This window comes from Notamacropus eugenii, chromosome 6, assembly GCF_028372415.1.
Source record: "Notamacropus eugenii isolate mMacEug1 chromosome 6, mMacEug1.pri_v2, whole genome shotgun sequence".
In the NCBI taxonomy this organism is placed as follows: domain Eukaryota; kingdom Metazoa; phylum Chordata; class Mammalia; order Diprotodontia; family Macropodidae; genus Notamacropus; species Notamacropus eugenii.
In genome coordinates this window covers 429709-501797 of record NC_092877.1, presented here as the reverse complement: position 1 = coordinate 501797, position 72089 = coordinate 429709, and the positions used below count along the sequence as shown (strand labels likewise).

The 72089-nt window shown below is 35.6% G+C and overlaps 2 protein-coding genes and 3 pseudogenes across 2 annotated transcripts; 4 read left to right on the top strand and 1 right to left on the bottom strand.

Moving 5' to 3' along the window:
* Positions 1-2328: 2328 nt before the first annotated feature.
* On the top strand, positions 2329-3267 carry LOC140511479 (olfactory receptor 5D13-like; annotated as a pseudogene).
* A 16445-nt stretch (positions 3268-19712) lies between these two features.
* On the top strand, positions 19713-20657 carry LOC140511478 (olfactory receptor 1165-like). Its single transcript, XM_072620611.1, has one exon. It carries the CDS (start codon positions 19713-19715, stop codon positions 20655-20657), a length of 945 nt encoding a protein of 314 aa, XP_072476712.1.
* A 14845-nt stretch (positions 20658-35502) lies between these two features.
* Positions 35503-47927, bottom strand: LOC140510963 (uncharacterized; annotated as a pseudogene).
* Positions 47928-48192: 265 nt separating this feature from the next.
* LOC140510956 (olfactory receptor 1165-like) lies at positions 48193-53269 on the top strand (annotated as a pseudogene).
* A 15094-nt stretch (positions 53270-68363) lies between these two features.
* Positions 68364-69308, top strand: LOC140511477 (olfactory receptor 5D13-like). Its single transcript, XM_072620610.1, has one exon. It carries the CDS (start codon positions 68364-68366, stop codon positions 69306-69308), a length of 945 nt encoding a protein of 314 aa, XP_072476711.1.
* Positions 69309-72089: the final 2781 nt, after the last annotated feature.

The following is a 72089-nucleotide window of genomic DNA, read 5'->3' as shown; positions in this document are numbered from 1 at the left end:
TAGATAGATAGATAGATAGATAGATAGATAGACAGATAGATAGATAGATAAGTGACATTGGCATGAGCCATGCATCTGCATTTACTAGGCTGGAATTTTGAATTTGCTGGCAAGTCATTCCCTCACAGTGTCTCTCATAATGGCCACTTTCATGAATATTTACAGAATTGGAGAATATTCTTCTGTTAGACTTTTATAAAAAAAAAAAAAAACAATTCCATCACCTTTGACTTTGCTCTCTGTTTATGTCTCTCTCCCCTGTCTCAGTCCTTCTCTGCCCCTTTGTTTATTCATTTCTTCCCTTACATTTTTCCGTTTGGCATTTTTCAGTTTGGTATTTTTCAGTTGCTGTTTTCTAGTTGGAAACTAATCACTACTTTGTGGTATTCTTCAAATGGATAGACCTATTTGCTCCATGGAAGGAAAGATCGCTATCACACTTTCAGATTCCTAACACACCTAATTTCAGACTCTTTCTACTTCCCAGTAGTCTCATGATGGCTTTCTTTCCATTACAGTCACAAGTTACAAAGGAACAATTTCACAGAATCAGATCCCATATTCAACTAGTATGGGGCTTGGCTGTTTATCTGAGTATTCTTTTCAGAGTACTGATAAAGAGAGGAAAAGAATATAAGATTTTGGTGCATAGATTTGGAAATTATTTTAAAAGATTGAATACATAATGTAAGGCCTGGATAAAGGAATTTAAATATTTTTTAATCTAATCTCATACTTTACAGTACAGTGGATAGAAATCTGGGCCTGGACTAAGCAATATCTGAGTTCAAATGTGACCTCAAGATACATGCTTTTGTTTACCTCTGGGTAAATTATTTAACCTTTGTTGTCATCAGTTTCTCATTCTGTAAAGATGATATAATAATAACATCTACATATTTAGGCTATTTTGAGGATAATTTCCATAAAAACTCTAAAGGAATTAGCATAATACCTGGCATACAGAAAGTGTTCTATAAATGTTGGTTATTATTGTTATTTTTGTTAAAAATATCAAGAAAAACAGGTGAAGTAATTGAAGATTGCACAGTGATTAAGGCACACAATTGAGATTGGAGCCATTTATACAAATAATAACTAACATTAATATAGCACTAAATGCCAGATATTATGTTAAGCACTTTAAAAAATATCATCCCATTTGGTCTTCCCAATAATCATAGGAGATAGATGACACTATTTTCACCATTAAAAATGAGGAAACTGAGGCAAACAAAGGTTAAATAATTTCTTCAAGGTCACTTAGCTAGTAAGTGTCTGAGGTTTAACTTGAACTCAGGTTTTCCTGACTCCACAATTAGTACTCTTCCATCTACCTGCCTCTATCGCATACTAACGCTAAATGTGAATGTATATGTTAATGGACATATTACTTCAATTGCATTGCTATAACAAGAAAACTACTGAAACATCTTCCTTATAAAAAACCCTTTATTAAATTCTTGCTACTGAAATTCTACAAAAGACTTATGTCCAACTTTTCCTATTGGAGAAAGATACATCTTTCACAGCTACCTTGTCTTGTGAAGACTATCTGTACAAGTGAAGAGAAGAAAATAGTTTAAGGGTCAATATATATATACACATACATATATATGTATGTATATGTACATATGCATGTATATGTGTATATGTGTGTATAATATATAGATATATATATACATATATACTCATGCATATATATACACATACATACAAATATATGTACACACACATATATATGCATATACACACATATATGTGTGTGTATATTTATACATAATTTAAAATTTTAAAAACTTATTATGCAAAAGAGAGCCGAGGTTTCTTTTTCTGGGTTCCAAGGAAATGAACTAGATTGAATGGATAGAAATAACATACTGAAGATGACACAATGAATATCAAAAGTGCAGGGGAGATGAACCATCTTTGAATTTGTATTTTCCTGTGTAAAGAAGTGAAATAGACCGCCATAGGAGTAATTGAGTTCTCCTTCATTCAGGGGTCCTGGATAAGCTCTATTTTCCAATACGGACATTTGTTGAAATACAGATTATACTAGATTCTGCTACTTTATAGCCATCCACACACAGACGCTTTCCTACTTCACTCTCATTTTGGCTTCTTTCATTCTCCATGATTTTCTCTCAACCCAAATATATGTGACTTGAGAGTAAGTGGTAACTTTGAAATTAATACTTTTATTATCTTCACAATAGTCATAACAATAATAATTTTCTAATTTATACTCCACCTTTGTCCTTTTTTAAAAATTTCACTTATTTTTGACTTCTCATGGTCCATCTATAATTCTCTCCAACAGGAATGATGGTGACCCCTTATAAGAATCAGAGTACCACAGTCGTGTTCATCTTCTTAAGTTTCTCTGATTATCCAGAATTCCAGGTGCCCCTCTTTCTACTGTTCCTGACTGTCTTTACAATCACTGTGGTGGGGAACGTGGGCATGATTGTGATCATCAGGATTAATCCCAAACTCCACACCCAAATGCACTTATTCTTCAAGCACCTGTCCTTTGTGGATTTCTATTACTCTACTATAATTACACTGAAATTACTCGAAAACTTAGTTATAGAAGACAAAACTATCTCCATCAAGGGCTGCAGTACATAGGTTTCCTTTGGTGTCACCTGTGTCATGACAGAGACAATCATGTTGGCAGTGATTACCTGTGACTGCTTTGTCACTCTATGCTGTCCTTTGTTGTATACAGTTTCCATGTCCCCAAAACTCTTTGCCTTGCTAGTGAGTGTGGCATATTCTTGGGATATTATTTCTTCTATTACATTCACTTACTCACTTCTTGTATTGTCATTGTGTGACACTAAAATCATTAATAATTTTGCATGTGAATATTGTGTCATCCTTTTTGCTCCTTGCTCTGATAAATATTTCCGGGAGTTAATACAGTCTATCTTTGCAAACCTCAATGTATTTTGCACCCTCATCATTATCCTTACATCCTATGTTTTCATTTTTGTCACAATTCTCAAAATGCATTCAGCCAGTGGGAGATATGAAGCTTTCTACACTTCTGCCTCCTATTTGTCAGCTGTCGCCATCTTCTATGGGACCATCCTCTTTCTCTATTGTATCCTCAATTCCCAACAATCATGGCTCTTAGTCAAAGTAGGATCTGATTTTTATACTGTCGTGATTCCTATGGTAAACCCCTTCATATACAGGAAAAATGATGTGAAGGAAACTTTCAGTAAATTAATAGATCTCAAAATCATTTCTCAATAAAATAATTTCTACGGATTCTCTGACTACTGGATAAACTGTTCTGATTTATGGTCATTTTAAATTAATTCTCTGATTCCTATTCAGTTATTCCCTTCTCTGGAAGTCTCACTTTCACTTTCTCCTACCATCTGAGGAATAGTCATGAACATTTTTAGGTCAATGAAGAAAGGATATTTTAAATGAGATAATTCATTTCCAAAAAATCATTAACATATACTCTATGACATAGCATCAACTTAAGAACCTTTCGTTAAAGCTCTTTGACAACTTATTGTAAAAATAAATCTATTGATTCTGCATGATTGAATGTCAGTTTCTTCATATTTCTACTATTTCGTAGAAAAGAAACGAACAAAAAAAGAAAAGAAAAGAAAAGAAAAGAAACGAACAAAAACTTCACTCATGAGCTATTGTAGGAAGTAGGTATTTTCTTTTTGTTCTTCTTAGATTCAAGCGCCAGAACACAAATACAGAATAGAGAAAAGAAACAAAAATATGTCATAAACCTAAACACTGGAACTTAAATACAAAAGTAGAAAGAAAAAAGTGCGTGCATTGAGGAACAAAAGAGAGGATTCAAAATACGTAGCAATAAATTTTTCTTTCAAGAAAGCCTGTATGATATCCCTTCTCCACCTCCCAGAAGGCTGCAATAAAGTGTAGATGTTTCTCTATAGCCATAGATACATACAGAAACATAGATATATGTTTATGTCTATATATATATATATATGTCTATATAGAGACATATACTTTCACAAGCATATTTTATTCCTCATCTTTGTTGTTATGTTTTTGCATATCACTTCTTTCCTATCCCTTCTACCTCCTCTACTTTTCCCCTCTCCATTCACTACTTTGTACACCTATTACTTACCAACCTCCGTTCAAGGATCCCTCCCCTAATCCTCTCATTCTCATAAATCTAAATACCATTCTATATCCCTTTTTTACCCATTCCCTTTAAAGATCCCTCCCTTGTCCTCTCTACCCTCCGTATGCCCCTACCATTTGCTTCTTCTGAATTTAGAAATTATATGCATATATATACGTTTAGATATATATATATATATATATATATATATATATATATATATATATATATATATATATATATATATATATATATATATATACATATATATGTACGCATGTGTGTATGTATATATGTATGCATGCATGCATTTTTTCCTCTTATACCCATTATCGATGAAGTTAGGTTACCTGAACTACCAGCCCTCCTCTCCTATCTAATTTTTCTATATTTATTCTTCCTTTTACATTTCATTTGTATAAAACAATTATTATCTTTAGCTGTTCCTAAATAGTTTCAATTTTTAAATTTTTATCATACTAAGGTTTACCCCAATCTTTCTTATGAACTACCCAATTATTAATAAGAATTTTAGACACTTTTTACTACATATACTTACATATACATACACACAATTACAGTAAATAGTTTGTCCTTATGTATCCCTTATAATCAGTCTTCGTTAAGTACCTTATATTTCTTATGATTCTTCTATGTTAAAACTTCTATTAATGTAAGTATGTTTTTAAACAAAATCTTGAAATCGGAGAGTTTATCAAATGCCTTTTTTTTCATTCAGGATAGTAACTTCACATGGTATGATATTGTTGGCTGCAGCCCAGTTCTTTTGCTTTTCAATATAACGTATTCTAAGATCTGAGGTTCTTTAAGGTCTCTGCTGCTAGGTCTTGTGTGAATCTAATTGTGGCACCATCATATTTAAATTATTTTAACCTCAATGCTTTTAATATTTTATCCTCGAGCTCCAGGTTTCAGAATGAGACTATGTCGTTCCAGTGAGTTTTCCTCAGAGTATCTCATACTAATTATCAATGGATTTTTTTCTATATCTACTTTCTTCCTTTGTTCTAATGATTCAAGACAATTTTTTAAAATTGTTTCTTATATTACTGTATCAGGATTCTTTTTTTTATTATAAATTTCAGCTAGCCCGTTTTTAAAATATTTTCTCTTGATCTACTCCCCAAATCTATTGTTTTTACCAGATATTTCACTTTCTTTTGTTTTTTCCATTATTCATATTTTTAAAAATTATTTCTTGATATCTTACAATTTTGCTGGCTTCATTTTGCCCAATTCTAAATTTCAAGATGTCATTTTCTTCCTTACGATTTTGGGTCTCTTTTTATAATTGGTTGACTTTCCTTTCATTATCTTCTTGGTTTTCTTGGTTTATTCTTATTTTTTTTGTTTTATTCTCCACCTTCCATCATTTGATTTTTAAAGTGTTTTTTTAAAGATCTTCTATGATTCCACTTTGGGTGGGTGACCGTTTGGTGTTACTTTTTAGGGGTTTCTTTACTTCAGCATCCTCCTCTGAAGATCAGTCCAGGCAACCTCTATTCCCCTAACAACTTTCTATGGTTGGATTCCTTCTGCTTCACCTGTGCATTTGTTTTTTGTAGTCATCACTTAATTTGTGTAATCAGCTCTAGACCTAGATTTTGGGAAATGGTATTTCTTGCCCTCTACCTCCATTTCTCCCCTCCAATTCATACCCAAACCTCCAACTTGCTGTAAGTGCTCACACCCAGAAACTTTCTGCCCCACCCCTTCTGCATTCACTGGGCATGTGCTGGTTTCTTCTCACCCCCTCAGCTCTTCTCAGCGCAACTGAGTCTGGCATTCCTGATCAGCAGAGGTTCTCTCAGTCTTCCCTGGCTCCCCTCATTAGGCTTGCTGCTTGAGTGTTAAAAGAGAATGTAGCTGGAAGTTATTTACTCTTCACAAGGACCAAACCTTGTCCTGGGATTTTTCTTCTGATCTTCTCAAATTGTCCCAGGAAGACCCTGGTTGTGCCTCAATTTTTATGTATCTCTACCCACACTTTGTTTACGTTAAGGTGCTATTTAATTTTTTGAGGGGGAAAATCTTGAGAGCCTGGAATTTTCTGAACTACTCCACCATCTTCCAAGAATCCTCTGGAGTAGGTGGGTTTTTAAAGATGTACCAGAAACAAACACCTTGATGAATAACCATATTCAGTATTGGAAGAGATTAATGGTCACCCCTCCTGAGGCAACTCAGTGAGCTGATCGAATTCTTATAGAGCCAAATTTAGTCCTATAAAGTAACTAGCACAGTTCTTCTAGCATAATAAAGTCTTACTAAGTGTTGACTTAGTGATTCATTTGTAGTGTGGGAACAAAGATTCCTGACTCTCCTTTCTTTCAACAAGAGTAACTGTCACAGGAATTGGCTTCCAATTTATTTTTTTAAAATTTATTTCATATTTGATTAATAGAACAAAACAAGCATTTCCATAACAGAATAATAAAATAAAAGTTATTGCAAATGGAATTTCAAATCAATTCTTTACATCTTCTTCTTTCTTTCAAATATGCAACAAAATTATCAAGTAAATGTCTTTTTTTTATCAACCCCCACCAGACCTAGAGATTGCCACCATTAGACACAAATCTGTGTGTATACACACACACACACACACACACACACACAAATAAAATCATATTATACATGCTTGCTTTTATCAGTTCTATTTCTGGATGCAAGTGTTTTCTCTGTGTTTTCTTTGTAGTTAAATTGAGTATTTATAATGGACAAAATAAGTTACCTCTTCAAAGTCGTACTTAAAACCGTACTGTTGTTACTGTAAACAATATTATCCTGATTCTGCGAATTTTGTTCTTCATTATTTTGTGCAACTCTTTCCATGTTTTCTTTTCTAAAATCACTTGGCTCATCACTTCTTATAGCATAGTAGCCTTCCATTGCAATCATGTACCACAACTTGTTCAGTCATTACTCTTAAACACATAATAATTTAAAATAGGTGCTATTCCTTTTAAATACATAAAGTAATGAAATAACTTTATTTCTTCTTTTCCCCCACTGCCCCCTACAGTACAGATGTCTACCATTACATGTACCCACATACAAACACAAACATGCATATATTTAAGAAAAACTCATTCTTTAAATACTTCTTTTCATTGGTTCTTTCTCTGGAAGTAGATTGTGTTTATATGTCCTTTGTAATCAGTTTGGGTATTTTTAAAAGTTAAAACAATTTAGTCGCTGAAAGTCATTCTTAAAACAATATTACCATTGCTATGTTCAATACTGTTTTTCTTCTGATCCTTTTAATTTTCATGGTTTTGCACAATCGATCCATGTCACAACAGCAAATTCATCAATTTTAATCTCTCCTGCAGAGTCAGTGAAGTCCATTGGTAAGACAAAAATGAAGATTTGCAACGGTCTGGGATGCACTGAGTGATCTAGGCTCAATGACAAGAATAAATTTAAAGCAATCAACAACTTTTCACTACCACCTAATATCAACTTTCATGATAGAAAAAACAACAAATTTAGAAAGTATTCAAACATGAAGCCATGTAATGCAACAAATGGTTTCTGGATTTAAAGGCAAGGGAAAAGAATTGAGAATATTTAATTGCAAGTTCTTTTAGATATCATTTCACAGAGTCCTTATTTTGCTATATATTAAATAATTTAAAGAGCCAGAACATTCCTCTATTTGAATGGGGGAAGTCTTGTATGACAGAGCACAATCTTCAGATCTGAGGGCCTCATTTTGAGAAAGGCAAAAATAAGTAGGAGAGATAAATTTTCTCCCCATCTCTCCCCTCTCCATACCCCAAGATGTCATCCAATTTGATATAGGCTGTACATATACAGTCATATTAAACATTTTCACATTCGTCATGATGCAAAGAAAAGTTAGAACCAATGAAAGAAGGAGAGAGAGAGAGAGAGAGAGAGAGAGAGAGAGAGAGAGAGAGAGAGAGAGAGAGAGAGAAGAAAGAGAGAAAGAAAGAGAGAGAGAGAGCTAATAGTATCCTTCATTTTACCTTTAGACTTCAAAACTCTGTGGATGTGGACAGCCTTTTAAATTATGAGCCACTTAGACTTGTCTTAGGTCCTTGCATTGCTAAGGAGGGATAAGTCTATCAAAGTTAGTCATCACATAATGTTGCTTTTACTGTGTAAAATCTTCTTCTGATTCTGCTCACTTAACGGAGCATTAGTTCATGTAAATATTTCCAGGTTTTTCTGAAGTCTGCCTGCTCATCATTTTTATGGTACAATATTATTCCATTATAATAATATACCAGAACTGCTTGAGCCATTTTCCAATTGATGAGCATCCCCTCTTCTAAGGTAGTTTGACATTTGATCTGTCACTTGGAGTACTATTGAGTTTCTTAGGACACCAAGCGGTTAAGTGGTTAATTCAGGTTCACAAGTTTATACGTGTAAGAAATAAGAATCTAGGACTTTTTGACTTCAAGGTTGACCCTTTGTCCACGATGAAAAATTGCATTTCATCAAGTAAATGTTTAATTCCTTTAAACATCATTTAATTATTATCATTTATTTAGTTGAACCTTCTTCATTGCATTACTTGTGTCCTTACCATTGTACTATTCTGTTTTTCAGGATTTATTTTCAAATTCTTTTCAACTTTAGCCATGATGATCTCCAACAGAAATCCAAGTGCTGTGGTTATATTCATTCTCTTGAATTTCAGATAATTTTTTTTCTGCTTTTCTTGACCATCTACATGATCACTGTGATGAGGGATCTTGGAACGATTGCAATCATTATTATGAGCCCCAAATTACAAAACCTGATGCAGTTTCCCCCTTAAACACTTGCCCTTTGTATATTACTTTTACTCCCAGGCTGTTACTCCAAATCTGTTGAAAAACTTAGTTTAGAAGATAGGACAATGTCTATCCCTACTTGAACCACACAGTTCTTTATCATTGAATGTGCTTTGACTAGCACATTCATGGTGATAAGTGGTGGCATATGGTCACTTTGGGGCCATCTGTAATCCCCATTTTGCATATGGTTATCATGTGCAGAAATGCTGTGCCCTGGCTTCAGGGTACTCCTAGGGCATGCTCTTTTCTCTGCTCTTCACATACTCTCTCCTTTTACTGTATTTTTGTGGGACTATTATCATTAAAAATTTTATCTGTGAATTTTCTGACATACTCTCCTACTTTGATAGGCACTTTAGTGAGATGATAGCTTTTATAATTGCAAATTTTAATACATTGAGTACATATGTGCTCACATTTACCTCTTATATTTTTATTTTTATAAATGCTATGAAGATGCATCCTACTAGGGTAAGGCATAAGACCTTTTTCCATTTGTGTCTCTCACCTGACAGTTTTTGGCTTCTTCTATGGAATAGTATATTTCCTTTATTGTATACTCAAGAGTAAAAGCTCCTAGTTCACCGATAAAGTGGGCTCTGTTTTCCATACAATGGTCATCCTCAAAATGAACCCACTAACATATACTCTGATATGAAGGAAAGACTCACGAAGTTAATGGAAAAAATAATTTTTCAATAAGTTATATCACAATTATCATCATTGTCTCCACCCATATCAACAACAGCTACTACAATAGCAACAGCTAAATAACAACAATAGCAATGTATTTTTGATGAAATATTCTGCTAGAACTGATGGCTCCAATCCCTTAAATTGACAATGTACACATTCAGTAGATATACTACCATAATACTCATCTGGTGTTTAGACTATTGGCTGCATCAAATCTGCCACACTCTTGTGAATCCATGTCTAATTCAAACAAGAATACAAAAACTGAGAAAAAAAGGCATCTGCCAAAATTCCCTTACTTTTTACTATGTAAGACATATAGACCTCCATTCCATAACCATAAAGCTCATATCCTTAAAATAACAGACAAAATGCAATAATGTTTTAAATTCACTCTTCTTGACTATTAAGTTTCCCCAATATACTATCTTCAGATCCTCCTAACCCATGTCTACTACATGGAAAAGTAATCTGAGTAATGTGATTGAGAGACTTAGAGAGATAAAGGTTACGATTGAAAATGGGTCAGTTTCAGATGGTTTTAGTAAGTAGTGAGGGTGTGAAGAAGTATTTAAGAAGACAGAAAAATCATGTAACTTGATTTGATAATGAAGAGCTCAATTAAATTTGAGATGACTCTATGTGATCAAGGTGACAGAGTTCACCCACGTGGTGGTAAGAAGATGAATTACTGTGCAAGGTGATGTGGAAATGCATCCAGCTGAATGGATTAATAGCTTATTTTACGTGTTAAGTAAACTTAAATAGTTTATATTAGAAATTGTATTGTTAAATTAATGGTGAATTGGTTATTGAGAAAGTGAGAATCCTTGGAAAAATACATGTATATTTTTATATATGTTCTGTCTACGGATGTATTAAGTATGTTCAAAGTTTGTTTTTGCTGTTTAGAAGGAAGTTTTAACTAAAATTGCTTTTTCTATAAATCAAGCATTTGCAAAAGTATGTTTGTAAAAGGAAGCTTGTGGGCAAATAGGCAAAGACCTTGGTTTTAGTTCTTGCAATTTTTGCAAATTAAGTTCATGAGGGTTTTGTGATAAATTATAAATTTTTCTTAAAAGAGGAAGATGTTTATTGTATGAAGACAGTTTGGAAAAAAGAATTTCAGTCTAAGTTTCTTAGAGGCAGGTGACCTCTGGTAATATTTTGCATTGATGGAAAAGGTAAATGTTTCTCTTCTGATATAAATTCATTTCAAGAACATAAGTTGAAGTTAGTGTTTGAACTTATTATGTGTAGCTCATTCTTTTAGATTGAGCAGGGCTAAAAAGGTATGGAGAAACTTGGGAAATAGATTTAAATCTATTAGAGCAACAAAATTATAGTCATATCTGAAACTGATTATTGGAGCTTGCTATTTTAAGATTTTATGGGACTATTAATTGACTGTCTACCTCCAGGTATGGACAGCAAGAAAGACAGTCTGAGCCATTGATCCACAATACTAGCGAGCTTGTGAGGTGCTGATATGAACTGCAAAAAGGTGATCTCAGGCTGAGGTAGGATTCTCCTGACTCAATTTTCCCACTGACACCTGGAAGACATTAAGCTTGGCTGAATGCCACTTGACAATCTACTCCTACCTGGAACTGACATGAAGTTAGGGAGATGTTGCTTCCCTGAAATGTCCCTAATCTTAGTGGCGATTTCCTATAATCAAAAGTTTTGTAAGCTTAATACCAGATCTACTAAACAATATATTGTTGGTGGGGAAACATCTGAATTCAAGTCTTAAAAATTAAGCTATTAGGTTTAGGACTTTAGACCAACAACAATGAGTAAGAGTCCCTTAATTCTTAGTAATAGCATGAAGACAAATCAGGTGAAGGACTTGTGAGATTAGCACACATAGTTATTATTATTTTTGTCTCAGTTGGTAAGTGTTAAAAGAAAAATGATTTGTATATTTTTTAAAAAACGGTTTGTATATATAAAATATTGTAAATGCTTTAAAAGAAGCATTGCATGACCAGGACTTGGAATAGTTTTTTGAGGTGATATATACTGTATTAAAAATAATTATTCATTGTGCTTATGGAAGTAGTAGAGCCTGGTATTGACTCTTTAGTGAAATCTCATCTTCCTGATGGGAAAAATGAAGAGTAAATTAATGTAAAATATAAAAACTGTGTTCTAATGTGAATTTCGTAAACATAACAATTAGTCAAAGTTCCAATTTTGATTTTGTAAGTGATAAGTGCAAAAAACTTAGGAATAGTCATCTAAAATAGTATTAAGTTTAGTTTTATAGGAGAGTGGACACCTGGATTTCTACAGAAGATAAAGGGAAGAAGATACTGAGATGCTCTGCTGAAGGCGGCTTGAACGAGTATCCAGACCATAAAACCTCATCAGATGATGTTCCTTCCAAGACTGCTGTATGAGATGGAACCTCTGAATGGATAATTCATTGATATACCTTTGTATTTTGAATCTCTGTACTTAATGAAAGTGGACTTCCCCCTTGTGATTTGTCAACACGTCGATCGACTTTGTTCTCTTCCCATCTTCATATAAAGGGGAGATATATGAAGGAAAGAATTTGTAATGGAAATAATGTGAGGAGGCATTTATTGGATTAAGGTGTGGAAACAAGAATTTTAGTAAAACAAAGGGAGTTTGTGAGAAGCTAAATCTCTCCACTTGCTGTATAAAAATAGGTGACTATCAAAAGGCAGTAAAATAAATCAGTAGGAATATTAGAAAATGGCTCAAATTCAGACTCGGATATCACCATTTAACACTTCTTGTGGTCCTGGTTCAAAGATAACAGATAGAAACAACTATTATGGTTTAGGCTCATCGCCATCAGTGAAGGTATACTCCTTCCAATTTGTCTCCCTTGCATGATGCAACTAATGACCAAACTAGTACAAGATTCCCTTTCAAAGATAATTAGGCCAGAAAGTAAAGATGAATTTTAATTAGATCCATGGCCCTAAAGAGTCAAGGCTGGAAACCAATCGAAGATAGTGGAGGAGAAGATAGGGAGGATGATTTAGCAGAGGCAGCCTTCCAAGAGGGATGTGAGGGGTCTTCAGAGTAACAAAAATAAGAGCAGCGATTGAGTGAAATCAGGTTAAGTGAAGACCCCTCAGGCATGAATTTCCCCAAACCCCTACCCTTCCTGCCCAAGCTAAAGTAAATAACTATCCCCCTTAGGCAAATAAAATGCTCCAGGAAGTAGGAGAACCACCAAAGTTCCAGTCACATGACCTGGTGTACCCTTCCCCTTCACCACTCCCTTAATGCCACTTCAGCATTCTTCCCTTAAGTTCCACATTTGGTAACAAAAAACCCTCACTAGTGAGCAATGATCTTTTCTGTGTTCTTTGTCTAGTGGATTCCAGCTCTTAGACTGTATGCCTGGATTCCCAGGCAATTGGAAGAGAGGCTACTGTTCCTTTACATGAGGGATTATATAATGTTGTACTCCATTCTGCTCAGGCCCACTCCTTTGCTGACACCAGCCATGGTCTCACAGAAAGTACCCCTTCTCATGAGACTGTAATAAATTCCTTTTTGTCTTCTACTTTGAGAAGTCTCTGAGTTTAATTTGAATAAGGTTCACTGACTCCCACACAATCACCAAGTACAATCACACTCTGTATAGATTTCCTACGCCAGGAAGTAGAGGGGGGAACGAATTCTGTATTCTGAAGCCCACTTTTTATGTCTTTACTGTTCTGGGCAAGGTGAAATTCAGAAGTATTTCTTAAATTCTCTCAATAGGCATTTATCAAGGTGATTCTGGTCAAGCCTTATCCCAATTCCTTTGAAGGTCAACCATTGAATTGTGTGATAATATGCATTCAATTTTATATTATGTAATCTTAGGGAACGTGAACCTTAACATTTGTGAAAGTGGAAAAAAAAAATCTAACCACAAGACTAATTTCATTTTTAGAAAATTTCCTTTACTGAAAGTGACATAGATATTTTTCTTGAATTATTTCTTTTGAGGCCACAAATATTGCATCAATAGAGTCTCTAGGGCCTGGACCCCAAAGGTATTATAGGCAAATGTAAGATTTTTCACATAAATGCCATACTCAGTTTTCAAATAAAGTAGAGGGACGTCTCTCTTACTCTGAGCTTTGTTGTAAAATGGAAATAATCCCATTCTCCTCATACAGTCAGTGACTGAGACCGATTTTCTGTCAGTAATGTTTGGCCGTGGATTAATTTTTAGTGTGGTAATTAGGAAGGGATTGGTAAAGTATTTAATCATGGATTTGATGCATCACAAGATGCACCATCTGTACGTGTTATGGATCTAGGAAATGAAACTTGCAGGACACTCTTTGTTCTGGTGAGTAGCTTTGTCTGGTAATTTCCTCCTACATGCTATTTCTTTATTGGTCTATTGACTAGAAAGTAGAATATTCCTTTCTCAGCTCCCTGAAAGATAAATCAGAAAGGTACTACTAGAGAGGGGGGAGTGGGAGAGGTTATCTGAGATAATTTTCTTCCTCCTCCTCCTCCTCCTCACTCATTTTCTGCTCAACATTTTTGCTCAGGGAACCTAATATCCACGAAAATTAGAAGGCATCACATAATGTCCCTTCCCTGAAAAAGTTTTCGATACACGTGGGAAGATATACATACAAAGAACAATGTTATTCCCATGTAATTCATGTTAACAGTCCACTGGCAATTAAAATCAAAGCTACAAGATTTGAGGGGAATGAAGAATACCTATGAGTGAGGAGAGTAGGATTGTTAGCAACTTGAGAAAGCTCTATATGAAAGGTTAGACTAAACTTAGTAGGGATCAAAAGAGAAGGCATCATGTTTTGGGGGAAATGATGTAAACAGAGGCATGAAGGCAGCAATGCATGTTTTATCTTTGGAGAAAAATGACCGGAGTAATTTGACAGCAGCTGTGGCTTTACTTAGGAATTGTTGGGGTGTAATGTTAGAAAGGAATCAAAGTATTTAACAGATAAAAATAAAATGAAAAATACATGCATACTGTAATTACCAAAGAGTTGTAGAGAGGAAGTATGGTAGGATGTATGGTATTAGGAATAAGGACAACCTTGGTTCACGTTATGCCTTAGAAACATCCCCAGTGAAGTGAGAAAAAGGGCAGGGAGGGGAGTGAGTTAAGCCTTATTCCTAAGACAGTATCTGAAGTTTTAATTGTAAAATGACCCTGAAAGTGTATTAATGGAGGTGGTTTGCATGTCAAAAGGTCCTTATATCTCTGGAATCAAAGATCCAGACCAACCACAAAAATGCATCACTTAAAACAACACAATAAACATATTATTTTGCCCTAAATTACCCTTGAGGGGATTTTACTTTGAAAATAATAATTTTAGAGCTCTCTTCTCAAAGATTAACTGAGTAATATAGAACTATAATAACTAAAGAAACATACACTTGCAATTGACTTAAATCTTTGACAATAAGGCAATAGTTTCATGGACATACATTAATATATTGAAAGATTATAATGCCATCAGAATGGACAAGTACGAGGGAAACAATAAATCTTGAAATGAGACACGGATGGGAAGGAAAATATCATTACTGTCTTCAATAGAGTTGTATAGAATCAAGATCAGTGGGGTGGAAATCACAAAAAAGGAAATTTAGGCTTGATGTCAGGCAGATTTTCTGAACAATTAAAGCTTATTAGAAGTGAAATCAACTGACTTATTGGGATGGTTGCCTCCAGGTTGCACGGATATTTCTCTTTTTCCACCTTTTAATTGTTTTTCCCCCCATCAATTGTGTGTATCTTGTTTCAACGTGTGAAAAGACTAAAGTTTTGTTTTTTTTTAAAATGCATTCCATTACACCAAGGGAATCATAATCTACGTAAAAATGGGGAATATGTCCTTATAAAGTTTGTACTAATACTTGAAACAAAAATGAGAGACTAATGGATGTTACAGAAATTGTCTGACATCTTTAAGAGAGAGCTGGACAGAGATGATCAGCGGACAAAGAATGGTCAAGCATTGATTTGAAAATTAGGAGTTTTCTTCAGTGCTTAAGGAAATTTTTGTATTTCTACAATTAAAAAAGAAGGAACAGTTCACTGAGGCAAGATGCATGATGAGAGCAAAGGTATGGAGCCAAGAATATTCGTTATGTTTATGGTAGAAAGATTATGCACTTGGGTTGAAATGATTCTAGCTGTATCCCACTGGGGTGGAAAATCAGAGCTCTTGAAAGCAAGTTTATGGAAGAATCTGAATGACAATCTATAGACTCTAACCGGGTATTCAGGAGTGATCATAATTTCAAACAGAATTTGTATTGATTGGCAATTGAGAAGTTTTGAAGAGAGGTAGCGAAGTGGAAAGAGGGTCAGATGTGGACACAGAAATACCCCGTCAGAATAATGACTTTGCTATTTAATACCTACGTGATTTTGGGAAATCATTTTACATATTGATACCTCAATCTCCTATAAAATGAGAGTCTGGCCTAGATGACTGATAACTCTTCAAGCCCTAAATCTGTGTTAATAAATCATAAAACCATAGCCATAAGAGCACTGAGCCAACAAATTCATAGGAGATAACAGAAATGCAGACGAAATGGGTGAGTTTGAAAAAGTAGATAAAATGCAGAAAAATAAATGGATAAATATGAAGAAAGCTTTTTTAAAGGGTCTAATATTGGGCTACCCACCATTTTAATTTTGATAGGTTATTTCTTAACTGGACTGCTTGTGTGTGTATACACACACTTATACATATTTACTGTGTGTATACATATATCGACACATATATACATGTATATGCATATGTACATACATATATACCTATATATACATACATATGTGTGTGTGTATATATGTATATATATATATATATATATGTCTATGCATACAAATATAATAAATGCAGTAAGAACAATGTGGCATAAGGAAGAGACTGAATCAAGGAGATCCTTTTTCTCTCTCTAACTCTAAAGATGTTATTAGGGAGTATTTGAATTAAATGACCTCGGACAAATGATTTAGCCACTTTGTGTCTCAGGCAATAAGACTGAAAAAAAAAAGAGAAACAAGGGGCAGCTAAGTGGTGCAGTGGATAGAACACTGGCTTAGAATTGGGAAGGTGTGAGTGAAAATTCAGCCTTAGACACTTACTGAGTTTGTGAACCCTGTCAAGTCACTCATCCCAATTTGCTTTATAGTTCCATATTTTTAAAATTAACTGGAGAAGGAAATTTTAAACTACTCTAATATCTTTGTCAGCATTCTGGGACATTCCCAGTTGTCCTGATCTATAATCTGGCCATTGAACGCAGATTGCTCCAAAGGAGAAAGCAAGGCTGGTGATTTTGCCCAATCTTCCTTCATATAAGCCCAATACGCTTTCATGTAATGCCATCACCTCCCTATTGTGATGGTCTCCTTTGGGAACACAAAACAAACAACAACAACATCATAGCCTAGAAAGTTTCAAATAAAATCAGAAATAATTGGACAGACTGAAAATCTCAGGTAATTCTCTAATTTTATGTCATGAACACCTCTTACAGTTCAATGTGCAATTTTTCTTCCCACATCAATGGGAATGATCGATATTGGCTGATCATTCATGTGAGATTTTGGTGAAGCCACTTAAAAGGGCCCATGAAAAAATAGGTTGAGAGAGTTAGAAGAGACATTTGTTATCCTATATAGAAGATCAGAAGATCATGCATATTTATAAAAAATAAGAAAATGGCAGTTCATTAGAATTTTGAAATGTTAACTCTTGGACACAGCTTTGTAGCAGAAAAATCATAATTAATGAACAATGTCCTCAGAGCATAAAGTTGGTAGGTTTTAGAAAAGAATGCTTAAGTGGAACAAGCTGCAATTTGTACATTTAAAGAAGGAAGGGGTGACAGAAATAGAAGGGATGGAAACTACTTGTGGAAATACTCTGAAGTAGCAGAGATTGGAATGGAAATTTGAACACTGCTATTCCTGAATGAAAAGTGACATTGGAATAAACCATATATCTGTATTTGCCACTTTGAGTATTTTTAATTTTCAGGCAGCATATTGTCTTACATTCATTGTTCTTGGACACCCATCGAAGTAGGTAATATTCTACTATCGCACTTCTATAAAAATAAAAATACAAATTGAAATGCTCACTCCCATTGCTTCTTCCTTGAGCCATTTTCTAACTCACCACCCCCAGTCCTGACCACCTTAATTTTTAGGAAACTAGACCTCAACCACCTTTCATTTCTCTCTCTCTCTCTCTCTCTCTCTCTCTCTCTCTCTCTCTCTCTCTCTCTCTCTCTCTCTCTCTCTTTCTCTGTCTCTTATTCTGTGTGTGTGTGTATTCCGCTGTTTATTCATTTGTTTGTTTATTTTTTTTCTTTTTCAATTCTTGTTTATTACTTGGACGATAATTACTACATTGTGGTGTTTTCTAAAGGGATATGTATAAATATTCCCTGGCAGGACAGATAATGTATCAGGTCCGTAAAGCACCCCACTTTAGGCTTCCTCTACTTCTTCTGGACAGTTTCATGATAGTTTTCTTTCAGTAAAGTCACAGGCTATGAAGAAACAACTTCAGGAGGTCCTATTTAGGAATCAACTAATAGGTGTCATCTCTATTTGTGTGGGTATTCTTTCCATCCTACTTACAAAGAGTGGAAAGGACCATAAGATTTTAGTGTGTAGATTTGCAAATGATTTTAAGACATTGAACATGGAAAAGAAATGTACATATTTTGTAGTCCCAACTCATATTTTAGAGTACAATGGATAGAAATCTGGACCTATAGTGAAATGTGACCTCAGATATTTATATCTCTGTTTGCATCAGTTCCCCAAATGGTAAAATTGAGATAATAATAGCACCTATCTCTCCAGATTATTTCAGTATCATTTGAAGAATAATTGTAAATCCCTTAGCATGAGGAGTGGCATAGAGAAAATTCCATATAAATTGTAGTATATATTATTGTTTTTCTTATAAACAGTCAACTCAGGTGAACAAATTAATCAATGATTACACAGACATTAAGACTCACAATTAGGATCAAAGCCATTTAAACAAGTAATAGCTAATATTAATACAGAACTGACTATGTGCCTGGGATTTTCTTAAGCATTTTAGAAATATCGCATTTGTTCTTCAAAACAACTCTACAAAGTAGGCATTATTATATTCCTCACCTTAAAAATAAGGAAACAGAGACAAAAAGATGTTAACTAATTCTCTCAGGGTCAGAAAGCAAGTAAGTGTCTAAAGCTAGAACTGAAATCAGGTTTTCCAGAGTCCATACATAGCACTCTGTCACTTAGCTGCCTCTATAGCATCCGAATTCTAAATGCGAATTTTTATGTGAATTGGCACATTACCTAAAATTTGTTTTATAGATATGCATAGATGATGGATATATTCATATATATATATATATATATATATATATATATAGATAGATAGATAGATAGATAGATAGATAGATAGATACATACATACATACATACATACATACATACATACGTACATACATACATACACACATACATATTCCTATTTGAAAGATAGCTGAAACTTACTCTTCAGGGTTCCAGGGAAGTGGATGTACCACATCAAAAGGGTAACAAGGACATAATCGATTCAAAAATTACAGGAGAGATGAATGACTTTTGTCTCTATATTTCGATGTTTGAATAAGTGAAATAGACTGCCTTAGGTTCTCCTTCATTTAAGGGTTCTGAATGAACAATATTTTCTAGAATGAACATTTGTTGAAGTATAGATTGAGATTGTGTGATTCTAAAACCACTCATATTTACTGACCATTTCTTATCTCACTCTTTCTTTGGCTTCTTTCATATTCCATGATATTTTTCTTAATCCATGTGTTTAGAACTTGGCAGAAAATCCTAACTTTGGAACTAAACCTATTATTATATCCATAAAACCTGTAACCACAATAACATCTAATTCATACTCTGCCCTTACCCTCTGTTCCTCAATTTAATTTATGTTTCACTTCTCATGATTCATCTCTAATTCACTCCAATAGGAATAATGGTGAGCCTTGACAAGAATCAAAGTGCCACAGTCATGTTCATCTTGCTAGGATTCTCTGAGCACCCAGAGCTCCAGATGCCCCTCTTTTTACTATTCCTCATCATTTACGCAGTCACTGTGGTGGGGAATGTGGGCATGATTGTGGTCATCAAGATCAATCCCAAACTCCACACCCCCATGTACTTTTTCCTCAAGCACTTGTCCTTTTTGGATTTCTGTTACTCTACCATAATTATACCAAAACTGCTAGAAAACTTAATTGTACAAGACAGAAGCATCTCCATCAAAAGTTGCATCTCACAGTTTTCTATTGGAGTCATCTGTGTGATAACAGAGATGCTCATGTTGGCAGTAATGGCCTATGATCACTTTGTTTCTATACGCTATCCTTTACAGTATACAGTTTTCATGTCAAAAAAACTCTGTGCCCTGTTCGTGACTGTGGTATATTCATGGGGCATAATTTCTTCTATTGTACTCACCTACTCAATTCTTGTATTGTCATTTTGTGAGACCCCAATCATTAATAACTTTGCATGTGAATATTCTGTCTTCCTTTCTGCTTCCTGCTCTGCTAAACATTTTAGTGAGAAAATGCTTTTTATCTTTGCAAATCTCAGTGCATTTTGCACCCTTGTCATTATCCTTATATCCTATCTTTTCATATTTGTTACCATCCTCAAAATGCATTCAGTCAGTGGGAAATATAAAGCTTTCTCCACTTGTGTTTCCCATTTGACAGCTGTTACCATCTTCTATGGGACCATCATCTTCCTCTATTGTATTCCCAATTCCAAAAATTCATGGCTTGTAGTCAAAGTGGGATCTGTTTTTTATCTTGTAGTGATTCCTATGTTAAACCCCTTCATATATAGTCTAAGGAACAATGATGTGAAGGAAACCTTCAGAAAAATAATGGATCTCAAAATCGTTTCTTATTAAGATCTTTTTTTTTAAGTTCTATGACTGTTGTTGGAGCTATTCTGATGGAATTTATGGTGATTTTTAATTAATTCTCTCAGTCCTTTTCAGGTACTCCCCTGTCTGGTGTTCATACCTTCATTCATTCCTTCTTCAATAATCTGAAAGGAAATGGGAAAACCAGTAGGCAAATGAAACAGTGATGTTTGAAATGAGATAAAGTACTGGCAGAAAATCATTATAACATACCTCGTGAGTAGCATCAACCTCAGAACCATTCGTTAAAGCTCCTTGACAATTTATTTTAAAAATAAATCTAATTCTATGAGACTTAAAATCCATTTTTTTCAACATTCATTTTTCCACTACTTCACATTTAAGAACGGAAGAGTAATCTTTAATGTTTACTAATGGGGTAAGAAGACGGCTTTTGGAGAACTACCAGACAGAAATACCTCTATGAGTAGCCATATACAGTTTTGGCATATAGCCACACATGGAGTACATCTATTAATAGAATTCTTATAAACCCTCATTTAGCCCTACAAAGAGCTTTGTGTAGTTCTTTTAACCCAGTGAAGGCTTAATAAATGTTGGTTTATTCATTCATTCTTATTGTGCAGAAAAGATTCCTGGCTCTCAGTTGTTTCAACATGAGCAACTCTATCATAAAAGTTGTTTTCCAATGCATTTCTGTTTTGATTTATTGCAATTAAACAAGCTTTTCCATAACATAACATAATAAAAAGACGATTACACATGAAACTGGAAATCTATTAAGTACAATTTCTTATTCCTTTTAGACATATATTTAATTACCATGTATTTTTGTTCCATTTTTCCCTCGGCATCCCTGCCCTAGACATGGCTGTCATTACACATACATACGTACCCACCCACACACGCACACACACATGTATATGTGTGTGTGTGCGTGTGCATTTGTGTATTTATTTACACACATATGCATATGTACACTTATCTTCGTAGGAACTGTGTATTTCTATATATGTAAAATCATTCTTTAGGTAACTCAATTTATCATTTCTTCTTCTCGATGTAGATAGTGTCTTATTTCATAGGTTCTTTGCAGTTAATTTCATTATTTACAAAAAGTCAAATGATTTAGTGTGTTAATGTTCTCATTAAAATGATATTGCTGTTACTGAACACATTTTCTTGGTTCAGCTCACTACACTTTTGATCATTTTACTCAAGTCTATGCATGGTAAAACTGCAATTTCATCAACCTCAGTTTCTTCTCCAGAGTTAAAAAAGTTCGCTGGCAAGATAAGTGTAAAGAAAACTGGTGATGGTCTGGAATCTAATGGATAACCTTGTCTCAATGATGGAAAAAAAAATTAATGCAGCTGATATAAGTTCAATGCCAGTAAACGTTAATGTTGAAAACAGTAAAAAGAATAAATATGGAATGGATGCATGCAAAAACCCATTTTATGAAACTGAAGTTTCCTTGTTTTGAGGGCTGCTGTAGAAAGGATATAAAAGAATGAGATTTGAGAACACCTGATTTCAACTTCTGTTAGACATCACTTCACTAGTTTACAATACATAAGACAATTTAAAAGAGGAACAAAGTCCCTCTACTTGAATGGGTGAATCCTGTACTCTTCCTGCTAGCACTACATAAAGACTACAATCTTTATATCTCCGTGTCTCAGCACGGAAAAAAAAACAAAAACAAAAAACAAAACCATAGATAAGTAGGAGAGATCTAAACAAATTCTGGAGCTGTACAAACCACATATGACAGAACAAAGCAAATCTCAATTCCAAGACAGGCTGGAAGGTTGCTGGGAAGTGTTCATTATACCAAGCTGGGAGCAGAGCAGAGTCCAGTGTTGGCCACGCTGGCACAGACAAGACCTGAAAAATCCTTGGTGCTACTGAATCTTGGGCACCTGTGGTGGTTTCGAGACTTCACGACCCCAAAATGCTAAGTACAAATTGAAATTTCAGTGAAAAAAAAATGGGGGGGCGGAGCTAAGATGGTGGAGTACAAAGATACACATACACTAGCTCTGAACCCACAGCCCATAGAATATCCTTAAAAAAGAACTCCCGGCGAATTCTGGAGCAGCAGAGGCCACAAAATGGTGGAGCAGAGGAGATTTCTGTTCCACAGAGCCCTGCAAACCTCTTGCAAAAGGTCCATCATGCTGTGGACGTGGAGGCAAGCCCAGCCCTGCCAAGGCCACGCGGCACCAAGAGGAGCAGATCCGAGCAGGCTTCAGGGACAGAATCTCAAGTGGCCACGCAGGTCCCTCCACCCACGGGTGATGGGGGTCGGTGGGAGGGTCTCTTTGGTGGGTTGAGAGGGGAGTGGGGTGCCCCCATAACTCAGGCCCCCTTGGGAGGCAACAGTGGAGGTGGGAGCAGACCAGGCCTCTCCAAGCAGGCAGGAGCTCAGATCCATTGCTGAAGGTCTCTGCATAAACCCCCTGAGGGAACTGAGCCCGTGAGGCGGCCCTGCCCTGAGCACCTGAAATTGATCTCACACTGAATAGCAGCCCTGCCCCCACGGAAGCCCTGAGGCTGGGAAGCAGCATTTGAATCTCAGACCCCAAGTGATGGCTGGGAGGATCAGGAGGTGAGGTGGGTGTGAGGAGAATATTCAGAGGTCAAGTCACTGGCTGGGAAAATGCCCAGAAAAGGAAAAAAAAATAAGACTATAGAAGGTTACTTTCTTGGTGAACAGGCATTTCCTCCCTTCCTTTCTGATGAGGAAGAACAATGCTTGCCATCATGGAAAGACACAGAAGTCAAGGACTCTGTATCCCAGCCTACTCAATGGGCTCAGACCATGGAAGAGCTCAAAAAGGATTTTGAAAATCAAGTTAAAGAGGTGAAGGAAAAACTTGGAAGAGAAATGAGTGACATGCAAGCAAAGCATGAAAAACAAGTAAACACCCTGCTAAAGGAGAACTAAAAAACGCTGAAGAAAATAACACCTTAAAAAACGCCTAACTCAATTGGCAAAAGAGGTTCAAAAAGCTAATGAGGAGAAGAATGCTTTCAAAAGCAGAATTAGCCAAATGGAAAAGGAGGTTCAAAAGCTCACTGAAGAAAATAGTTCTTTCAAAATTAGAATGGAACAGATGGAGGCTAATGACTTTATGAGAAAGCAACAAATCACAAAACAAAACCAAAAGAATGAAAAAATGAAAAATAATGTGAAATATCTCATTGGAAAAACAAGTGACCTGGAAAATACATCCAGGAGAGACAATTTAAAAAATTATGGGCCTACCTGAAAGCCATGATCAAAAAAAGAGCCTAGACATCATCTTTTATGAAATTATGAAGGAAAACCGCCCTGAGATTCTAGAACCAGAGGGCAAAATAAGTATTCAAGGAATCCACAGATCACCGCCTGAAAAAGATCCAAAAAGAGAAACTCCTAGGAACATTGTGGCCAAATTCCAGAGTTCCCAGGTCAAGGAGAAAATATTGCAAGCAGCTAGAAAGAAACAATTCAAGTATTGTGGAAAGACAATCAGGAAAACACAAGATCTAGCAGCTTTTACAGTAAGGGATCGAAGGGCATGGAATATGATATTCCAGAAGTCAAAGGAACTAGGACTAAAAGCAAGAATCACCTACCCAGCTAAACTGAGTATAATACTTCAGGGGAAAAATTGGTCTTTCAATGAAACAGAGGACTTTCAAGCATTCTTAATGAAAAGATCAGAACTGAAAAGAAAATTTGACTTTCAAACACAAGAATGAAGAGAAGCATGAAAAAGTAAATAGCAAAGAGAAGGCATAAGGGACTTCACTAAAGTTGAACTGTTTACATTCCGACATGGAAAGACAATATTTGTAACTCTTGAAACTATTCAGTATCTGGGTACTGGGTGGGATTACACACACACACACACACACACACACACACACACACACATGCACACAGACACGCACACACACATAGAGACAGAGTGCACAGAGTGAATTGAAGAGGATGGGATCATATCTTAAAAAATGAAATCAAGCAGTGAGAGAGAAACGTATTGGGAGGAGAAAGGGAGAAATGGAATGGAGCAAATTATCTCTCATAAAAGAGGCAAGCAAAGATTTATTAGTGGAGGGATAAAAAGGGGAGGTGAGAGAAAAACATGAAGTTTACTGTCATCACATTCCACTAAAGGAAGGAATAAAATGCACACTCATTTTGGTATGAAAACCTATCTTACAATACAGGAAAGTGGGAGATAAGGGGATAAGCAGGGTGGGAGGGATGATGGAAGGGAGGGCATGGGGAGGAGGGAGCAATTTGAGGTCGACACTCATGGGGAGGGACAGGATCAAAAGAGAGAACAGAAGTAATGGGGGCAGGATAGGATGGAGGGAAATATAGTTAGTCTTATACAACACGACTATTATGGAAGTCATTTGCAAAACTACACAGATATGGTCTATATTGAATTGCTTGCCTTCCAAAGGGAAGGGGTGGGGAGGGAGGGAGGAAGAGAAGTTGGAACTCAAAGTTTTAGGAACAACTGTCTAGTACTGTTCTTGCCACTAGGAAATAAGAAATACAGGTAAAGGTGTATAGGATGGAGACAAGGGCAGAGAGGGATGATAGCAGAGAGGGTAGATTGGCAGACAGGGGCAATTAGAATGCTCAGTGTTTTGGGGTGGGAGGAGGGGACAAAAGGGGAGAAAATGTGGAACTCAAAATTTTGTTAAAATGAATGTTAAAAGTTAAATAAATAAAGTAAGAAAGAAAAAAAAATCTCAATTGATTCATTCATTTGTAGTGTGGACACGAAGATTCTTTCCTCTCCTTACTTTCAAAACTACTAACTCTGTAGCAGAAATTGGCTTCCACTTTAATATTTTAGCATATTTTTCATTAATAGAATAAAACAAGCATTTCCATAACATAGCGTAATGAAACAAAAAGTAATTGAACCTGAAACCGCATATCTATTGTGTACAATTTGCTCTTCCTTTTTAAAAGACGTATACACACACACACACACACACACATATATATATACACACACATACACCTACATAAATATATATATATATGTGCCTATGTATATCTATTTATCTATATATCTATATATCCCTTTTTGTGTCTTATCGTAGCCATCTCTAGGTGTGGTGAGACTGGAAAAAAAAAGTTATCTCTTTGATAATTTTTTTATGTATTTGAAAGGAATAATAAGTTTTGCACAGAGGGTGTGTGGTTTTATATATACTCATCTTCTAATTTTACTATGTTGTGGAAATGCTTTAAACTTAAACATAATGCTTTGAGCTCAACATTTTTTAGCAATTATTATAGTCATCCATCACAATCAGTTACCACAGCCTGTTCAGTCATTGCTCTTAAATATACACCAAATTAAGCATATACTTTGAAATATGTTATTCCTTTCAAATAAGTGTTAAAATAACAAAGTAAATTTATTTCCCCTTTTTTCTCCCTCTTCAACACTTTAGAGATGTGGATCATTAGACACACAGAGATACACACATATATTTATGTAAAATTATGCTTTACATACTACTCTTCATCAGTTCTTTCTTTCATAGTATTTAACATATTCCTTCATATGTCCTTTGTATTTTGTTTGGGTATTAATATGAAGTAAAATTTCTTAGTTCCTCAAAGCTGTTCTTAACACAGTATTGTTGTTATTGTATACAATATTATCTTGCCTCTGATAATTTTTATATTTATTATTTTATGCGAATCAATTCATAATCACACATTCATCAACCTCAATCTATCCTCCAGAGTCAATGATGTTGAGGGGCAAGATGAAAGTTAAGAAGACAGGCAAAGGCTTGAGATGTAGTGGGTGACACTGGGTTTACAAAACTCCAACTAAAAATTCGAATATTCCTTTACTTCACAAATTTTGCCTCCTCTCTTGGAAACAACATAGGAGATATCTTGGAGATAAAATATAAGAATATGTACAACACAAATTTTAGATTTTTGAAGATGATTTTATGGAGGCAAAGTGATATTTGAACTGAATTTTTAAAGAAACTAGAACTCTTAAAATGTGAACACAGAGGAGCCAAGGTGGTGGTGTAAAGATTGATAGCATAAAGAAATTAGTGGATTAAGGAATAGTCTGTCAGATTTATGGAGAATGGAGAAATTTTTCACAAACAAGAAATTGTAAATATTATGAAGAGCAACATAGATAAGTTTGATTACATTAAATTGAAAAGTTTTTGCTGAACCAAACCCAATGCAATCAAGATTAGTAGGGAAGCAGAAAAGTGAGAAAAATATTTTGGAACTAGCATCTGTAATAAAGACGCCGTTTTTAAAATATATAGGGAATTGATTCAAATGTGCAAGAATACACACCATTCCCCAGTTGATAAATGATCAAATGATATGAAGAGGTAGTTTTGGGGGGAAGGAATTAAAGCTATCTATTGTTATATGAAAAAAATGCTCTCAATCACTATTGATAAGAGAGAGGCAAATGATAACAATTCTGAGTTACCACATCACACGTATCAGATTGGTTAACATGACAAAACGGGAAGATGATAAATGTTGGAGATTATGTTGGAGAGTTGGAACACTAATTCGTTTTTGATGTAGATGCGAGCTGATCCAACCTATCTGAAGAGGAATTTGTAACTATGATCAAAGGGCTACAAAAATGTACATACTCTTTGACTCAGCAATATGGCCTCTAGGACTGTATCCCAGAGAGATCATAAAAATGGGAAAGGGTCTCACATGTGCAGAAATATTTATAGCAGCTCTATTTGCGGTGGGCAAAATCTGAAAATCAAGGGGATACCCATCAATTAGGGAATGACTGAACATGTTGTGGTATATGAATATAATGGAATGCTATTTTGGTATAAGTGATGAACAGGTAGACTTCTTAGAGGCCTCGAAAGACTCATATGAACTGATACTGAGTGAAGAGGGCAGAACCAGAAAAACGTTGTACACATTAAGAAGCACAGTGTATGAGGGATTTTTTTTCTGGTAGACTTAGTACTTATTACAATACAAGGACTTAAAAATTTTCGATGGTCTCTTAAGGCAAAATGCCTTCCACATCCAGAGAAAAAACTATCAAATTCGATCACCGAATGAAACAGATCGTTTTCTTTTCTATTATGTTTTGGTTTGTTTTATGATTTCTCCCATTCATTTTAATTCTTCTATGCAACATAACTTTAAAAATCTATTTAATAGGAATACATGTATAGAACCTATGTAAAATTGTAGGCTGTCTCACGGAGGGAGTGGGGAAATAGGGGGGTAGGAGGCGAAGGGAGCGAAAAAACATGTAAGATATATGGAAGTGATTATGGAATACTGGAAACAAAAAAATTTTAAAAATGCGAGCACAGAAAGACAGTACATTATGACATGGCAGGACTTCTACAAAAGCTCTGAGATGAACAATGAAGTGACAAATGTGAGAAATAGCAATAAGGTCAGTCTGTATGTGTCATAGAGTTCATGAAGGGGGATAATTTATAGTAAATCTAAAATATACGTTTGAGTTGTCATGCAAAAGTTCTTAAATTTCAAATGAAGCTGCTCATTTTTATCTTGAATATCTTTTATCTTTTCCAAGCTATTGACTCTTTCTTACAAACCATTCATTCATTTTCCCAATTTTTCTTTGACCTTTTTTATTTGACATTTAAAATTCTTTTCGAGCTCTTGCAAGGAGGCTTTGTAGCTTGAGACTAGTTCATATTCCTCTTTGAAGTTTGGGATGAGGATAATGCTATCTTCTTCTAAAGTAGTAACTTGATGTTCCCTGTCTCCATAATAATAATCTAGAGTCTTTGTCCATTTCTGCTTTTTGCACATGATGTTTGCCTTTTTCATGACTTTTCAAAGTTGAGGCCTCCTACTGGAGACCAGGAGGCACTGTGGCAAGCTTCTTGTGCTGGAAGCCCGAGGTCTGGTCACTGACTTTTTGGGCTGGGGCTTCTGGTGCTGGCAGCTGAAGGCTGTAGGGATCTTGTAGCTTCCCTAGTGCTGAATTGGGGTCAGCAACAGTGAAGCTCTTGAGTGGAAGTGGGGAGTCTGGTTCTCAGAGACTGCCTGCTACTAGTGCTTCTTCAAAGCACTGGAAGGTTTAACTGCTGGAATAGGCCTGCCTGTGCCTCCTGGAGTTGTGCTGAAGTGCCAGGATATTTGACTGTGGGAGTATGCCTCTCCATCCCTGCAAGTGGTGGTTTTCTGAACTAGTGTCTACTGGATTCCCTGCCTTGCTGAGGCATTTAGGGGTGTGGTTTCTGGTGCTTGCCTGCTCTACTACTCTGGGGCTCAGAATCTTCCCACTGGTTAGCTGACATTGCTGTTGTCTTGCTAGGATGCCACCCATCCTGTACTGCTCTCCTCCAACAATATTAGAGGGAACTTTCACATTAATTACCCAAGTTTTACTACAAGGCTACTGCATCTCATCTTTCTGCTGGCTCAGCTGTTCCAGGATTTTTTTCTTGAGGCAATATTTTCTGTTCTTTCAGAGATCAATAAGAGAGAGCGAGAGTAACTTACTTCTTATGTTGCCCCCTGAGTTCCTTGAATTCATTCTCAGAAACTCAAATTCTTGAAAAATGAGGATTAATGAAATATTTTCAGTTTGAGCATGCTAGAGAAAAAGCTTAAGGTCCTTGATTACTGCCTTTATATATCTGAAAAGATAACAACTCAATCAATCCAGCAATCAAGAAGTAATTATTATTTATCTACCAAGCAGTAGGTTCTTGGATTGGTATGGGTTTTACTAAAACTCACCAAAAAACCACACATTTCATGTCTTCAGATGCTACCTTCTTTCTTCAAAATGATATTGCAGATGATTTAGAGATAAAATATAAATATATAACATAAATACTATATTTGTGAGCTGCAATTTGAGGGAGAGAAGGTGCATGTGAGTTGACTTCTAAAGGAAACTATAGCTCTTAAAATGTGAACTTGAAAACAGAGTGCATTGCAGACAATGTATACAAAGGATCTGAGAAAAGCAATAAAGTGATATACGTGAGGAATAAGGCCAATTTTTGTAGGTCATAGAGTTCATGAAGAGGAATAATGTACTATAGTTCTAGAAAGGAGACTTGAGTCGCAAAGCAAAGGAGTTTAAATTTCACATAAAACTGTTTCTATTTTATTCTGAAGATAATGAAGAATCATTAGAATTATAGAGTAAGATATTACACGATTGGATTGTACTTAAAGAAAACACTACTGCAATTACAGAAAAGTGATTGGCCTCAGAAAGGAAGATAAATGGCAATGGGTAGAAAATACAAGTAGGAAAATTTAGAATTAATGTATATTTAAGCATCATCTTAATTAGTGCTATCCCTATCAAATAGGTTTTCATGAAATCGTATCAGGTCACCTTCTTTGAAGGTCTTCAGCAGAAAGCCTAGGTGACCAATGGTGTAGCTATTCTATATATGTATTTATGTAAGTATATATGTATGTATATATATACATAAATATGCACACACATATATGTATATATGTTTGTATGTAGATATATAGCTATATATGTGCGTATGTGTGTATATATGGTTATGTATTGTTTTATATATTGTTATATATTGTTATTCTCTTTGTCCTTTGTTTTCAAAAAGGATCATGACATCATGATGATGACATGACTTACAGTAGACTTTGATTTGAATGAGAGAGGGTTGTGCAAGGTCAACAGACTCACTTTCTCTTTTAGAGCTATCTGCGTCCAGGGTGTAATGTGAGATCCTTTCCACTTTAGGCTAATGTTTTATCACATTTTATCACATTTTCACTTTGAGTGAGATACACACACATATACACATACACATACACACATTTATGTATATACATACATATACATGTGCATATATATATATATATATGTATATATATATATATATATATATAGAGAGAGAGAGAGAGAGAGAGAGAGAGAGATTTATATGTATACATAGAAATAGATATAGGTAGATATAGACACACAATACACATATATGTGTGTGCATGTGTGTGATCTATTTGGGATACACACACAGACACACACACATATACACACACACATAGTGTTAATTAATTCATTTTTAGTTTTCAACTTTCATTCTATAAGTTTTAAATTTTTCTCAACCTCCCTCCCCTTCGTCCTTTCAAAGACAGTGTGCAATCTGATATAAGCTCTATATATGTATTCCTATCAAATTTTTTTCACATTACTCATGTTGTATAGAAGATTTAGAAAGAATGGGAGGAAACATGACAAAACAAAACAAACAAGAAAAGAAAATAATCTGCTTCTCTTTGCATTCAGATTCCATAGTTATTTCTCTACATGTGGATGGCATTTTCCATCATGAGTCCTTCGGCATTGTTTTAGGCCCTTGCATCACTGAGAATGGCTATGTCTATCAAAGTCAGTCATCACACACTCTTGCTGTTACTGTGTACAATCTACTACTGGCTCTGCTCACTTCAAGCAATATTATTCCATATTAGTCTTTCCAGGTTTTTCTGAAGTGCATGTATTCATCATTTCTTATAGCAAAATAGTATTCTGTTATATTTATACAACACAACTTCTTCAGCTATTCCCTTAATGATGGGTATCCCCTCAGTTTCTAGTTCTTGGCCACCACAAAAAGAACTGTTGTAAATATTTTCATACATGTTAGACCTTTTTCCCCTTGTATTATCTACTTGGGATACAGAACTAGAAGAGATATTGTTGGGTCAAAGGGTAAACACATTTTTATAACCCTTTGGGTATAACTCCAAATTGTTTTCCAGAAGTATTTCCAGAAGTTTTCCACAACTGTACCAACAACAAATTAGTATTTTCCAATTTTCCCATATCTACTTCACTTATCATTTTCCTTTTTTAGCATGTTAACCAATCTCATAGGTATGATGTGTTGCCTCAGAGTTGTTTTGATTTGCATTTTTCTAATCAGTAGTGATATAGGCCATTTTTTCATATGAGTATAAATAGCTTTAATTTCTTCCACTGAAAAATGCCTGTTCATATTATTTGACTATTTATCAGTTGGGAAATGACTTGTATTCCTATAAATTTGAATTAGTTTTTATAAAATTTAGGAATGAGACCTTTATCAGAGATATTGTTTGGGAAAATTCTTTCCCAGTTTTCTGTTTCCCTACAAATCTTGGTTGCATTGAATTTATGCAAAAACTTTTCAATTTAATGTATTTATAATTTGTATAATAATATGTGTTATATATATATGATATAATATATAGCTACATATGATCTACTACTTTGATTTCACTCACACCTCATGCCAGTATCCATTAAGAGTTAATCAATATGGCTTGTGGTTAAATCACTGGGCCTAAATTAAGGAAGATCTGAGTTCAAAAGTGGCTTTGTGTATGTACTAGCTATGCGACCATGAGTAAGTCACTTAACCATTGTTTGCCTCAGTTCTCCCATTTTTAAAATGAGGATAAGAAAAGTACCTATTTCTCTAGATTGTTATCAGAATCAAATGAGATAATATGTAAAAAATGCTTAGCCAAGTTCATGGAAATTAGCAAATGTTATATAAAGATAAGCTACTATTAAGTGTCAATAGCTGTACTACGCACTAGAAATACTAAGAGAGATTTTTAAAAAGTCCTTTATTTAACGAAGATGGTATAATGTAATGAGAAATCATAAAATCAATTAGGATTTATATGTGTATAAATTAAGTATACACATACATGTATTATATACACACATGTATATTTTATATATGATTAATTTGAGGTAATTAAATGGGGAAAAGGATTAACACTAAGGAGGAGTAAAGAAACATTTATATGGAAAATAAGATTTTAAGTGGGAGTTGATGTAAAGCAGTGAAATAATGGGGAAAAACAAGCTAGGAACTAATTCTACATCTAACACTGAGCCTGTTACACTGTTTTGGGATTCCTCTGCACAGTGTTGTTTTCTGGACAGTTACCATCCAGCCCCACTGTGGGTCAATTATTCAGATAAATGATTATTTAAAATATTTTAAGTAAGAATGACCTCCTTTTTCTTGATCTTGGGAGACTTCTTCATTAATGCTAGTAGAAGATATTTTAGCCTATAACAAATAATATGAATGGAAAATTAACTAACAGTAACTATTCCAAATGATTTCAAGGAAATACTATTTCCTAAAGGTAGAATTTCTGCTGATTACTTATTTAGGTCGTAGATAAGCAAGGTTTTTAATCTCTGCCATCTCTTTAACAATGTTTTTTGAGCTAGAAGTAAAACTGAGAGCATCTATCTCAGACTCAGGTTGGTGATACAACATGAATATATTTGTCTCAGTCAGAATTTTGCTGGGGAGACACTGTCTTGCTGAAGTCAGTTAAAAATGATTTATGTCTCCATTTTTGTAGACACACATGCCCATTTTTATAATGATCTTTGCACATTTAGTGGATAGTTATTATTTGGAGAGCTCTGTACTAAGTGACAAACATGCTAGGACGTATCAGCCTCTGAGATTAAGAACTCACGGTCCATGTGTGAATAGCAGACAGATACTGTCAAAAAACAAATGTAGGTGTCAAAGACCAAATGGTAAATGTCCATGAATTCTTACAAATAATCTGTGCGATTGGTTTTAATAGAAAGTGCAGACATTAAGGCTAGCTATGCAGAGAATACTTTGGAAAAAAGAAAACTAGAACAAATCCTGAAGGAAACAGGGCATGAAGAGTGAGGGTATTTCAGGCAGCAGCATTTGTGTGAGCTAAAGCAGGAAGGAATTAATTCATGTTGAATTTCAGGGATTTATAATTAATATACTTTGGCTGAAAGAACAACTTCATTTAGGAAAACATTATGGAGATAAGGTTGTGAAAATCATTATTCTTTAGATTAAAGACACTCTTCTTTTTTTGAAAATGATGCATCCTTTTAATTACATAGCTTTAAAAGTAAAAGTAAGCAATGGGAATGGAAATTCATGGCTTTATTTTGAATCCTTTTAATGCTGTGTTGTGTACATGGGAATATTCTTGCTTTTTTGTCTTTTTAAGTTCAAAATGAGTAAAAACTAAAAAAGAAAAGAAGACTCGGAGGGCACATGGTAGTACCTTCAAGAATCTGAGAGCCTAATGTGTGGAGAAAGGACTAAATTTCTTCCACTTTACCTCAGAAAGCAAAACCAAGAGCAAGAATTGGGAAATGCAAAGAGGCAAACTTAATTTCAACGTCATGGAAAAAAGCTTCCTAACAATTAGAGCTGTCCAAAAGTAGAATGGGATCTAGAGGGGTGGAGGGAGGGCTCTCCATCTATGGAAGTCTTCAAGCAGGAATTGGATAATGACTGTAATTATATTACAGTAGAGATTTGTTTTCTGTGTGAGTTGTACTGGATGGCTGCTAACGTCCTTCCAACTTTCAAAATCTGTGATTCTGTGACCTGAAAAACATATTTCATTTTTGGATAGCTATAACTGTTAAGGAATTCTTCCTTAATATTGAGCTAACATTTCACTCTAATATCTCTATGTTTTTATCAGAGCTAACATCTCTGTAGGTATTTACTGCTGGTCCTAGCTATGTTCTCTGGGGCTGAGAAAAATAAATGTAATTTTCCATGCTTAATTCTCCAGGATAGTCCTTTAATACTTATTTGAAAACAACCCTCTCTTTCTTCTTTACACTTTAAACATTCTTATTGCTTTTAAATGATCCTGTCATGGCCTCTTCTACTTTTACATCCCCTATAGTAACTAGTACAATGGCACTCAATTAAAAAGTGTTTTTTGATTAACTGAACATTTTGATGAATTAGGATTGAATTAGTAATCAGAAGGTCTGAGTAATGTAAGTTTCTATCACTGAAAACCTCTCCTACGTGTACATTTCCTAACAGCTTTCCCCTATGGGAAAGCAATTGTACAATGGTTGTCATTTACATAATCAGATGAAGCAATTTCATTTCTTTTATTTATTAAAGGTTTGTTGACATTTCAAAAATATCTATTAGAAGATTTAACCACTTAATACTGCATGCTTTCAAAGTTATATATTTAATTTCTCATCAGAGATCAATATTTATTGATTTTAATATTTCTTTTCCACATGCACAAGTAGAAAATTGATCCTTGTCTTCCGTTTTGTGTTTTTATATTAGGAAAACTGCTGGAGTGAGTTGATGTTACTAATATTATACAAGTGTACTCTTTATCAATAAATATTATTAATGTTCTGTGAGAGCATTATCAAATAGTTAGGTTGAAAAAATCAGCCAATATGAGCTTTTTGGGAGTAATATAATGCATAGAATACTTTGTATTTCATTATCACTTAGTTTGTGTTTTACTTTCCTTGCTTTGTTGAGCTATGAAGGTAGAATTTCTTTGGAGTCAGACAGAAATGGAATTAGGTCTCCCACTCGTGGTTTCAGTTAGGTTCAGTTAAAAATAGCTTCTAATAAAAGAGGTTTCATTTCCAATGTTTCAAGACTTTGTTACTTTTAACCCAAACAGAAGAACTACCTTTGAAAAATCACTTAATATATTCATTAAACAGACACCCAAAACAAAATACGTCACATAACTATCCAGTGCTGACTCCATAAGTAAACATTTTTTGGCTTGGTGCAAAGAGATCTCACCTTCCAATTTTATGTACACACAAATTCAGTTTTCCTTTTCAAAGCAAATGGCATCCTGTGATAGCATGCCAAAGAGAAGCTTATTTAAGAGAGCAAAAGGAAAAGATAAAAACTTTAAAAAAATATGAATCCAGAAAGAAATATATATAGCACACGATCATTGCCACTCCTTAAGTCAGGTAAATTTAGTCTTCTCTTCATATCCTCATCTTGAATGACAATGAAAATCTCAGCCAGAACACTCATTTGTCAGTATGACATCTTTAGACACTCTTTTGGAAAGGTGACATGACATCTTCATAGATGTGATTCTTGGTGATGCTTTAACAGCGTAGCATATTTCAGATGCAATACATGAAACTTCGTCTCTCCATTGGTTGCTTGTGCCTTCGATTGTATCCACCATCATCTTAGTTTTTAATTTCTCCTTATCTACTTTTTCTTCTCCATATCTTTACATATTCCTTTAGATGCACTACTTAGCAACTCTGTGCATCTAATTTGTGATGATGTTTTTACAACACAGCATATTTCTGATACAGGATATGGAGCCTCCAACCTTCCTGTCTCTTTTCATGGAGAGCTTCCCAGTAATCCCATATTTTTCTGGAGACAGAAGAGTTTGTTTGCTCAGCCCCTGATCGCGTGCCGTCCTCTCCACTGCATGTTCATACTTTCGACAGTGTCCATTTCCCCCCTAGTTTTTAGTCTCTCTTTATCCACTGGCTCATTTCTCACACATTTAGGTTCTCCATTAGGACAGCAATGTAGCATATTTGTGGATGTATTTCTTGGTGATGATTTAAAAATGCAGCATATTTCAGATGCAGTGCAATGACCCAAGATTTCTGGGCTGTAACTAAAGCAGTCCTCAAGGGCAACATTGCATCACTTGGTCTTGATATCTGGAGATTTTTCTGTTTCAAGCAAAATGTTATAAATGGAATTATTTAAAAGCTCTCCTCCACTGAATACTTCAGGTGATGGAAAAACTGCTTAACTATCTTCAAAGCTGGTGGTTTCTATGTAAAAATTCATATCAGAAGATCTCAAAAGAGATAAAGAAATATCATTTGATGAAGTTATACCTGAACTTATTTGAGAGTTATTTGAATTACTTTCACCTTGGAGATCATCTTTAGTCATCGCTTCCTTCTGTGCAAGAGTGTTCATGTTCTTGGAGTCCTGATTAATATGACTTTTTGGCAGATTTTTTGGCATGCAACATTTAACTGCATACCATGTTTTGTAGCAGGGCTGTCATGTAACTGTGTTGCCTCAACATTCTCCTTCAACTTTGGTAAGATTTTCATTTGAAGTTTTCCTTTTCAGACTGAGGTTGCTCTGCCCAAAAGAAATGATCAAAACAACTCTTGAAATTCAGGGAGTCTAGTTAAATACTGTCTTTAGCTTTCCAAACACTATGGTACAGACACTGAACCAGATAATACCAAAGTCTTTACTTCCGTCAAGCCTCAGATAAAGGTTTCAGGAATTCAGGTTTCTGACTCACAATCTTCTGATGCTCCACATGAATATTATTTCCATCTCTAATCAAATTGTCTTAGAGTCAGAGAAAGTCCTGGGTTTCTTATTTCCCCTCCATAACTCTACAATTTGTACTAAATCTATTCCAATATATGTCAAAATTTAAGTCAGAACAAAAGTAGTATAAACTATGTTTCTACTAGACAGTGATTATCTCGTTTTACTACTAGATATTGCCTTTGTCAAGGTTTTTGGAGTGTTTTTCCCTTTTCTTCCAAAGAGGACAATGATATCAGGGAATGATAACATGACTTGCAGTTGACGTTGATTTGAGCTGGGGAAGACTGTACAAGGTCAACAGCTTCACTTTCCTTTCCAGAGTCATCTGAGCCCAGTGGTCTGACATTTAACAAGACAACTTGAGATGGCTCAAGATGTAATGTAAGACCCAGGTCCTTTGGGGCTAAAGTATTTTCAGATCTTCACTTTGACGGAGGTAACACCCATTCAGGAAATAAGTAAGTCAAAGTTGGCCCCTTTAATAAAAACAAACAAACTGACAAACAAAGGATAACAGGAAGAACAAAATGCTATCAAACTGGGAGGTGAAAACCCTCTGGGTTGCCAGACAACAGAAAAAAGTTACTCTTTACATTCACTCTGGGCTGAGAGGGCAGGAACCTCTTGTCAAATCTGAGTGAATTAGAGAGAGAAACTTAGCCAGTAAACTCCAAATTAATGAGGAGCATTTCAACAAACTGTACCTTCTTTTCCCTGGGAGAAGGGGAAAGGAAAAGGGAAAGGGAGGAGAAAAGAGAGGGTGAGAGAGAGAGGGCTCACTTTTGTCCAACACCCTAAAGGAAGGTGTTTGACTACCAGAATTCTGCTAAAAAATCATAAATTTATTGGAATGCTATGAAATGCAACTAAGGTTGAGAAGGATTCAAATAGAGGATTGCAATGGTGATTAATGGACTTTATTTCTAGAGCATGATTTCTGAACTCCTTTTTTTAAAACTTCAAACTTCCACTATCATTTGTCTTCAAAGAGTAGTGACTTCTCAGGTGCTTGTGCATTTGGGAAATGTATTCAAAGTTAATGCATACATATTTTTAGCAGGTTAGAGGAGTCTATGTTTTTTCTTTCTACATATCTTGGATGGTATGGATAATTTGTGAAAGTAAGAAATACAAGTTCTCAAGTGTGTATGAACTACTTCTTATTGGTCCCACATCAATGTAGAAAATAATGTAATTCAATAAGAGGAAAATTAGGACTAAGTTAAATGATAAAAAAGATTTATAGAGGTAAATTTTTGCAGATAAAATGTCTAGAATTTGAGTAGTGAAAAACTGAAAAGGAGAAAAGATTAGAGCAGAAGATTATTTTTCTTTTTTCCTGTTTGTAAACAGATTTTTTTTAGGGGGGAGCATGCTGACAAAGTTATTTCTTTGAATTTTCTTCTTTTAGAATTGTTAACGTTTGGAAAGGCTTACATATATGCATATATGCATTTCCTGTGTTATGTGGCTATCATGCTCAGAACTATGATAGATCCTGTAACTAAAACCTACTTCAAGCCACCACTCATCACTCAACAATAACATCTTTGCTAGTCTCCTCCTATCTCCTTTCTTTTTCTTTCTTCTCCTCTCCTTTGTTTCCCTCTAAAATATGAGTCCATCTTACTTCCCCCCGTGCCTCATCCATCCTTTATAAGTTACTCACAAAATCTCATTTGATTTGAGTTTTCAATAAATAGGAATTTCATAAGTTAATAATCATCATTATCATGAATGAAGAAAATTCAAAGAAATAACTTCATTAGTATGTGGCTCCCACCCAAATCTGGTTCCAGACAGGAATAAAGAAAGTATGTACCTCTAGATTCTTTGCTATAAAAAGTTTTAATTTTAAAGTCAATTATTCTAAAATGGACAGGCACCTGTCTTATAACTTGGAGTATTAGTGAGTTGCCTGGGCCATCAAAAATAAAGTCGTTAATTCAAAGTCATAAATTAGTCTGTGTCAGAGATAAGATTAGAATTTGGGACTATATGGTTGACCTTTTATCCACTAGGAAACATTCTCTTTCATCATCCAAATGATCAAGTCTTTAAATGCCCTTTAATTGTCATAATTTATTTAAACTGCCCTCCCTCATCTCATTACTTGTTTCCTCATCATTGTACTCTTCTGTTTTTCAGGATTAATTTTCCAACTCTAACCCTAATTCTTTTCAACTTTACCCATGATGACCTCTGATAGAATTCAAAGGACTTCCAGGGACCAAGATGGTGGAGTGATATGTAATTGCTATCTCCTTCCCCTTGTTGACCTTGAAAAGCCCAGAAAATATCTCCCCAGAAAAAATACTGGATCAGTGGGGCAGCAGAAGGGGTAAACAGTCTCAGGCCCCTAGGAAAAGCACTAAGGAGGGTCCCTCCTGCCGTGGCTGAAAGAGAACAGTACAGGAGCAGAACTGTCCCCGACAGCTGCACCTCAGCAAACCAGGAGAAGATCTTGAGCCCCAAGAGGGTGAAACGCACAACCACCAACAACAGGAACCCAGGCTTGCCTCTGTGCCCCAGGGGAATCAGGAAGAGATTAGTGCAGAAGGGATCACAAACCACTGAGTTTCCTAATATTCTAACTCAGCATAGCAGACCTCTTGTGACCAGAAAACCTATCCCTCACACTTAATGAAGCAAGCTCCAGGGTAACTCCTGGGGAACCCAAAAATACTTCATCTGGTCTGTGCTTTGCAACACCAGTCAGCTCAGTACCAGGTAAGCGGCAGCATTTTAGTTTCTAGCTGAAAGTACCAGAGGCCAAAACACACAAAGCCTCATGTTTTAGGCAAAAGATGCAGAGTTCCACTTTAAAAGCCAGGAAAAAAGGTAATCATCATGAGTAATAAGAAAAGCAGAAAAGACCATAGAACCTTTCTAAGAGGAAAAGGATCAAAGCACAAATACCAAAGGGGTCAGCATTGAGACTGTACTCCCATCTGAAACTTCAAAAGGGAATATAAACTGGTCTGAAGCACAAAGAGGATTCTTGGAAGAGATCAGGAAGGATTTTAAAAGCCAATTTAGAAATAGAGAAGAAAAACTGATCAATGATTTTAAAAACATGTAAAAAAAGAAATCACAGAAGAATTTAAAAGGAAAATTGGACAAATGGAAAAGGAAGTATAAAACCTAACTGCAAAACATAACTCCTTAAAAGGAAAAATTGGACAGATGGAAAAGGAGACACAAAAGTTAACTGAAGAAAACAATTTGAAAAAAATTAGAATCAGACAAATAGAAACTAATGACTCTATGGGACATCAAGATTTCATCAAACAGAATATAAAGAATGAAAAGATGGAAAAAAATGTGAGATATCTTATTGGGAAAACAACTTACCTGGAAAATAAATCAAGGAGAGAAAATCTAAGAATTATTGGTCTCCCAGAATGCCATGATGACAAAAAGAGCCTGGACAATATTTTCCACAAAATCATCAAGTAAAATTGCCCATTAGTCTTAGGTCCAGAGAGCAAAGAAATTATCAAAAGAATTCACCAGTCACCTCCTGAAAGGGATCCCAAACTAAAAACTCCAAGAAATATCGTTGACAAATTCTAGAACTTTAAAGTGAAAGAGAAAACACTGCAGTCCGCCAGAAAGAAACCATTCAAATATCAAGGAGTTACAGTCAGGCTGACACAGGACCTGGAAGCTTCTGCATTCAAAGGTCAGAGGGATTGGAATGTGATATTTCACAAGGAAAAGGAACTGGGACCAAAGCCAAGGATCAATTACCCAGCAAAGTTGAGCATAATATTTCAGCCAAAGAGAACGATATTCAGTAAAATAAGGGATTTCCATACCTTCCTGATGAAAAGGGCAGAGAGTAATAGAAAATGCAGTCTTCAAATGCAGGTATCAAGAGAGGCAGAAAGACTGAAATAGGGGGAAAACATTTGTTATTAATTATATGCAAACTGTTTACTTCCCTAGAAGGTAAGATGTTACTTGTTAATCTTGAGAGTTGTATATGTATTATGATATATAAAAGGCATATATATATATATATATATATATATATATATATATATATATATATATATATATATATATATATATATATATATATATATATAGAGAGAGAGAGAGAGAGAGAGAGAGAGAGAGAGAGAGAGATATGGAGGGAAGAACATAAAGCAAATGATGACATGATAAAAATGTGATTTAATAGTGCAAAGGGATTGTAATGGAAGATATGAAAAAGAGGATTCAGAAGAAGGCAAATTACATCACAGGAAGAGGCACAAAAATATTACAGTAGAGGGAAAGAGGGGAGGGAGATAAGCATTGCTTGAGAGTTGATCTTATTTGATTGAGTTCAAGGAGGGAACAATAAACTGAGTTAAGTAAAAAAACAAAACTAGCTCTCTAGGCAGTAGAAGAGGAAGGGTGAAAGAAAAAGGAGGGGAGAATAAAAGGGAGGGAAGAAGGTGTAAGGGAAAGGGGGATTAAAAAGGAAGAGGGCTGAAAGAAGGGAGGGAAGACTGAAGAGGGTTGTGGTCAAAAATTAAAATTCTATTGTGGAGGGGAAGGTGGGAAGGAAGACCTAAAAGCATAAACGGGAGAAAGGGGATGGAGGGAAAGACACAGATAGAAATCAAAACTTTGAATGTGAATGGAATGAAATCTCCCATAAAAGGGAGAGGCATAGCAGAATGGATTAAAACCTGTAATCCAACAATATGTTGTTTAAAAGAAACATATCTGAAATGGGGGCATGCACACAGGGTAAATGTAAATGTAAAAGGTTGGAACAGAATATATTGTACTTCATCTGATGATGAAGGGGTAGCAATCCTAATCTAAGACAAAGAAAAAGCAGAAATATATCTAATCAAAAGAGATTAGGAAGGAAAGTATATCCTGCAAATACGCAATGTAGGCCATGCAGAAATTTCTTTATTAAACATATTCTCCAAGTGGTATAGCATTCATATTTTTAGAGAAGTTAATGAAGTTTGGAGAAGAACTAGATAGAAAAACTATCCTAGAGGAGACTTGAAAGTCTGCCTCTCTTAATCTGATAATTCTAACCTCAAAATAAACAGGAAAGAAAAGAAGGAGGGAATAAAACTTTGTAAATGATAGATGTGATAGATCTCTGATGAAAAGCGAATGGGGATATAAAGGAATATACATTTTTCTCTGTGGTACATGACATATATACAAAAATTGACCATATACAAGGCCTTAAAAACCTCACAATCCAGTGAAGAAAGGCAGATATAGTCAATACATCCTTCTCAGATCATAATGCAATAAAAATTATATGTCATTAATGACCATAGAAATATAAATCAAAAATTAATTGGAAACTGCACAACTGAAAGAATGAGTGAATTAAACAATAAATTATAGAAACAATCAATAACTTCATTCAAGAGAAGGACAATAATGAGACAAGCAAACAAATCTTAAGGGATACTGCAAAAGCAGTTCTTGGGGGAAGCTCTCTATCTTTGAATGCATACATAAATAAAATAAAGAAAGAGGAGATCAAAGAATTGGGCATGCAGCTGAAAAAGCATAAAAAAAGAACAAATTGAAAATTCCCAAGTAAATACCAAATTAGAAATACTGAAAACCAAAGGAGAGATTAGTAAAACTGAAATTAAGAAAACTATTGATCTAATAAATAAAATTAAGAGTTGGTTTTATGAGAAAGACAAAAAAAATTGATGCAACTTTGGTCAATTTGATTTTAAAAAAAGAAAGAAGAAAACCAATTTACCAATATCAAAAATGCAAAAGGTGAACTAACCTACAAGGAGGAGGAAATTAAAACAATAATTAGAAATTATTTTGCCTATCTGTATGCCCATAAATTCAGTAATCCAGAGATGGATGAGTACTTTTTAAAAAATTGCCCAGTTTAACAGAAGAGGAAGTTGACTACTTAAATAACCCCATCTCAGAAAAAGAAATTGAAAAATCCGTTAATGAACTTCTTAGGAAACAATCTCTAGGGTCTGATGGATTTGCAAAAGAATTCTATCAAACATTTAAGCAACAGTTGATTCCAATACTATATTGATTATTTAGGAAAATTGGTGAAGAATGAGTCCTACGATATTCTTTTTATGATACAAATATGTTTCTGATACCCAAACCAGGAAGATCCAAAATAGAGAAAGAGAATAATAGACCAATTCCTCTAAAGTTGCAAAAATTTTACACAAGATATTAGCAAAAAGGATACAGCAACTCATCACGAGAATAATACATTAGGATCAGGTAGGATGTATGCCAGTAATACAGGACTGGTTCCATATTAGGTAGATTATTAGCATTATGTATCATAACAACAAGAAAACTAACAGAAATCACATGATTATTTCAATAAATGCAGAAAAATTTTTTGACAAAATGCAACACCCATTCCTATTGAAAACACTGGAGAGCACATGAATAATTAGCAGTATCTACCCAAAACCTTCAGCAGTATTTTCTTCTATCCTTTCAGATGAGTAAGAACTATGCTTAACATCAGAGGTCACTAAAATAAATATGCAATGGTCTCAGGCCACAGAAGAGCTCTAAAAGAATTTTGAAAATCAACTAAGAAAGGTGGAAGAAAAGTTGGGAAGAGAAATGAGAGCAATGGAAGAAACTCATGAAAAGCAAGTCAACAGCTTGCAAACAGAGACCAAAAAAAAATGCTGAAGAAAATAGTACCTTTATAAATAAGCTAACTCAACTGGCAAAAGAGGCCCAAAAAACCAATGAGGAAAAAAATGGTTTAAAAAGTACAACTAGTCAAATGGGAAAGGAGCTTCAAGAGCTCACTGAAGAAAACAGTTCTTTAAAAATTTGAGTGGAGCAGATGAAAGCTAAAGAATTTATAACAAACCAAGAAATTACAAAACAAAACCAACAAAGTGAAAAAAATGGAAGATAATGTAAATTATCTCACTGGAAAAACAACTGACCTGGAAAATAGATCTAGGAGAAACAATTGGAAAATTATAGGAAATAATAATTTCTTTATTATTAAATAAAGCCATAGCCACAAAACGAGCCTACCCATAATCTTTCATGAAATTATCAAAGAAAACTGCCCTGGTATTCGAGAATCAGAAGGCAAAGTAAATATTGAAGTAATCCAGTGATTACCTCAAGAAAGAGATGCAAAAAGATAAATTTTTAGGAATATTGTAGCCAAATTCCAGAGTTTCCAGGTCAAGAAGAAAATACTGCAAGCAGCTAGAAAGAAACAATTCAAGTATTGTGGAAATGCAATCAGGATCCTACAAGATCTAGCAGCTTCTATATTAAGGAACTGAAGGGCTAGTAATATTATATTCCAGAAGAAAAAAGGAACTAGGATTGAAACCAAGAATCACCTCCCCAACAAAACTGAGTATAATACTTCAGGGGAAAAATGGGCATTCAGTCAAAAAGAGGACTTTCAAGCATTCTTGATGAAAAGACTAGAGATGATTAGAAATTTTGGCTTTCAATCACAAGAATCAAGAGAAACATGAAAAAGTAAACAGGAAAGAGAAATCGTAAGGGACTTACTAAATTTGAACTGCTTACATTTCTACATGGAAAAATAACATTTGTAATTCTTGAAATTTTTCTCTGTATTTGGGTAGTTGGAGGGATTACACACACATATGCGTATATGTATATATGTATGTATGTACATATATGTATATGTGTATATATGTATATATATATATATATACACACACACACACAGAGACAGACAGACAGAGCCAGAGAAAGAGAGAGACACACACAGAGACAGAAAGGACAAGGTGAGTTGAATAGGAAGGTATCACAGCTAAAACAATAAAATTAAGGTATAAGACTGTAGTAAATTGAGAAGAGAAAGGGAGAAATGGAATGTGACAAATTATGTCTTGCAAAAAAGGCAAGCAAAACTTTATCAATGGAATGGAAAAGGGGTTAGGTTAGATGGAAAAAGGAATGCTTGCTTTCATCACATTTGGCTTGAGGAAGGAATAATGTCCTCACTCAGTTTGGTAAGAAAATCTATCTTATGCTACAGGAATGTAGTGGAGAAGGGGATAATCAGGGTGCGGTGGATGATGGAAGGAAGGGGAAATGGGAGGATAGAGCCATTAGAAATAAATACTTTTGGGGAACAGCAAGGTCAAAAGACAGAACAGAATAAGTGGGGGGTAGGATAGGATGGAGAGAAATATAGTTAATCTTACATACCATGACTATTACGGAAGTCTTTTTGCAAAACTACACATATAAAGCCTATATTGTACTGCTTGCCTTCTCAGTGGGGATGGGTGGGGAAGAAGGAGGGAAGAGGATGTGAAATTCAAAGTTTTAGGAACAAATGTTGAGAATTGTTTTTGTATACACCTGGTAAATAAGAAATACAGGCAATGGGATACATAATTTTTTATTGCCCTACAAGACAAGAGAGAAAATTAGGATAAGGGAAGGGACGGATGTTATTAAGTAGGGCAGATTAGGGGAAGGAGTAATCAGAACGCAAGCCATTTAGGGCTGGGAAGGGAGAGATAGGGAGAAAACGTGAGACACAAAATTTTGTGGAAACGAATGTTGAAAACGTAAAATAAATAAATAAACATTAATAAAAAGAATACAAATCATTCCCCAATTGACATATTGTCAACTCATATGAACAGGCAGTTTTCAGAGGAAGAAATTAAAGCTCTCTGTATTCATATGAAAAAATGCTCTAAATCACTATTGATTAGAAAGCTGAAAATAAAAGCAACACTGAGATACCACATCACACCTATCAGATTGGCTAACACGACAGAACAAGAAGACGATAAATGTTAGAGAAGATATGAGAGAGTTGGAACACATTCATTTTTGGTGGAGCTGAGAGCTTATCCAACCATACTGGAGAGCAATTTGGAACTATGCCCAAAGGGCTACACCCTTTGACCCAGAAATGCAGCTTCTAGGACCTTAGCCCCAAGAGATACTAAAAATGGGAAAGGGAATCACATGTACAAAAACTTTTATTGCAGCTCTCTTTGTGGTGGCCAAAAACTTGAAATCCAGGGGATGTGCTTCAGTTGGGAAGTGACTGAATAAATTGTGGTATATGAATGTAATGGCATACTATTTTGCTATAAGAAATAATGAATAGGAACACTTCAGTGAGACCTTGAAAGATTTATATGAACTGATGTTGAATGAAAGGAGCAGAACCAGGAGAACTTTGTACAGAGCAACAACCACAGTCTGCGAGGAATTTTTCTGGTAGTCTTAGTACTCCATTGCAATGCAAGGACTTAAACAATTCCCAGTGGTCTCATAAGGCAAAATGCCTTCCACATTCAGGGAAAGAACTATGGAATTTGATCACAGAATGAAGCAGACCATTTTCTTTTGTATTTTGTTTTGTTTGTTTTATGATTTCTCCCATTCACTTTAATTCTTCTATGCAACATGATTAAGGTGAAAATATATTTATTGAAAATGTAAGTGTAGAACCCATATGAAATTTTATGATGTCTCAGGGAGGGAGTTGGGACATAGGGGAAGGAGTGAGAGGGAGGGGAAAAATCTAAGATATATGGAAGTGACTGTAGAACACCTAAAACAAATAAAATAATAATATAAAAAAGTTTTTGTACAAATAGACACAATGCAACCAAAATTAGGAGTGAAACAGAAAACTAGGAAAGAATTTTTGCAACTAATATCTGTGATAAAGCCTCATTTCTAAAATATATAGAGAATTGAGTCAAATGCACAAGAATACAAGTCATTCCCAAACTGATAAATAGTCAAAGGATATGAAGAGGGAATTTTTTGAGGAAGAAATTAAAGGTATCTATAATCATATGAAAAAATGTTCTAAATTACTATTGACTAGAGAGATACAAATAAAAACAACTCTTAGATACCACTTCACACCTCTCAGATTGTCTAATGTGGCTAAACAAGAAGATGATAAATGTTGGAGAAGATGTGGGAGAGTCTGAACTTTAATTCTTTGTGGGTGGAGCTGTGAGCTGATCCAATCATTCTGGACAGCAATTTGAAACTGTGCCCATAGGGCTACAGATATGTGCATATTCTTTGAACCAGCAGTATCACTTCTTGGTCTCTATCCCAAAGAGATCCTAGAAATGGGTAAGGGTTCCACATAAAATAGTGTTTACAGCAGCTCTCTTTGTGGTGGCCAAAAACTGAAAATCAAGGGGATGCCCATTAATTGAGGAATGACTGAACAGTTTGTGGTATATGAATGTAATGGAATACTATTGTGCTATAAGGAATGATGAACAGGATGTCTTTAGAGAGGCCTGGGGCAACTTATACGAACTCATGCTTAATGAAAAGAGCAGAACCAGGAGAGCTTTGTACACAGCAACAACCACAGTGTGTGAGGAATTTTTCTGGTAGACTTAGGACTTCATTGCAGTGCAAGGACTTAAAGATTTTCAATGGGCTCTGGAGGTAAAACATCTTCCACATCCAGAGCAAAAACTAAGCAATTGTATCACAGATATAAGCATATCATTTTCTTTTGTATAATGTTTTGTTTTGTTTTATTTTATGATTTAACCCAGTCATTTTAATTCTATGCAACATATATTTAATAGAAATGTACTTGTAGAAGCTACATAAGATTGTACCCCATCTAAGGGAGGGAGTGAAGATGGAGGGGAGAATGAGGGGAAGGGAGGGAAAAAAAATCTAAGATATATTTAAATGATTATTGAACACTGAAACAAACAAAATAATTTAATTAAAAATAACGTAAAAATATAAGAAAATGTGAAAAGAAATCAGAGTGTTGCAGTCATGTTCATTCTCTTGGGATTCTCTGACTACCCAGAATTTTAGATTTGTCTCTTTCTACTTTTCTTGGCTATCTGCATGATAACTGTGAAGGAGAGTCTTGAAATGATTGCAATAATTATAATGAACCCCAAGTTACACACTCCAATCTATTTTTTTTCCTTTCACCTTTGTTCTTTGTGGATTTCTGTTCCTCCACTGTTACACCAAAGCTGTTGGAAAACTTAATTTTAGAAGACAGGACAATGTATATCTGTATTTCATCACACAATTCTTCTTTACTACTAACTGTGCTTTAACTGACACATTCATGTTGGCAATGATGGCATGTGATCACTTTGTGGTCATTTGTAATCCCCCTTTTATATGTGGTCGTAATATCCCTGAAATGTTGTGCCCTGTTGATTGCTGCAGTGTATTCCTGGGGCATACTTTTCTCTCTGCTCTTCAGATCTTTGGATACATGGTTTAATACTACATAGGGATAATCCTTTTCTATCATACATCAAACCTCTTGGGAATATTTGCCATGAGAAAAAATGGACATTTCAATAATTTAATAAATGTACTCTTGTGCATGTCCTCCTTGGTGAGTAACACAAATAAAGCAGGATATTACCATTTTAATTGTCTAATCTGAACATTCCAATAAATTTCCTGGTTGTCTTATTTAATTCAGAAATGTATTGCTTCTTTTGATATAATTTTAGAATGTTTAATCAGACCCTTCATTTACATTGTTTGCTTTTGTTTCCTTAAGTATTGCTTCTCTTGCTAATTTATGATATTGCAAAGAGGCTGGCCTTAGTCTTGGTGGTTCACTCTTTCTCTTTTTTTCCTGTAAACCCCCTACATATGTGTTTCTTATGAGTGTTTATTTAGTATCATTTAAGTTGATGGTGCTGTTGATTGGATGCAGGGTTTATGCCCGATATTCTATGAATTCTTCCTTCCAGAATTCTTTCCCTGCTCTCTACTCTAGAAAGTACTGTGATTAGATCTGCACTCCCTTTTCATGTGACTATCCACACTGCGAGAAGACTGTATTGAATTTGGGGTTGTCACTAGGTGCAGTTGAGATCTCATGAATGATACAGATATAAGGGAAAATTCAGAGGAAAGCTTCCTTGAAGGCTCTTTCAGTTTCTTTGACTTCACCCATTAGGATGTAAGCTCCTTGAGGACAGATGCTGTCTTTCTTTCTGCTTTTATTTGAAGTTTTACTACTTAGAATAATGCCTGTACTATAGGAAGTAGTTAATAAATCATTATTTCCTGTTCACAGTTGATAATTGTAAAGGAATTATAAGTGTAAGACAAATACAATTTTTGGAAAATTCTATTCTCGGGAAATAATATAGCAGAGGCTTTTTCTCTAGAATTACTTATTTTGATACCACACATGTAGGGTCAGTAGAGAGTCTCTAGGGCATGGGTTCCAAAGGACTTAGAGGCAAATGTAAGATCTACAGAATAAGAACCAAACACAGATTTCAGACAGAATAAGAGGACATGTCTTTGACTTTGAGATTGACTGTAAAATGGAGAGAATTCCATTCTCCTTGTACAGTCAATGAATGTTAATAATATGTATCAGTGGATAAATTCTGAGCTTTATTATTAGGAAAGAATGGATCTAATCATGAAATTATTGTGTCATAAGGTACACCATCTGTACCATGGATGTAATAAATGAAGCATCCATGAAAGTATATGTTCTAGTGTGTAGATATGTCTTATAATTTCCACTCATGCAATTTTTTTCTGGTCTATTAACTGGAACCTACAATATCCCTATCAATAGTTTCCCAAAAACATAAATTAGAAAGGACTTACCAACAAGGGGGAAAAGGAAGGGACTATCTCAGATCACCATCATCATCATCATCATCATCATCATCATCATCATCATCATCATCATCATTCACTTTTTAGTCACGATTTTTTGTGTAGGGAACCTAATATCTATGAATATTAAGAGGTATCAAATAGAATCTCTTCCCACAAAAACTTTTTAGTACATGGGAAGACGAAACAGGTACAAACAAGGACCAATGCTAATAACATGTAATTTATGTTAAAGGTTCACTGGCAGTTACAATTAAAGCTACCACAACTTAGAGGAGCGAAGAATGCCTATGAGTGAAAAGAGTAGGATTATCAGCAAAAAGTTAACTTGAGCAACTATGCATGAAAAGCTAGACTTAATTTTGTAGGGATCAAGAGAAAAGGCATCACACTTTTGGGCAAAGAGTATGTACAAAGACATGAGAGCAGAAATGAATATATTATCATCACAGAACAATGAATGGTGCAATTTGACAGCAATTGTGGTTTCATGTAAGAAACATTGTTGACACATAATGTTAGAAAGGAATCAAATTATTTTTAAAAAATAAAATGAAAAATGCATATTGTAATTAGTAAAGAGTAGAGAGGAATCATAGTAGGGTTAATCTAAGGCTAGATTAGACATATGAACTACCTTGATTCACAATCTGCCTTTGAAACTTCCTCAGCGAATAAAAATTGACAAAAAAAAAAAAAAACAACTGAGTTAAACTTTCTTCTCCTAAGGAATTATTTGAAGCTATAAGTTTCAAAGATAAATGGAGTTTTATCAGTAGAGGTGTTTTACATGCTTGAACTCCTTATAATTATGTAATAAAACAAACAAATCAAGCACAAAAACCTATCTGTCAATAAAAACACAGTAAGCATATTCTTTAACCCTAACTTATCATTAAATTATACTTTGAAAATGACTTTTAGAGCTCTCACTTCAAACGTTTTCAGAGTAGCATGCAATTACAAAATTTAAACAAACTCAAGGTTTCAATCAACTTAAATGTTTGACAACAATGGAATAGTATGATCTGACATTGCTTAATGCATTGCAGCACTATAATGCCATCAGAATAGATAAGTATAAGGGATACAACAAATCCTGAAATGAGAAGTGAATGGGAAGGCGAGAATCATTATTGTCTTGAATGGAATAGCAAAGAAGCAGGAGTAGTGAAGTGGACGTTACAGAGATGGAAATCTAGGTTTAAGGTCATGCAGATCTTCTGAACAAATTTGATGAAGAGATCTGCACATTCTATATTTTTCTTTCTCCTTCTTAATGTTTATTTTCACTAGTTCTGTGCATCTTGTTTCAACAAGTAGACAGACTAAATATGTAGCAAACACATTCTTTGCCATCAAGGGGCTCACAATCCATGTCAGGGACGTAGGCATTTATACACAAAATTTTATGCTAGTGCTAAAAACAAAAGTGAGAGCCCAATGTGTCTTACAAAAACTATCTTATATCCTTGAGAGGAGAGGAGAGAGATGTTCAGTGGGCAGAAAATGATCAAGGGAATGGCTTAAAAATCGAGAGACTGGCTCAGTATTTAAGGAAAATTTAATATGTCTACACTTATAAAAGCATAAAGATATGACTGAGGTAGGGACTATGTTAAGAGCAAAAGTGTGCAGGCAAGAATATACATGGTGTCTTTTGTATATAAAATATATATTCAGGTTGGAACTCACGTTAGGTATAGAGATACAATTGGGAAGGAAAATCAGAGCTCATGAGAGCAAATTTATGGAAGAACTGAAATGACAGACTAAGTTATCTGCCCTCAATGGGCAGGCCCATCAATGTATGAGAACACGCACACACGCACACACACACACACACACACACACACACACACACACACGGAGAATACTTAAGAAATAACCAATCAAAAATAAAAGATGCAAAGTACAGTGCTAGGCCCCCCAAGAAAAATCCTTTATAGGCATCTATCTACTTATCTATGTAATTGTTCAGTTACTTTTTCAGTCTTGCCCATTTCTTTTCTGCATTTCTGGTGTCCTCAATAGATTTGTAGGTTCTGTGATTCTAGCATATTCAGACAGGTTTATGTTACATTATCATAGCTTTGGGGTTTGAAGACTTAGAATCCATCTAGTCTAGTCTCTCATTTTATAGAAGGGGAGACTGGTGCACCGAGAGGTTAAATAATTTGTCCAAGGTCATACAGGCCTTAAAGAGCAAAATGTTTATTCTGATGGTGTTCCTCTGTGTCCACATCTGACACTTTTTACCCTTCAATGCCTCTCATCTTCAAAACAATCAATTGCAAGATAGAAATATTTATGTTTCAAATTATAATCAAAATCAAACAGTCTATTATGTTATTTTTTTTTTTCTATTGAGGCACTGGGTCAGAGAGTCATGCCTTCAGGCTCTGAAAAGTGTATAAATATTCTGAGGGTGAGGTTTTACCGTGGGGCTTATTGCTTGGAAGCATTTCTTTGGCTAGGGAGACTCTGGGAAGGTGCTAAGGAGCCCTGGCTTGGAAAACCCAGATGTTGGTGGTTCTCTCTCTAGTTTCTACATATGTACATTAATGGTCAGACATATGGAAGCCTATCTGTTGATTTTTGATTTCTCTGAAATTTACTTTGATTTTCTCTGATTCATGTGCTCCATTAAAGTGACTGTGAACTCCTCAAAAGTTGCCTTTCCTTTTAGAGCAGCAGATCAAAGAACTTGTGATCACAAGCCCCCTTGTGCATGGTGGGGTGCCTACTGTTACAAATACTATTCACCTTATAATAATAATTTCTAATTCTCACCATACCGCTCTCCTCTCTTGCTCAATTTTATTTATGTTTTGCTTCTTATGGTGCATCTTTAATTTTCTCCAATAGGAATCATAGTGAGACCTGACAAGAATCAGAGTAGTGTGCTTGTGTAAATTCTCATCGGATTCTCTGAGTACTCAGAGATCCAAGTGCCCCTATTTCTACTTTTCCTCATCATCTATACAGTCACTGTAGTGGGGAACTTGGGCAGGATTGTGGTCATCAAGATCAATCACAAATTCCACACACCCATGTACTTATTTTTAAGCACTTGTCCTTTGTGGATTTCTGCTCCTCCACTACAGTTACACCAAAACTCCTAGAAAACTTAGTCGCGGAAGAAAGAAGCGTCTCCATCAAGGGCTGCATTACAGTTTTCCACTAGCGTCAACTGTGTGGCAACAGAGATGGTCATATTGTCAGTGATGGCCTATGACCACTTTGTTGCTAAATGTTATCCTTTGCTGTATGCCATTTCCATGCCCCCGTATTGTTGTGCCTTGCTCGTGACTGTGGTATATTCTTGGGGCATAATTACTTCCATCGTACTCACCTACTCACTTCTTCTACTGTCATTTTGTGAGACCAAAATCATTTATAACTTTGTATGTCAATATTCTGTCTTCCTATCTGTTTCCTGCTCTGATAAACACTTCAGTAAGATAAAACTTTTTATCTTTGCAAATCTCAGTGCATTTTGCACCCTTATCATTATCCTTACATCCTATCTTTTTATTTTTGTCACAATCCTCAAAATGCATTCAGCCAGTGGGAGATATAAAGCTTTCTCTACTTGTGCCTCCCATTTGATAGCTGTTACCATCTTCTGTGAGATTGATGGGGTACAGGCCCAAGCCAAGACTTTTTCCCCTTGGATCAGGAGGATTTTTGTCACATTTGTCTACAGGGTCTGTCACATTTGTCTGGCCTCGGGGGGAGGGATCTCCTTGGATTCCCCTTCCATTTCTCTAAGCTTGAATACTTCCTATCTGATCACCATTTAGCACTCTCTTCCTTTAACCCTAGCATCCTTTTGATATTCCTGACTACTTAGCATTCTCTTCAAGTCCAAGTTGCCCAGCCTGGTTTGTGGATTGTGTGGACTATCAGCCACTCCCATCAGAATCCTCCCTGGGGATGATCTATCAAGACCATCCCTAGTACCCTGAGACTACCTGCTGATAGCTGGATTCTTGCCTGAGTCTTTTCCTGTATTTAAGTTCCATTTTGCCTTCATGAAGGCCCTCAGAGTCAATCCAGCTCAAACTCTGTCTAGCTATTCTATTTGGTCCGCTTGTGAATACAAGTGTTACAAATGCTTAGGCTTCTTAAGAGTCAACCCAGTATGGCGAATCTTTAGTAAACTTTGCTTTTCTTTGGCTTTAAGAAGGCTTGTCTCTAATTCGTTTGAGCAGGACCCAGCATGTTGGTATTTTGGGGTCCCCAGCACCCCTAAACCTTATCAAAATCATTATCTTCCTCTATTGTACTCCAACTCAAAAAACTTATTGCTTATATTCAAAGTGGGATCTATTTTTTGTATTGTAGTTATTCCAATGCTAAATCTCTTAATATGCAGTCTAAGGTACAATGATGTGAAGGATATATTCAGAAAATTCATGGATCTCAGAATAATTTCTCAATAAGATCATTTATATGTCTTCTTTGATTACTGGCTAAATTATTCTGGTGGAATTTATGTTGATATTTAATTAATTCCCTGAGTCCTGTTCACTTATTCCCTTCTCTGGTGGTCACACATTTAGTTTCTACAACCATCTGAAAGCTAGTCAGGAAAATTCTTTGTCAAAATAAGAAAAAATATATAAAAAGAGAAAAATCAATGAAAGAAAATCATTACAATGTACTATATGATGCAGTGTCTGCTTCAGAACCTTTCAGTGAAACTTTTTGCCAATTTATTTTTAAAATAATCTACTGCTTTCACATGATCGAATCCCTGCTTTCTCTGTTTTTCAATCTACACATTTCCACTACTTCATAGAAAAGAAAGGAACAATAACAGAAAAGGAAGGTGTGAGTTAGTGGGCTGAGCTGATGGTTTTTGAAAGCCTGACAGATGCAAACACCTTGATGACTGACCACACTCTGGTGGAAGAGAATAGCAATGATTAATATCTAAAAGAATAAAATGTGCTAATGGAATTCTTGTAAAGCCAAGCTTAATTCTACAAAACAGTACAGTTTTGTAATGTAATAAAAGCTTAGTAAGTGTGGGTTGATTGATTTATTTTTAGTGTGGAGACAAAGATTTTTGACTCTCCCCTCTTTCTTTTTTCCCTTTTTATCTGTTTATCTATGTATTAATGTATTTATAATTCAATATAGTACAAATGTTCTCCTGCTTCTGCTCAATTCACCCAGCATCAGTTCATATTAGTCTTCCAGGTTTTTCTGAAATCTTCATGCTCATCACTTCTTAGAGAACAATAATATCCCATTACATCCATATACCACAATTTGTTTAGCCATTCCTCTACTAATGGCCATCTCCTCATTTCCCAATTCTTGGCCACCACAAAAAGAGTGGCTATAAATATTTTGTGCTTGTGTCTCCCCTCTTTCAACATGAACAACTCTATCTTAGAAATTGGCTTCTTTGATACCCAAACCAGGAAGAGACAAAACAGAGAAAGAAAATTATAGACCAATTTCCCTAATGAATATAGATGCAAAAATTTTAAATAAGATTCTAGCAAAACGAATACAGCATCTTATCACGAGATTAATACATTATGATCAGGTAGGATTCATACCAGGACTACAGGGCTGGTTCAATATTAGGAAAACTATTAGCATTATCGATCACATCAACAACAAAGCTAACAAAAACCACATGATTATCTCAATAGATGCAGAAAAAGCTTTTGACAAAATACAACATCCATTCCTACTAAAAACATTGGAGAATGTAGGAATAAAGGGAACTTTCCATAAAATAATAAGCAGTATCTATCTAAACCTTTCAGCAAGCATTATATGCAATGGGGATAAGCTAGATGCATTCCCAATAAGATCAGGGGTGAAACAAGGTTGTCCATTATCACCACTATTATTTAATATGGTACTAGAAATGTTAGCTGTAGCAATTAAACAAGATAAAGATATCCAAGGAATTAAAATAGCCAAAGAAGAAACTAAGTTATCACTCTTTGCAGATGATATGATGATTTACCTAGAGAATCCCAGAGATTCAAGTAAAAAATTACTAGAATTAATAAACAACTTTGGCAAAGTTGCAGGGTACAAAATAAACCCACACAAATCTTCTGCATTCCTATATATTAGCAACAAAGTCCAACAGCAAGAGATAGAAAGAGAAATCCCATTTAAAGTTAGGGTAGACAGTATAAAATACTTAGGAGTCTACCCGCCAAAAAAAACCCAGGGATTATATGAACACAATTACAAGACACTTTTTGCACAAATAAAGTCAGATTTAAGTAAATGGAAAAACATTAGTTGCTCATGGGTAGGCCGGGCTAATATAATAAAAATGACAATTCTACCCAAATTAATATACCTATTTAGTGCCATACCAATTAAACTATCAGACAATTACTTTCTAGAGCTGGACAAAATAATATCAAAATTCATTTGGATAAACAAAAGGTCCAGAATATCAAAGGGACTAATGAAAAGAAATGCTTGGGAAGGTGGCCTAGCGCTACCAGACCTCAAACTGTACTATAAAGCAGCAATTATCAAAACCACTTGGTATTGGCTAAGAAACAGAGAGGTAGACAAGTGGAATAGACTTGGCACTCAAGATGTAGTAGGCAAGGAATATAGCAACCTTCTGTTTGATAAACCCAAGGACCCCAGCTTCTGGGATAAGAACTCATTGTTTGACAAAAATTGCTGTGAAAACTGGATAACAGTGTGGCGGAAATTAGGCATAGACCCATACCTGACACCGTACACAAGAATAAAGTCCAAATGGGTACATGATTTAGGTATAAAGATTGATACCATGAATAAACTGGAGAAGCAAGGAATAGTGTATTTATCAGATCTATGGAGAAGGGAAGAATTCTTTACTAAAGGAGAGATAAAATGCATTATGAAATGCAAAATAGATAACTTTGATTACATTAAACTGAGAAGTTTTTGCACAACCAAACCCAATGCAACCAAAATCCAGAGGGATGTAGTAAATTGGGAAAGAATTTTTACAGCTAAGCTCGGGGATAAAGGCCTCATTTCTAGAATATATAGAGAACTGATCCAAATGTATAATCATACAAGTCATTCCCCAATTGATAAATGGTCAAAGGATATGAACAGGCTCTAAATCACTATTGATTAGAGAGATGCAAATCAAAACAACTCTGAGGTACCACATCACACCTATAAGATTGGCAAACATGACAGAACAAGAAAATGATAAATCCTGGAGAGGATGTGGGAAAGTTGGAACACTAATTCATTGTTGGTGGAGCTGCGAGCGCATCCAACCATTCTGGAGAGCAATTTGGAACTATGCCCAAAGGACTACAAAAATGTGCATACCCTTTGACCCAGCAATATCACTACTAGGACTATATCCCCAAGAGATCATAAAAATGGGAAAGGGTCCCACATGTACAAAAATATTTATAGCAGCACTCTATGTAGTTGCCAAAAACTGGAAGTCAAGGGGATGTCCATCAATTGGGGAATGGCTGAATAAATTATGGTATATGAATGTAATGGAGTACTATTGTGCCATAAGAAATGATGAACAAGAAGACTTCAGAGAGGCCTGGAAGGACTTATATGACCTGATGCTGAGTGAAAGGAGCAGAACCAGGAGAACTTTATGCACAGCAACAACCACAGTGTGTGAGAGTTTTTTCTGGTAGACTTAGATTTGTGTAATAACACAAGAACTTCTTACCAAAAAAAAAAAAATCCCAATGGAGGATCTCAAGGCAAAATGTCTGCCACACTCAGAGAGAGAAATATGGAAGTCACTCACATATTGTAGCAGATCATGTTTGTGTATGTGTATGTGTTTGTGTATCATGTTCTGATTTGTTATACGATTTCTTTCATTTATCTTAGTCTGACTACATAGCATGACTATAGTGAAAATATACTCAATAGGAAAGTATATGTAGAATCTATACAGAATTGTATGCAGTCGTGGGGATGGAGGGGAGGAGTGGGAGGTAGGTGGGGGGGATAAAATCACAATTGTATGGCAGTGATTGTTAAACATTACAAAATAAAAAATAAAAAGAGAAAAAAAATCTCAAAGGTGGTTCTCAAGGCAAAATGCCTTCCACACTCAGAGAAAGACATATGGAAGTCACTCACAAAATGTAGCAGATCATGTTTGTGTATGTGTATGTGTTTGTGTATCATGTTGTGATTTGTTATAGGATTTCTTTCATTTATTTTAGTCTGACTACATAGCATGACTATAGTGAAAATATACTCAATAGGAAAGTATATGTAGAATCTACACAGAATTGTATGCAGTCGTGGGGAGGGAGGGGGGGAGTGGGGGGTAGGTGGGGGGGATAAAATCACAATTGTATGGCAGTGATTGTTAAACATTACAAAATTAAAAAAAATAAAAAAAAAAAGAAATTGGGTTCAAATTTATTTTTTAAAGTGGTCTCATTTTCTTTTACTTTAATTCTGTTAAGATCCAAATAGCAGACAGTCCTTGACAGTAATGACATTCTGAAATAATGCTGAGATATCTTCAAAGTAACTGCAAATAATATCTAGCTGTTTGTCATGAGAACTATATTCTTAAAGTTCTCTCTTTCTCTCTCTCTTTCTCTCTCTCCTTTCTAAAAAGAGTACAACTGCTTCTGCATATGTATCGGTACATTTATATGTTCTATGAGGTTCTGTAAGAGAAAGACATGGTTGTGAGGTAGCACTGACTATAAAGGAATTGATTTTTTCTAATGGCAATCATAAATCATTAGCATTCAAAGGGTTCAGCTTGACAATAAAGTCAACACACTCCAGTCTTGAAATCTGGAAGATCTGCAATCAAATCCAGCCTCAGACACTTAGTAGCAGTGTGACCCTGGGCAAACCACTTCACACCTTTTATTTCAATCCTTCTTCTGTTAAAGGGGGACACAATGTAGAAGGAAATGGCAAAATAATACCTTTGGAAAGAAAATCCCATGCATAATGGGATCGTATAGAATCAAACAAGATTGAATTGTGTAGCAACAAATCACTCCAGTCATTAATCCTTACTACTCTGCAGCAGATCTCCTCAGCTTCGATTCTATCAGTGAGCTGACACAGTGAATAAGCTGCTGGGCCTAGAGCCTCATCTTCCTGATCTCAAATGTGGGCTCAGATATTTACTATCTGTGTGAACCCAGGCAAGTCACTTAACCCTGTTTGTCTCAGTTTTCTCTTCTGTAAAATGAGCTAGAAAAGGAAATGACAAACCACACCTGCATCAATGCCAAGTAAATAGGGTCACAAAGATTCAGACATGATTGAAATGACTCAACAAAAAGAGAAGGTTAGAGAATATACATATATATGTACATACATATAAACATATGTATGTATAAATGTATGTATGCATACATTTATATGCATATTTATGTGTATATGTATATATAATGTATATTCTAAACTAATCTTCAGAGAAAATTTGGCACTCTACTTGTCAAACAATGAAAACAAAGCCTCCATTTCTTTTACATTAAAAAATTAATAGACTTTTACTAAATGCTTATTACATATAGTGAATTTTAGGTGCCTTTCCATACAAAACAGCTTAAACCTATATGTATATATACTTCATGTGTGGGTATTTTAAATATATAGATATAAATATATACAGGTACATATACACATATAGATACATTAATACAAAATTAATACTGCATTTTAAAATAAGTTTATTTCATGTCAACTTGAATTTCATAGGTTTTCTGTCATGTGATATTAATAAATCATAGTTACAATCATATACATATATATACATACACACACATAAATATATACACATGTCGTATTTGTTCTTCATTCTCAAAGAGGAACATAACATCAAGATGATGACATGACTTGCAGTTGACTTTGATTGACAGAGTGTAGATTGTGGAAGGTCACCAGCCTTACTTTCTCCTCCACAGCCCTCTGCTTCCAGTGACCTGATATTCAGCAGGAAGACTGGAGATAGTCCAGGAGACAATGTGAGACCCTGGCTATTTCAGGCTCAGGTCTTATCTCATTCTCACGTTGAGGGAGATACTCTTATTCAATGAATAGACATCTTTAAGTATTTGCTCAAGAGATGGCCCCTTTAATTAAAAAAAAATCAAACTGGGAGGGGACGATCCTCAAGGTTCCTGGATAAAATCGAAACAGTTACTAGTTAGTACTTACATTCACTCTTTCATAGGTGAATGGGAACCTGCTGTCCAGTCTGTAAGATCCAGAGTGAATTGGGTTTAAGGCTTGGTCTTTGAGAAAGGAAAGTAGCCAATAAACCCAGAGGATAAAAAGCAGCTTTTGGCCATGCAAGTGTATCTTTCCCTGAGTAGAACACTGAGGAGAGAAGAGGAGTAGGGAGAGGAAAGGGGAGGGGAGGGGAGGAGAGGAGAAGAGAGAAAAGAAGAGGAGAAGAAAGGAGAGGAGAGGAGGGGAGGGGAGGGGAGTGGAAGGGAAGGGTGAAGGGGAGGGGCAGGGAGAGGAGAGGAACTGCTACTCACTCACAGGTTGTATTTGTCCTTCATTCTTGAAGAGGATCATGACATCAAGGTGATGACATGACTTGCAGTTGACTTTGATTTGAGTGAGGGAGGGTTATGCAAGGTCATCAGCCTCACTTTCTTCTCCAGAGCCATCTGAGTCCAGTGACCTGATTTTCATCAGGATTGCATTTATGTATATCCAAATTCATATATACATGCACATGTACATACACACATATATAGATGCATAAACTCACATATGCTTTGTCCTCCTAATACGATATAAACTTCATAAGGTCAGGGACATATGTGATATCTCAAAATCATATTTTTCCAGTTACTAGAAAAAAAAGTCATACTTTGTATAGATGGCTAAACTCAGAATCAAGAAATCCTGGACACAAACCTAATATCTGTCACTTCCTATGGATGCTATCCCAATCAACTTGAATGATGTCATTACATGTAAGGGAATTGCCAACCCTCAGTTCTCTTGGACGGCATACACCAATCACAGCTCAGGTAATCTGAGGGGAGATTGGTAAGGCATGAACAAGATGGCTCTGGGAGAAAGGGTTCCCCCCCTGTTCACCACCAGATACTTCCTGAAACGTGGCTGGAAAGCAGTAGCAAAACTTGCTTAAACTAGTTTAATCTTGCTTGTGCTGCTTACGTAACTAAGGAGTGCATGATACTATATAAGTGCCTGAGCTAGTTTGAATAAACGGAGTTGCCTTACATCTTTGCCTCCCGCCTGATCATTACTCACAGCGAGCTCCTTCAGGGTCGACAGGCCCCCCTGGTCAGATAAACCTGTTGGCTCGGGGTGAACGGCCCCCACTAAATCCCATTCAATTACAGGCCACCTATGTGCTAAAAGCAGTTAAGTGGCTCAATTGATAGAGTGCCAAACCAGGAGTCAGGAAGACTCATCTTCATGAATTCATATCTGACTTCTCACATTTGCTAACTCTGTGACCCTGGGCAAGTCGTTTAACTGTTTACCTCAATTTTCTCATCCGTAAAATGAGCTGGAGAAGGAAATGGAAAATCAATACAGTATCTTTGCCAAGAAAATTCCAGATGAGATCATGAAGAGTCAGACATGATTGAAACAACTAGAAAACAACCATGTATTAGATGTGTTAGAGGCTAGATTTGTATATAAAAATTGAGATAATATCTGAACTTCAGAAACTAATGAAACAGCCTGTATATACATTTATATCTGTATATGCATATGTATATATGTATATGTGTGTGACTGCAGTGATGCAGAACTCCAGACCCCCTGTGTCCCAGCTCTGGAGCTGCTTTCTGCTGATTCTTTCCAACATTATTATAGAAGTGTTGCTAGTTTAGTACTCTGTAAACTGTAAACTAAAGTTTCTATAAAACTGTGAGTTATTGTTAATTTTGCAAATAGTATTGTTTGAATTTTTATTTGAATTACATTTTTATAGTAAAGTCATATATTTCATTTCAATATCATTCATGCTTCACACAAAGCCATAAAGCATATAACTGACATAATAAGACAATTTTTCAACCAGGAGAAGGCAATATGTTTTCCAGGAAAGAAATGCAGATTTTCTGTAAGAACAGTAAACAAAATATATTTCACTTTGAATTCAGATATGCTAGACTCAGAAGAAAAAAAGCAATAGCATGTCTAGATCAAAACTTCTAATTCTTGGATCTTTTAGTTCCAGCATTACCAAGTAGAGGTTTGTGATGTGAAATGAAAATAAATAAAAAACACTTAGTAAAACTTGTTGCATTATATTGGTGATTGATTGATGGTGATGATGAAGAAGAAGAGGAAGAAGATGATGACAATGATGATTATGATGATATAGAAATTATCTTTTCGGTCACAAGATAACAGAAAATTCCTCCTACCCCCAGCAGGATGTGTTGTAGGTAGGTATGTGACTGGGGTTTAATGATAGGGGCAAGCTTCTGTCCTAACCCTGATTGAGCATATCATTTATTAAAATTCTGGTCTTGATAAAAATTTTCCTTTATTTCATGACCTTAGTGGTGCTTTGTACTTATATTTTCAAAAGAAATTTTGGCTAGCAGCAAATAACTTGCTTTGAAAAGCCTCTATTGTATTTATCCTCTATCATTTAAAAATGAAATAAAACTGAATTCTATAAAAGGGACACGGGAGACTCAGAGTTCCCTCTAATGATGTACTATGTTTTTAACAGAGCAGAGGTCAGTTGAGATTCTCTAGATGTTTGGTCCCAAAGGTCCTAAGAATATCTACACGATCCACAGCATTCTCCCCAGACTAAACTTCCTGATGCAATAACGTAAACTGTCTCTTGCTTTGTGTATAGTCTATGATTTAGCCTGAAATGATTGCCTCAACAGGGTCAGAGAAAAGTTCTCTAATGGACTATATTAATGTACTGTATGCTCCCATTGCAAGCATATCTAGTACTATAATGTTTAAAACACTTCAGAGCAATAGAAGTAGAATCTTGGAATTACAGTTTCAGATATACCAGTGCCGAAAGGGACTTTGGCTATTAGGATGGCCACACTCGTCTTTTGCTGGATGAGTTAATGGAAGAAGAAGAAAAAAAAAAAAACTTCTGAAAGCCATAGTACTAATAGGTGATTTTTCTGGAATGCTAGCTCATGTCTTTTGCCTCCCATTCTACTGCTCATTATAACATGTCATCATCTACTTTGGCATCAGGCTCATTAATCACAATACCCCAGATTTAAGGATAATTGAGTCAAGGAATGAACTTTTTGGTGAGTACATGTAATTTTAATTAGATGCCTTTCCCATATCAGTGCCCCAGACTGGAATAAACAGATGTCACTCAATCTCACGGTGACCCACCCCCCTCCTCCCCACAAGACATCTGTTGTTTAAGACAAAAAGCAAACAAAGGACAAAATTTCCAAGATGATTTCCTCCTCTTTCTTCTTATTATATGTCTTTCTCATTATTTTCTCCTTCCTCAGTATCCTCTTCCTCATTCCATGTGTTGGTCAATTTTTAATTACTTAAGGAGAAGAAAATAAAAAGTTATGATCAGATCACATGACCTTGTAAGTCTCAAAATCTAATGAGCAGATGGGACATTAAAATTTAAATGTCAATTCTGTTTTGGAAACCAAGAGCATACACAAAGGCCCACTGTGTGCGTGAACACACACACACACACACACACACACACGGAAACAAAAACAAAGCAGTTTTCACGCACTGAGAAGAAAGAAAAGTCAGTTGACAGGGAGTTGTACTGGAAGGCTTTGCAAATAGGAGAGATCTGTGCAATCCTTGAAGAAGGATTAAGACTTAGATAAATAGAGATCAGAAAATGAAGGTGTTAAGGCAAAGAGCATGAAGCATAAAAATGTATGAATACAGGAAAGTACATTTTGTTGATGACATAAAGTCTTAAGAGTCAGTTTTGGCGGAAGCCATGGTTCTCTGTAGAGATGTAATTGGGAGGTAAAAATCCAAGGGATCATAAAATGATAGATTTAAACCTTGAAGTCTTAGTGTCCCAAGGAGCATAGCACTAGAGATCTGCAACTGTAAATGAACTGAAAAGCTATGTCCTGTTAAACTCTCCTCATTTTGGAAACAAAATGAAAATATGAGAAAAGTCAAGGTAAAATCTGAGGAGTTCATGTAGAATAATTAGTGGAATTTTATTTTCAATTTTATGTGAAACAGATCTATTCCTCTGGCAGATGAAGGACAATGGAATATCATACACTAGAAGGAACATGGAATTTGGATCTAAAGGTCCTAGGTTTGAACTTCTGCTCTACTAGTTCATTCATAAGATGATAAATTTATTTTCAAAAGCCGCCTTAGAATGCATCAAGTCTCTCATTTTCAGACTAGAAAGAGGAAATCTAGCTCTGTTAAATGACTTTTACCAGTTCACACAAGTACTGTGATAGAGATAGTATATCAGGATATCTAGCTTCAAATCAAGTTCTCTATTCATTGTATCACTCGCTGCCCCCTCCCCTTTTACCTCCTCAGTCAGTCAACTAACTTACATCATTTCAAAGTTCTTCATCTTTAATATGATTGGTGTATAAATGTATTTAATATGATGTATGTGTAGAGGCCATATAAGATTGCATACTATGTTGGGGAGGGAGGGGAGAGAAAGGGGGAGAAAATTCAAAACATATGGAAGTGAATGTTGAAAACTGAAAACAAATAAGTTAATGAATTAAAAAAAACAAACAAATAAAGGGGTTAACTAAGTGACCTCCATTGTAACTTCTAGCTTTAGATCTCTGATTCTTTGATGCTACAGATACTAAAGTTTCACAGTATAAAAAAGCATGAAACTATCATCCCATAGTTACATCCTAAGATCATTGCACAGACAATATTATGGAAACAATGAACATGACACTGGACAGACTTAAGCAGAGAGTGGAGGATAGAAGGGCCTATCATGCTCTGGTCATGGAGTTACAAAGAGTAACACATGACTGAATGACTGAACTCCAGCAAGACCATTGAACTTACCCATCTTGCTGAAGTCATCAAAAATGCAGAGAGCAGAAAGTATTAAGGAAAATGTTAATAAATAAGGATTAAAGATTTACAGTATGGCCCTGAATTAGCTACTGTTGCCTCCTCCCCTTGATTCTTCCTTTGTTTACTACTTTGTTCATTTGTGATAAGGCAGGGAAAAATGGCTTGGTATAGTGGAGTAAGAGTTATATTTAGAGTATGGAAGATCTGTGTTGAAATTCCATCTCTGAAGCATTTGGTGAAGAAATCTGACAAGGGCAATTAACAAAGCATCCTGAAACAATTCTCTATCCTCCAAGTCACAGACTTCTGTACCAGTCTCATGGAGATAGTCCCTATCTTCACGTATTGATCTCTTACAAATTGACCAGTCATTTCTGAGAATTTTGAAAGTGGATACTATCAGGTAGATTGCGGAAAAGATTATTGTTAGAAGCTTAAGAGAACACAGAGAAATTGGGACTTATGTTAATCCAAGTTCAAAAGTATTTTTAATTGCCTAGGCATTATGGCAGTTAGAAGGGAATCATATTGAAATGTTCTTTACAAGGAAGTTTAAAAAAAGCAAACACTTGTTGATGCACTCTTTCATATAAAGATTTTGCTTTCTGATATGAATTATAGAATTTGACACAAATTATTGTTAACAGAGAAGGGGAAAATGCTCATATCAGAAGCTAAATTTCCCATAATGGTTTTTCTTTCCTTTTTATATGTCTTGTGATTATTTTTTTTTCTGCATTGTTGATAATAACTATAAAGAAACAACTCCTGAGAGCTTGCTCTATGTTTTCCTCTTTCTGTTGTTGTTCCTTTCCAGTATTTTTAAAGAATGGAAATAATAGTAATTTGTAGTATACATCTGTAAGGGACCTTAGAACACAGACCATAAAACAACAGGAAAGGAAGGGAAATTACATATTTCCTAATTTAATATGCTATTTTCAAATGAGGAAAATAAGGGCAAGAAAGGTTCCATGACTAGTCTAAGGACACATAGTTGGTAAATGGCATACTTGGGAAGTGAACTTATACCTTCTAACTCCACATTTTATATTTTGTATACTTTAATACAAGCCTTAGAAATGTTTGCAAGCCCTCTCCTCTGCTCACACTTTCTTATCATACCCCATTCTGTTCCACTTCTTTCAATAAATCTTTTGTTCCTAAAATTTCCAGTATTAGTAGTCACTGTTGGTACAATATTTAATTATTTGCTCACTAAAGTTAATGTCTTGTTGATTTAGTTTTAAATAGACTGGAGAGACATTCATCAACTTAATAAAATGACTGTGAAAAGATGAAATGGAGCATCAAGAGGGGAGAAAATATATGGATTTGGGAGATAATGGGGTGGATCCCAAAGACAAACATTGTCTACTTCACAGTTTTGTTGTTAGATAGTATTTTTCTCATGACTTTTGTGTGCTCTTGTTGTTTATCATAATAAGGATATGCATATGAATGAATCAAATTTGTTAAAAATGTATTTACTCTTTGCCATGTGTCACTGTGCTAACACAAATGAGTATCCACTGAAGATACAAATTTTCAAGCAAACACACAAATGATAAATATTCCTTGGTTTGATGGAACCATTATTCTAACAATAGAAGGAGTTATTTATAAGGATGTGATGGGCAGGCCAGAGTGTTTTGAACTTGGGTGGCACAAAGATGTTGAGTAGATCTATAGAGGAAATGATTGAGATGAACTTTTTAGGAAAGGAATTGTTTACTTTATTACTGTTACCAAAGCTAGAGGTGTCAAAAGGGAGTGGCTGGATTAAAAGATAACAATTTAGCATGAAGATGGATGAAGAGCAGCAGAGTTGTGGAACTGGTTCAAGGTCACTATGGAAGACTCGCCAATCTGAGCGCAAGTTCATTTTTCATTGGGTTTCTTCGACCGCAGTACCTAAAATCAAAATGCAAATTTCACTGTTACAAAGAAAAAAATTTTCTCATCGTGAGCTTTCCTTTCTTCATTCTCCTGAGAAAATGACACTTCAGCGTGGAGGTATTGGAGATCCCCCTTCAGGAATTTAAAGAGTTATAAAGTGCAAAAGGGATTAGACTAATTCTTCTTGCTCTCAGCACACAGAATATGGAACAATGATTAGAAGATTTAAAGACACGTATGTTCAGATATTTGAATTCATCTTATGTAGAAATATTGGTATAAGAGTTTTGATCTTCTGAACAAACTCCAACCTATACACATCTTGAATTCTGCTACAGTTTAACAAAGTACGCATCACAGACAACACTTGAACCCAGATTCTCCTGACATTGCATGACTGATTATAAAAACTGCTACTGGTTGTTGTCCTTTGGTCCTGAAGAGGACCAAAATGACATTATCACGATAAACTCAAGTTTCAGTGTGTCCAACTGTGGCTGATCAGAAGAATATGAACTCAGAATGCTCTACCACAGATTGGGCACAGATAGTCCATGTAAATATTTGGGTTGGATACTCCAAATTTGAGCGTCTTACTTTTACTCTGTGTTGTCTTAATTCTGCTTAACTCAGAGCACAGCACCCTTTCTGATTTCCCACCTATCATGGTAATCAGGCCAGTGTTGGGTAAGCAGTTTAGGGCACCTTTTCTAGCCCTCTTCCACACACCAAGAGGTGAGCTGTGTGATCATTAAAAGGTTGCTCAGACACCCAGTGGGCTGCTGAATCTCATTGCTGCTTCAGGTGAGTAAATTACCTTATGACCTGGGCCACCTGTGTGCACAGCTGTGACTTCAGCTCCCAGTGTATCTGCACCTGCTTCTTCATTACTTGTCTGTCACCACAGGACTTTGAGATATAATAGTGAAATTGTATGGATGATGTCTTTTGATTCATGTGTAAATTGCATTTAAGTGAGGCAGAGCTGCCCAAAGTTGTCAAACTCACTTTCACCTCCAGAGTCATCATAGTCCAGTGGCAGGACAGAATCAAGGCTACTGGTGACAGCTCAGGATGCAGTGCATGACCTTGCCGTTTTAAGTGTCTAACCAAGCTTTAAGCATTCCACATTACCTGCTTCAGCTACTTTCATGGCCATTGGAGCAAATTGTTCTCATCTGCCCATTTCACCAGTGGAAGTCTTCACATACTTGGGTAGACACCCCCCTAACTCAGCAATGGTTTTGAGACCCCTTGGTTATCCTCAACCTGGTTTGGCACGTCTGCCAGAATGGTTTACCAGGGTGTAGCCACACTGCACAGCTTCTTGGAGCCACAGGTGAGAGTTGGGTGGAACAGGTGGTCAACAGCTATCACACCAAAGGTACTGATACTCCCTGAACACACCCTATACCTCTAATGATGAAAACTTTTGAAAAAACGAAAGAGGCTGTAACAAGAATTAGTGACTTCCCCTTTATTTAAGGTTTTATGCAAAGGTGAGATAATTGCTTGCGAATGATCATAGAAAGGGCATCCTTATCTCCTTATGTAGAGTGGGCTAAATGACTTCTGAATTCCCTTCATCCTCTGAATTCAGAATACAATCTGACTCTGTCTCCAGTTCATCTCTCTGTCTGCCTGTCTGCCTGCCTCTCTCTCTCTCTCTCTCTCTCTCTCTCTCTCTCTCTCTCTGTCTCTCTCTCTCTCTCTCCATATATCTCTCTCTGTCTATCTCTCTATCTATCTATCATCTATCTATTTCTTCCCTGTTTCTATTTTGCTGAAATGTTCTCAAAATGAAAATATTATTTACAATAATAGTTATTTTAAAATTAACATATGTTGCTTCCAAAATATATGTTAATATATTTTCCTCAGTTTAGAATTTCATTCCTTACATTCCTTGAGTAACTCATTTTATTTCATTTTCTTCTCAGAGTTCATTTTGAATTCTTTTGAAGAGGAGCCATGGTAACTAGTGACAAGAATCAGAGTGCTACAATCATATTTATCCTTTTAGGATTCTCAGATTATCCAGGCCTCCAGGTCCCTCTCTTTCTAGTGTTCTTGACCATCTATGTGGTCACTGTGGTGGGGAATGTGGGCATGGTTGTGATCATCATGATCAACCCCAAACTGCATACCCCCATGTACTTCTTCCTCAGCCACTTGTCCTTTGTAGACCTCTGTTACTCCACTGGAGTCACTCCCAAGCTGTTAGAAAACCTAATTGTGGAAGACAGAACCATCTCCATCAAGGGTTGCATCTCACAGTTCTTTTTTACTGCTGCTTTTGTGGTGACGGAGACATTCTTACTGGCAGTAATGGCCTATGACCGTTTCATTGCCATTTATAAACCCCTCCTTTATAATGTTTTCATGTCACGGAAGCTTTCTGCCCTTCTTGTGGCTGCAGCATATTCATGGGGCACAATTTCTTCTCTAATATTTACCTATTCACTCACTGTGTTGTCATTCTGTAGTACTAAAGTTATTAATAATTTTCTCTGTGAGTATTCTGTCATCCTCTCAGCCTCATGCTCTGACAAACACTTTAGTGAAATAATACTTTTTATTGTTGCTAACTTCAATGCACTTTGCACTCTCATCATTATCCTCACATCTTATGTTTGTATTTTTGTCACCATTCTGAAAATGAGTTCAGCAAGTGGAAGACGTAAGGCTTTCTCCACCTGTGCTTCTCACCTGACAGCTGTTACCATCTTCTATGGGACCATTCTCTTCCTCTACTGTGTTCCTAATTCAAAAAGCTCATGGCTCATAGTTAAAGTGACTTCAGTTTTTTATACAGTGGTAATCCCCATGCTAAACCCATTAATTTACAGTCTGAGGAACAAAGATATAAAAGAAACCCTTAGAAAACTAATGATTATCAAAAATTTTACTTACTAAAATTATTTGTCATGATATGTTTCTTTATTGAGCTACTGCCATAGAATTTATGGTCAAAACCAATCAGACAAGCAATAATTTGTTCTTAAATTATAATTCCTCACTTATTTGGATAGACTAATATTTGGCAACTGTTCAATTTCTAAGACACATATTTTAGATGAGGTTCCACATTAGTGTACTTTTCTCATCTCCACCTCTACCAAGCAGTGAGTTCTCTCCTACATACCTTTATGGAACCAAATTATTCTTTATACACCCACAATATTACTCGTTGGTTGTTTTCTGGTTGTCATTCTTTCCACTAACATTGTTTTACATGTGTACACTATTGTTACTATTGCTATTTTGCCAATGAAATCATTATTATCATTATCATTTTCATCTGTTTGCTTCCTTTTCCATTCATTAATATAATTCTATGTTTCCCTGTATTTGTGATGTTTATTATTTCTTACAACCCAACAATATTCATGTACCCCAATTTATTTGTCCTTTCCCCAACTGATGGTATAAACTTTGTGTCCATTTATATTCTATTGAAAAATGATACTATACAAACTTTACTGAAAATAGAAGCTTTCTTTTTCCCAGTAATATCCTTGGTCACATGCCTAGAAGTGAAATAAAAGTGAAATAAAAAAAGTGACATAAAAAATAACCCCTTTGTCAAAGAAAACTGACGAGAAATTCATGAGATTAAGATGATGAATACAGTAATTGCCACCAGAAAGAGATCCTAGGAAGAAAACTTACAGGAATGTCATGGCCATGTTTCAAAATTCCCAGTCTGTAGAGAAAATAATGAAAGCAACAGCAACAGAAAAACAAACCAATTTAAATACTGTGGAAAACCAGTCAGAATTTCACAAAACCTAGGAGATTCTACACTAAAGAACTGTAGGTCTTGCAATATTATAGTTTGAAAAGGATAAGAATTGGGTTTGCGTCTCAGAATAGCAACCAGAAAAATTCAATTTAACACTGAATGAGAAAAAATGGACATTTGATGAAATGAAAGGCTTTCAGGTGATTGCAACAAAAAGACCAGAACTCATAAGAACTCAAGAAAAGCATTTTGAAACTAATGTCTATGCCCATGAAATATTTTCTCCAGTTAAACTGGGAGAGGTTAAACAACTTGCTCATGGTTACTCAGTAAGAGCAGTAGGATTTGGACTCAAGTTTTCTGCCTTTTAAGGAGTTCTCTTTTAACTACATAACATAGCTTCCAAACTTTTTTCTTTTTTATTCCTTAAATGCTCATCAATTTGCCCTCCATCTAAGACAATCACTTGGATGAACAGAAAAGAATGTATTGCGCCTACTTTCTGCCCAAGCCTGTGCTAAGGAAGAGGAATTGACATGTTAAAAAGTCTTGGTCCTCTGAGATTTTATATACTAAAAGTGAATGACACACATGTAAGGTAATATTTATCTGAGGAACCACAAAGTTTGTAAGTGCAACTCTTAGACTATAAATATAAATTTTCCTTATTATGGCAATGCTACTACTAATTTGAATACAAATTCATTAAGAAGTGGTAGAAAGGTGTGGACATTTCAAGTCAGGTTATGTTTGTAAGAAGTGTTCTGGAGAAGGTGGAGTTAACATGGCAGAATGAGAGCAACTACTCACCTAAGCTCTTAGACAAACTCCTTCAGATACTTCTAAAAAGAGTTTCTGAATGGATTTTGGAGGGTCAGAATCCAATAGGATACAGACTATGGCAGACTCACAGACCAGGATAGACTGGAAGGTCAATGGGAAGAATCCATTGTGTGGGGGTGGAGAAGCACACAGTGAAAAGAGCAAAGGCTGTACCAGCAAAACTCCACCATGGCAGGGCCAAGAAGGAAGCCCTGGATGTTCAGAGGCAGCAGCCACACTGCAGAATCTCAGATATATCAGCCCAAGATAGGACTCCAGTTGAATCGAGCAAGTGAGAGCCATGGAGCCCCAGATATCTGCAGCAGCTGTTCCTGAGAATATCAGCCCACAGATTAAACATCTGTAAGTCACCTACTTGAATTTCAGTGAACCAAGATGGCAGAGTGATTGGTAAATGCTATTCCCCTCACCTTGTTGACCTTGAAAGATCCATAAAATATTTCTCCAGAAAAATCCTGGAACAGTGGGATCAGCTGAGGGTCTAAGCAGTCTCATAGAACATCAGGTTAGGAAAATGACTAAGGAGGGCCCCCCTTGCTGAGGCTGAAGGGGACCAGTGCAAGGAAAGAATTGTCCTAGACAACCCCACCTCAGCAAACTGGGAGGAGATTCAGAGCCACAGGAGGAAGGAGCCCACAACCGCCAACATTAGGAACCCAGATGTGCCTCAGCACCCCAGGAAAATTGGGAAGATACTCATGCAGAACAGATCACAAACCACTGAGGGTGCTTATGATCTAGTTCAGCAGAGGAGACTTTTTGTGGGTAGACCACCCCTCCCCAACACTTAACAAGCTAGCTCCAGGATATCTGAAAGGAAAACCCAAAAAGATCTCACCTGGCCTCTGCTTTCCAACACCAGCCAGCTCAACACGAGGTAAGCTGCAGCATTTTAGCTTCAAGCTGAAAGAACCACAGTACACAACAGACAAAACCTCAAGTTTTAGACACAAGAACTGTGGGACAGAGTCCCTTGTGCCCTAGAAGCAGAGATCTACTGTAAAGGCCAGGAAAAGAGTGATTATCATCATCATCATCATCATCATCATCATCATCATCATCATCATCAGTAAGAAGCAAAGCACAAAAAGACCATAGAATATTCCTAT

Bases quoted from the DNA above. Each gene is read 5' to 3' on its own strand.
- LOC140511478 (XM_072620611.1), top strand. From the start codon at position 19,713: ATGGTGAGCCTTGACAAGAATCAAAGTGCCACAGTCATGTTCATCTTG.
- LOC140511477 (XM_072620610.1), top strand. From the start codon at position 68,364: ATGGTAACTAGTGACAAGAATCAGAGTGCTACAATCATATTTATCCTT.